We start from the raw sequence: 65,574 nt of genomic DNA on the forward strand, positions 1-65,574 counted from the left end.
TTTTCCCAATCAAGCCTTAACTCTGCATTATCTTACCTTCATACATTGGACTTCCTTTCATACTTACACTTCTAACTCTTGATAATTTGGTTTTAATAGAAAAATTAAGGCAGATTACGACAACAACAAGAAGACCTGGTACTATTTTGACCAATTGGATTATCAAGGTGATAAAATCAATGAAACTGTTTCTTCAGTCTCTGTGTTTTGTGAGACAGTAAACTCATAAGTCTTTATCTTGCATTGGCCTGCATGGCTATACAGGTGACATTTCAAGGGCTAAGCAGGTACCTATTTCTTATTACTAACACCAATGGAAGTGCCTGAATTATTAGTCCATGTTTGATTGCCTGTTGATGCTGAATTTCTACCCTAGTCCTTGAATTCTAATACTTAAGGGAGGGGGCAGGAAATTCTGACCCATGCTACAACATGGATGAGCCTTGAGAACATTATGCCAAGTAAAATAAGCCAGTCACAAAAGGACAAGATGATATGATTCCACTTATATGAGATAATTAGAGAAGTCAAAATCATACATACTGAAAGCAGAATGGTGGTTTCCAGGGCCTGAGGGGGGAGGAGGGGAGAATGGGGGAGTTATTGCTGAACAGGTGTGGAAACTCCGTCTGGGAAGACGAAAGCTCTGGAGGTGGATGGTGGTGATGGCAGCCCAACAGTGTGAGTACACTTAATGCCAATGAACTGTACATGTAAAAATGGTTAAAATGATAAATGTTATGTTGTACAGACTTGACTACAATGAAAAAAGAATTCCTTATACTATGCAGCTGTAAGAAAGAAAGATCTCTCACCCTTTGAGATGACATGGAAGGAGCTGGAGAGTATTATGCTGAGTGAAATAAGCCAGTCAGAGAAAGACAAGTACCCCCTGATCTCACTTATTTAGGGAACATCATGAACAAAATAAGCTGTCGATAAAAATAGATCCAGAGACATGGAAGTAGGTTCTGACAAACCTCAGAGCAATGGGGGCGTGGGAAGGGTGGGAAGAGATAAACCAAAGAACTTATATGCATATATGCACAACCAATGGACACAGACAATAGTTTGGGGAAAGAAGGAGGGGGGTGGGAGCAGGGAGGAGAGGGATCAGTGGGGGGAAAAGGGGGTGACATCTGCAATACTTTCAACAATAAAGATAAAAAGAAAAAAGAATTCCTTCAAGAAGCTTTCATATAGTGAGAAAGAAAGAAAATGAATAAACAAAACAAACAATGTGCAAATGGTGGAAGTGTCCAGAGGAAAACAACACAGGGAAGGAAGAAAGGAGTGGTCAGGAGAGACCTCGCCCAGGAGGTGATGTCTGCGCAAAGACCTTGTGTCAGAGAGGGCTGGCTGTCCACGAGCATCCATGGGTCCCCTTCTTAGAGTAGAATTGTCGCTAAGAGGTGACCTCTGAGCCAGGACTCCATTTCCCGGTCCTCTTGTGTGTAGACATAGCCACATAACTGTCACCAGTGGAAGTGGCGTTATGCTTTATCTTACTTCTAAGCCAGGGTTTTCATGAATCTGACATGGCTCCTCCACTGTCTCTTTCTCTTTCTGCCAAGGGAAGCAAAAGACTGAGGCTTTATTATTTATTTATTTGCATTTATCTTCAGATAGAGCTAGAGGGAGAGAGAAAGAGAGAAACATCCGTGTGAGAGAGACACATCAAGTGGTTGCCACCCATCCGGGGCCAGGGACAAACTGAAACCGAAGTACGTGCCTTTAGCGGGGAACCAAACCCGGGTCTCTCTGGTCCGCGGGCCGACGCTCTAACCCATGAGCCAGACCAGCCAGGGAAAGACTGAAGCTTTAAAGCAATATTGTCCAAGAGAAATGTAATGGGAGCGTGTGTGTGATTTTAAATTTTCCAGTAGCCACGTGATTAGAACCACATTAAGTATAATACTATTATTAATATAAATGTGAATTATTAACACAAGTAGAAGGTAACAGGTGGACTTCATTTTAATAAGTGCATTTTTTAACCCAGTAGTTCCAAAAATCATTTCAACGTGTATTCAATATAAAAAACACTGAACACTTTATACCCTTTTTTCAAAATCCAGCGTATCTTCCACACTTGCGACATGTTTCAAGGGGGTACTTGGCATTGGTCAAGTACCCCCCAGCCACACGAGGCATCACATCAGACAGCACAGGTCTGGAACATGGTAGGGCCAGAGATGAAAAGAGGTGGGTTCTGCATCTCCAGGTGGAGGCCAGCCACCAGGCACAGCCACATGTTACTATTATATAAGAGCAAAATAAAATTTTTTGTGTCAATCTTCCCAAGTTGAGGGCCATTTGTTACAGAAACTGATTCCTTGAAGTGCTGTATTAAAACCAAAAACTACAATATACAGCATCGGCTTAGCAATCAGGTAACAGGTAGCACAAAAGATACATTAGAAGCTGCAAATCGGAGACCCATGCTATGCAGTGGTAAAGCTATTACCTGTGCACACTTGAAGGACTGAACGAGAACCTAGTGACCCTGTAGCTTCAGAGGAAGTAGATGCTGCCTTAGTTTACTGGGCTCTCATAACACAATGCCACAGACTGGGCAGCTTACACAACAGCAATTCTTTTCTCATAGTGCCAGAGGCTGGAAGTCCAAGATCAAGGGGCCAGCAGGGCTGGTTTCTGGCGAGACCTCTCTCCTTGGCTTTCAGACAGCCACCTTCTTTCTGTGTCCTCACATGGACTTTTCCTTATGCATATGTACTCCGGGTATCTCTTCCTCTTCTTTAATTTTTTAAATCCTCACCCGAGGAAACTTCTATGTGAGAGAAACACATTGAGTGGTTGCCTCCCACACAACCCTGACCAGGGCCGGGGACTGAACCACAACCAAGGTGCTCTGGACTGGAACTGAACCCACGACTCTTTGGTCCGAGGGATGACGCTCTAACCACTGAGTCAAACCGGCCAGGGCTCTTCCTCTTCTTATAAGGACACCAGTCCTATTGAATTTGGATCCCACCATTATTACCTTATTTAACCTTAATTACCTCGTTAGAGGGCTGATCACCAAATATAGTCACATGAGAGTCAGGGCTTCCACATGAATTTTGCGGAACACAATACAGTTCATAAAAGATACAGAATGCTCCTCTCTGCACTGAACAAAGATGATAAGAAATGCGTTCCGGACAGAACGGGCTGGTTTGCAAGCAGAAATAACAGGCAAGAGAGAGAACCTAGAAATCAAGGTGGGTCTGGGGCCTTGCAGGTTTGGGAAGCTGGCTGCTTCTAACAGTGAGCAGGAGGAGACAAGCCTGAAACGCTTGGAACAAAAGCACCCAGTCAATTGTTTTGGTTAAGAGTAGAGATTTGCCAGGCTAAAACACAGCCTCTCCCCACCAAGCCTATTGCTTTGAGGGCAAATTAGCCCCCATCAAATTAAGAGAGAGAAGTATAAGGGCAAGAAGGGAAAGAAATAGAGTCAACTTAAGAATCAGTTCTAGGAAAGAACTTCGGGTATGGTTACTGGCACCTGGAACTGACTAGAAATCAAGGGAATATTTCCAAAGAATAGTGATCTGGGCCTTAAAAAGCCTGTGACTGCAAAACATCCTCCTGGGGACCTCAAATTTCCACCAGCAGGAAGCAGGCTGTGCAAGCTCTAAGAAGTCATATTCTTTACCCCGACATCAGATATTGCTGGAGGGATTAATGGACAAAGTACATCCCAGAGGGCAGAGCCAAGGACAACAGAAAACAGTGAACCAGTACATCTGCCCACCGAGCAGGACCACAGTCTAATGAAGGAATCTGCCCCACCTCCAGGGCAGAGCCTTCATAATGCCTGCCCCACTGGATCCCTCATTGCTGTGGACCAGTCACTGCAATGGGTACCAGGAGTGTGTATTCACAGTTTGCCCTTTTCCAAATAAGAGTTTCTACTGTGATTATCCTGTTCTTGGTCCATGTTTTTTATGTGTTTTTGGAGGGAGGTGGGCAGAGAGTTCTTAGATCTCTGAAGCAAAGGACCCCATTACCTACAATGTGTGGACTTCACCCTGGATGTGGCACCTGGTGGAACTTGGGTGGCCAGAGGGCAGTCTGTGGTGGAAATAGCTAGCTGCCCCATGAGTTCTTACTCCTGTCTAATGTTAGGTTCTTGCTGGGATATATGTGCTCCAGAGCCAGTGATTATGACCACAGCCCCTTTGAATCCAGTGTGGCTGAGTGACTAGCTTTCTCTCTCGAGAATGTGAATAGAAGTGATGAATGCTGTGTGTCCACTGTCTGTTTCTCCTTCCACTAGCTAGAAGCAGAGGACTCAGAGGCAAGTCTAAAGAGATTGCAGAGCCACAAATGGAAGGAGCCTGGGCCCCAGAGTTGCCACACACAGGAAAGCCACCTGCCATCCAGGAGCACCATCATCAGACTGTTACATGACAGGGATAAATATGTTTTGTGAAGGTACTGAAAACCTTTGTAAAGGTTTCCTTAATATAGAAGCTAACATTGCTCTACTTAATATGCTCCTGAAAGAAGCGAAGGAGAGAGCTATGCAGCCTCTGGACAAAAAGCATACCAATCAGAGCAAAGAGTAAATGGCTCTCTGGCAGGAGAATAATTGTGCCCAAGGATTAGCAAGGAGCCTACCATGGCTGAAGCAAAGCCAACGGGTGGGAGAGTTGAAGGTGATAAGATCATAGCTGTAAAACGAGGCTGGATCTGAACACCTTGCAGAACATTGTACGAATTTTGGCGTTTACTTTGAACGAATTGGGAAGACACTGGAGTATTGGGAGAAGAAGGAGCATCTGATCTGACATTTTCATTGAGATCACTGTAGCTAGTTCTTGGGAACAGATTAAAGAGGGACAACAAGAAGAGGGACCAATTTTGACACTATTAAAACCATCCATGGAAGAGGGGAAGGTGGTTTGGAATCAGAAGGCTGTGGTAGAGGCGGTAAGCAGTGTTTGAGTCTGGATATGTCTTTAAGGTAGTGCCAAAGCCCCCTGTCTGAAATTCGGGCATATCTAATAGTCACGCTCTGGCTGGCTCATCAGAGATCTGCATGTGCACTGAGAGCAGAACTTGGCTCCTGAAGAGCTTGGTGTCCTCTGTAGTGAGAAAGACTCCGCCAATGCATAACGATATTATTGTTTCATTACAGGTATTAATAATTAATGTGCAAAAAGTAAATGAAATCAACCTAAAGTCATATGAATGTTTTCTGAGTTACCCAGCCCATAAAAACTTTACACTGAGACTTAATGCTATTCAAATATATTCCTCTTCCATGCCATCTGTAACATTAACCATGAGATTGCCATTGGCTTAAGAGACAAGACCGCTTTGCATCCTTTCAAACAGCCAACTGTGATTGCTCCAAAACAAACAAAAGTAGGCTACCATTTTAAATAGGAAAATTATCAAGGTGTCAGTTTTACAGCCGTGAATTTCGGTGAAGCTTGCTTCAAGGACTATATGGAGGTTTCTCTCTCTTAATTTCTAACTGCATATTTAACAAGAGAATCATTAGAAAACAGTGAGAGCAAAATTATTTTCTTACTATTGTGAGAATTTTCATTCAACTCCTGCAAAAGCAAGAGATTAATTTTAGCACTATTGTTAAATCATGGGGTATCCCCTACCGGCAGTACCGTCTGCTTTCCTCTCTGTATCATGTTTCCAGTTATGCTTCAGCTGAGTGTGTAATTGTTCCCTCCTTTAGGAGAGTCACTGTGAAAAAATGTAAATCATTGACATAACTGTATTGTTCTTCAAGTAGCAAATTTGCTTGGATTATGTGGACACTAAGGTGGACTCCTTTTGAAAATTTCAACTATTAAATAAATATCACAAGATTACAAAAGGTTTAAGAAAAGAACAAACACATTACCCTAAGTGGATATTCTAGCATGATGCCACTGTAAGTGCAAACATCAATAAAATACTCAACAACCATGAGACAAGTAAAGAAATCAGTAAAATTAAAACAAATGTCCAGAGTACATTTCAGCAAGCTTAAGAAAGGAATAGCAGTAGCTGCATGGGAACTTAATTAAACAACAAGCAATCCAGTGAAACTGGGTATCGAAAACAGGAAGAAGGAGTCAAAAGGATAAAGTAGAATTTAACTTCATCAGCTAAAAAAATGAAACAGAGGAATACAACACACACACACACACACACTCGCACGCACACACTCACACTATATTAGACCAGTTTACTAAATAGTTGTAGGCCTGAGGATAAATACATGCAACAAATATTAGATATTCTGCACGCACAAAAACACATAAGAAAGAGGAAGAGAGTCATACTTTACTTCCTTAAACTACATAAAGTATAAGATAAAATAAAGGAAGCTATGCTCTCATGGATAAAAACCTACAATGTTTAAAAATAACATTAAATACAATCACTTCCTATGGGACTTTTATAACAGACATCTGGAGAAGAGAAAAAGAAAACTTAAAGTATGTCAATAAAATGTAGATCGAAAGAATATGTACTAATGTGCAGGGCCTTGTGGGTCCCTGTGCTAGCTGGTACATTCTTCATATATGTGTTCTCCCATCTTGGAAGTGGCAGTCTACTTGATAGGTATGTTCTCTCTAGAGCTTTTATCCACTGTAGATTGTATTCATATATTGAATGTTTGCAAGAATAATAATCCAGGATCCCCAAGCCTCCATTTCCCACACTCCCTTCCAATTCTGTTTCCTTTCATCAGGAGACACTTCCCCTTCCTACCCCATGAGAAATGTAGCGTGACCCCCATTCAAGCCTTCCTCCTGGAGGAAGGAACTCCTGTCTCCAGTCTTACCTGACTGTGCTCACAACTGCCCCACTCAGCTCAGCCTGCCCTAAGCTCTCTCCTCCCAGGCCTCTGGCCTTGGTGTCCTGCTCTCTGCAGCCACACTGATAAACTTACCTGAGTGTAGTGAGGCCATCAGCGAATGCCCAAGAAGTGGTCACCTTAAGGAGTAGAGAGGTGCCCTGGCCAGTTTGGCTCAGTGGTTAGAGCGTCGGCCTGCGGTCCAGAGAGACCCGGGTTCGGTTCCCGCTAAGGGCACATATCTCAGTTGCAATTTGTCCCCGGCCCTGGTTGGGTCGTGCAGGAGGCAGCCACTTGATGTGTACCTTTCACATCTCTCTCTCTCTTCCTCTCTCTCCCTTCCACTCTATCTGAACAAAAAATGGAAAAATGTCCTCGGGTGAGGATAAAAAAAAGAAAGAGAGAGAGAGAGAGAGGAGACTAAATAAGTAGAGAGTAGCTTCTTGGGAAATAATTCATCCTCAGAGACTAAAATGTGGTCTAGTTACAATGTCTCAGCCATCGGGGGAGGGGAAGAATCATGAGTATAACACAGTGTCTGCTACCCAGACTTGGCCCCAGCCCAGGCTCCGTGAAAAAATGCTTAGGGAAAGGGATAAGTGAAAAGTAATCACCCACAGAATGAGAATGCTCTCTGACTCCCTACTTCAGCACAGAGAGGCACTGGCCTGATAGGACTTTGCTGGGGGGTGGGAGGAGCACATGAGGGGGGCCCAGGCCACCTCCCACACTCTGCGGTAGCAGCACCTTGCAGAACCATTGGCAGTAGAAACACCAGTACTAGGGGAGGCAAAGATCCAGGTCTAGCTTTCCTTGACGGCAGCAACAGTAGCCAGCACTCTTGAGGGAGGGTATAACGGCATATCAGAGCATCCCTGACCTTCTGAGTGCCAACGGCTTTGTTGACAGGAGGTCGTCACGCTCCATGGAGATACCTGGTGTCGCACATCATCAGCAGGAGCAAAAAGAAACCAACATATGGCAATGGAGGTGTTGGGTGCCAGGGGAAATTGAAAGGACTTGTTTAAGAGCATGTGTGGCTGGGGAAGCTTGGACTTCACTGGGGAGGCAGGGGTGTCTCTGAACAAGACTGGAAAGTCCTGTACGCTGTGGAAGGTATTACAGAGAAGCGATGTTTTATACTTACAGGTTAACCTCACTTTCACCCCCAGGTATGGTCTGAGGAAAGATGTCTTAAAGTTACATGGGTGATGTTGGTTAAATGGTTCCTCTTTCCAGGATCCATGTGCATTTCAACAGGACTTCTTGTAGACAACACCTTAACCTTTGTACATGAACATTTTCCCAATTGCGTTGTCAACGTCTGGGCTAATATATCTCTATCTGGGCTCAATACTCCATTTCTCTAGTTTTCCCAAGGTGGGAGGCCCTGCATTGGCGAGGCGACTTTGGGTCAGGAGGAGGTAATAATTGCAGTATTTAAACTTAAGTTTCCAGTCCCCGAAGCCCTAACCCCAAACTTCTCTTTCCACTGCACAATGAAAATATTTTAATTTGTTCCTGCAAAGTACTATGATGAATAAATGCTATTAAAATAATGCTATTAGGTAGATATAAAAAGTTACATTCAACCATTTAATTCTAAGCTTAGAAAAATGAAGGTGATAGAAGTCAGTCTTTGGCCTGATATTTTTATTATTCTCATTATTTATATATGTATGTATATACATGCATGTACATATGTAATATAATGAGTACAGATGTGTTCAGTTTCACCAAATATGGAATTTAAAAAGTGATTTCATTTTCAAATGTAAAAAATCAGCAATATTCTTACATATCCACACTAAGTGATAGGGAGTCGTAGCAAACGGCTTTACGAGGCCATCCTCAGGATCCAGTGAGTATCACAATGACAGAGTTGGCAGGTTCGTCAGGGGTCTCCCACATCAGCCTACCACCAGCTTTAAGAGAGAGCTGCAGCCTAGGTAACCAAAACCTTTTGTTCCAGGTCACCCAGCAAGTTCATAGCCAAGCTTAGTCTAGAACTATGTCTCCCTCCTCCTGAAGTTAATCCCTTCTCTTCTGGATAAGCCTCTGGAGATGAAGGAGAAGCTTGTCCCCATTTTCTCAGTTCTAGGACAGTGGTCAATCCTCATTTTTACTGTCCCAACCACTGTGGTCCCTCCAAAAAAATCACACCCAAACCTGCAGCATACAAGTTGACACCGTGTAAGGGGGTACCCATGACACACTCCGCATGATACCACTGTTCCAAGAAACACCCAACCCAGCTTAAAATCCATCCTATCTGCTGTGGTCTGGAATGTTTATTACAATACTGACCTTCAGTATACACACATGCACATCAAACATGCTCTCTCTCCTTTTAGTGAGAATGCAAACATGCTCCTTAAGGAGACTGACCTTGCTCCATAGTGCTAAAAATGAAAACGTGTCTGTAAAGATAATGAATGGATTCCCTCTGTTCCCTATGGGACATGGAATCGCAGCTTCAGCACCTCCCTTTGGACATCTGGACATCTGGATGTCATGTGCAACGGGAGCCATAACTGCCCTTTGGTATTAATCTGCTATTGTGGTGGTTGTTGTTGTTGTTGTTGCTAAGGCCATGAGCAGGAAACAATCATGGACTCATTCTTTATCTGACATTGCCTGGGATCAGTCAAAAATAAATTTCCTGCCTTCTAAAAACACAAACATTAAAACCTCATAGACACAGACAATAGTGTGGTGATTACCAGAGGAAAGGGGGTGGGGGGGTGGTGGAAGAGAGTAAACGGGGAGATAAATGGTGATGGAAGGAGACTAGACTTTGGATGGTGAACACACAATATAATTTACAGATGCTATATTATAGAATTGTACACCGGAAACCTATACACTTTTTATTAACCAATGTACTCCAATAAATTCAATAAAAAACAATATAAGACCAAAATTTTTGAAAAGTTCTTGCAAAGAAAAACAAATGTTTTTCTAAATGTCTGCTTTCTCCAAACTTGCTAGCAGTTAGAGAAGCAAATGTGTCATATTTCCAGACTCAAGAATGGCTGAAAACAAAACCCACTTTAAATGGCAGCCCTCGGTTTAAGAACTGCTAAACTGATCTGCTCAAGGAGACTTGAGAATTGCCAGATGTGAAGCCAAGGTCCCTCTGTTACCCACATGGAGAAAATTCAGTTTCTAATTCCCTTCTGTGGTTGCACTTTTGTGAACAGATGATACATTAACATGATTGTGCTTGCAGGAGTGGAAGGAAAAGAAAACATCTGAGAAGCTTATCCATTAACTGGGCAACTCAAACTGTCTGACACAAATTATATTTCACTACGGTGCATTCTTTCTATAAAGTAAGAAAAAGCTTAAGATTTGGAACCCTGAATGGGTAAAAGGCTATTTGCAGGTTTGAGAAGTTGGAGTAAGTCTTTTTTTCTTTTTTCACATTTAAAGTTTTATTCAGCACGAGTGGTTCAGAACATGCCATGACATGATCATGGAAATTTCCTTTAAACCCAAGGATCTAAATGGCAAGGGAAGAACATCTAGAGATTAGGGATCTAAAAGTGGCATTCAAGATTCTTTTGATTTAAAGCAGTAAATATTAAGCCTCCGTCAGCAGATTTACTCACCTGGATCTTCTGTCTGCACGGAGATGTGGCAGGGGAAACAGAGATGTCAGTAGGACAGTAGGAGAGCTTGCGGGAGATATGAAGGACACATTTACTTTCTTCAGAGTGAATCTGGTGCTTTGCATGTGTGCTCTTTTCAGAATCCATAAAAGAAGTTTCCGCAACGGTTTGTTTAGTTCTTAGAGTCAGTCTCTTGCAGAGGAAGGCAGACATCATGGATGTATAGTCTCCTGAGCACAGCCTTTGTCGCTCATTCTCCTGTTATTCCTCCATCACATGCCCACTCATAAGATTTCTCATTTACAGTGACACAGCCACACAGCCAGACTCAGTCCTTTGAAACCTCTACTCCAGAGGGTAGCACATCTGCCCAATTCCTCCTGCCATTGTTGATAGGACTTGAGGATCATGTTTTTAAACCTCTGAGTCAGAAGCAGCCAAAGGAATCAATGAATAGGCATACAACTAGCATGATGCTAATGAACAAGACATTAAGCAGTGAAAAAATACTGAATGCCCAAGTCCAATTCCATATCAAGTAAACTAGAAATGAGTATGGGGTTCAGATATTGGTGGGTTGTTTTTTTTTAATTTAATCCTCATCCGAGGATATTTTTCTATTTATCTTCAGCTAGAGTGGGAGAGAGAGGGAAAAGAGAAACATCAATATGAGAGGGATACATCAACTGGCTGCCTCCCTCACGACCCGACCAGGGCTGGGCCGAACCGCAACCAACGTACGTGCCCTTGACCAGAATCAAACCCGCTACTCATTGGTCCGTGGGCCAATGCTCTAACCGCGGAGCTAAACTGGCCAGGGCCAGATGTTGATATTTTTAAAAATCTGCTCAAGTGATTCTAAAGTCTAGACAGGCTGAGAACCCTGCCCCTAGCATGATACAGAGCCATGAGGACTGCTGCCATATCGGTAATACTGTACTGTGCCCATCAACGACCCTTCAAGCAGAGATTGTTGAAGGAGAACTGAAAAACACTTCACTTGGCATGAAACCTGGTATGGAAGTTTTAAAATATGACCCCCAATGCTTTAACACTTCTGTTCTTCGTAAATATGGGTGGATCTTTGACTGTTTCATCCAAAAAAAGTATAGTTGAATTGATGCCACCTTAGTTCTGAGGCTACATCGCAAAAGGCAATGTAATTTCCACCTCAGGAGCGGAACACCCGTGCAGCCCCGAGCCACCATGCCGAAAGGAAGATCGGGCCATCTGGAGAAGCCACACACAGGAACTGATGCCTGACTCACGTTCCCAGCCACCATCAGCGTCAATAGAATCACTGAGACTGACAGACTATTTACAAATTCTGGGACTTGAAAGCATCAATATAAATAAGAGTGTCAGAGTAATGTGTCTGAATTTTCCCATCAAACATTCATTTTCCAGTTTTCCGCCAAATCTAAGATCAATCTTACTTCAAACAATCAATGACATTACAAGTGCCTGAAGCCACATATTGAGTTTTTCTTATTTTGAATAGTGGCTACATTTGAATTGAAAGAGAAAAAAAGATACTCTGAAAATGCTAGGGAATGGTCTGTAACATACAATTGCCTGACCTCAAACAAAGAACCACTATTATTTTGAAATATATAATGAAATGAATGAACTGTTAATAATTTTAACATGGGTCTAGGAGGCTGAATGGTGGTCCCAAGAAAAGTATTTCCACATCCTAATCCCTGTAACCTGTGAATGTCACCTTATTTGGAAAAAGGATCTTTACAAATGTAATTAAGGATTTTGAGATGAAATCATCCTGGATTATACAGGTAGAACATAAATTCAATAACATGTGTCCTTATAAGATACACAGGAGAGATTTCACAGACAGAAGGAGGCAATATGACCACTAATGCAGTCTCAGAGATCTGAGCGAGGCAGCCTAAGTCAAGAATTGCTTATAGGCTCTGGCCAGGTAGCTCAACTGGTTAGAGTGACTTCCCCATATGCCAAGGTTGAGGGTTTGATCCCTGGTCAGGGCACACAAAAGAATCAACCAATAAATGCATAAATAAGTAGAACAACAAAATCCATGCTTCTGTATCTCTATCTCTCTCTCTCCCCCCTCCTCTCTTTCTAAAATTAATCAATAAAAATGTTTTAATTTAAAAAAAGAAAGAAAGAAAAGAATTGCTTACAGCCACGAGAAGCTGGAAGAGGCAAAGAACAGATTATCCTCTAACACCCCAGGAGTGTGGGGCTTGATTTCGGACTTCTGGTCTCCAGAACTATGAGAGAATAAATCTCTGTTGTTCTAAACCAACCAGTTTCTGATAATTTGTTATAGCGGCCACAGTAAATTAAAACAGTTTGGAAAAAACAAACATTTCCTCATCGAAATTTTCTGTTTCCATGTAGTGCAAAATTTAATAAATTACAATTTTATTCTTTATACTGTTTCCTCATGCTTCTACCTACAAGATAGATTTCAGTTCAAAATATATAAAATGTCTAATCTTTATTACCATTGTTTTCTTTATGTTTAAGTTTTCCTGTTCTTTTGTTTTGTTTTGTTTGTCTTTTTAACATGTGACCTACCTCTGGCTGGTTTGGCTCAGCAGTTACAGCATTAGCTGGAGGACTGAAGAGTGTCAGGTTCAATTCCCAGTCAAGGGCATGTACATGGGTTGCATGTTTGATCCCTGGCCCCAGTTGGGGGTGTGCAGGAGGCAATCAATAGATGTCTCTCTCATATTGATGCTTTTTTCTCTCTCCCACTCCCTCTCTCCCCTCCCTTCCACTCTATCTTAAAAAAAAAAAATCAATGGAAAAAATCTTCTGGTGAGGATTAACAAGAAAACAAAACAAAACAAAAAACATATGACCTAGCAGTGATTTTTAGGCTGTATTTAGCAGCAATCTAAACAGTACAAAGTGAAGGACCAGGTTGAACATTCTGAATTCTGCAGACAATAAATTTAAAAATACATGCACTGGGGAGGTGAGGGGTGGAAAGAGGAGCACTTGGTACAGAAAAGATAATAATGAGAAAGATATCTTACTATAAAATATATGGTTTGTAGGCTGCCTCAAATTCCAATAGTGGGACATCCTACCAAATGACTTACCTGCACTCTTCAAAATTCTCAAGGTCATCAAAAGATGGGGAAAGTACTATATGACAAGTTGTCACAGCCACAAGGAGCCTAAGGAGACATGAAGACTAAATGCAATGTGGTATCTTGGGGTAGGGGAGGACATTAGGTAACAATTAAATGGGAATACGGTAATGACTTCAGTTAAAAATAATGTATCAGCCAGCCCGTGAGGCTCACCAAGAGGTCGCCGGGTGCGATTCCTGGTCAGGGCAAGCAGAGACAGCCAGACAATGTTCTCTCATCTTCTCTCTCATCGATATTTCTGTCTCGCTCTACCTCTCCCTTCCTCTCTCTCTAAAATCAATAAAGAAAAAAAGTTTCAAAAAAGAATAATATATCAATATTGGTTCGTTAATTTTAACTAAAGTACTGTACAAACAAAATGTTAATAAGTAGGTGAAACTGATTGGCAGGTCTTCTCAATTTTTCTGTAAATTTGAAACTGTTCTCAACAATAGCGTCTATTAAAACTTACACAGACGCGCAAGACTGTCTCTATCAAAAGTCATACTTTAAACAAGAAACTAAAATTTAAGGAAGTGAAACATTTAATACAAATCACTACTATTGAGGAAATGTTCTCAACTGCTTCCCAGAATGCTAGCGCTTATTGCAAAGAATAAAGCCCCCCTCCCCCCATTATTGGCGATGTTCTGAAATGGGGACACCACCAAGGAACTTTTCCGGACTTGCAAGAAAAGAGGAAAAAACAGCTGGCTCGGCTTGCAGTCCAGTTTCCACGGCTAACTGGCGTGCCATCTGCTCGCAGCGGAGCGGTAACCATGGTTCACGTGTCACACCAGCACTCGTGCTGGGAAGTCTGCCCCAACAAGCCTGGGCAACGTCGCTTCTGCGCAGGTTGCTGGGGTTAGAGGGTGGAGGCAGCAGCATCCAGAGCGTGTATATCGTTTTTCCAAACTCCATCTGCTCTCCCCCCTGCTCGGGCGGTGCCCGCGCTCTTCCCGCGCGGCAAGCTTAGGGGCCCTGAGCTGGTCTTTTGTGCATAACAAAAGCGCCCTCCTCCTCCCGCCGCCCCGCCCGCCCCCACCTTGGCTTCCCGCGGCCGCTCGGGCCCGCGTCCTCAGCAGGAATTGGTTCCCGGGCCCGAGGTTTCCAGGTACCCGGAAGGGGGAGGGGGGCGAGGCGGCAATAATTGGGCGGGTGAGAGCGAAACGCGCGGCCAGGAGCGCCAAGACTCCAAGGGGCGGCGAGCCCGGGCCGTGCGGCCGCGTGATTGGCCGGGACCGCGCGGCCGGCCGCCGCTGATTGGCGGGTTCTCAAATTCGGTCTCAAGGCGCCAGAGGAGGTGTTTTAGCGGGGACCGCGATCTGGGCTGCAGTCCCGCTCGGCGTGTCGGAACGCTGGCGCTGTCCGGACGCCGCGGGGTCCTCGCCAGCGCACGGCGTTCGGAGCGGGGGTCTGCGCGCCCGGCTTTCCCCGCCCGATGTCGCCGCCCGGCTGCTGATCACCTCGCCCCGCGGATCCCGCGCGGATGTGAGGCCGGAGAGGTCCCCGGAGAGGCAGGAAACCTTCGCAGAGCCGTAGTAAGTAGCGCAGGCGGACAGGAGGGAATTGGGGGGAAAGGGAACCCTCCCGCCCCGCTGCCAGCCTGCCACCCTCCCCTCCTCCGCCGGCGGGGAATTGAGGACTTTATGTCGCGGGACCACGCGCGCGTGGGGTGTCCTGGCTCCAGCTCTTCCGCGGGTCGGGCAGCAGAGGGGACTTGCCTTTCCTCACGATTTGGGGGCTTCATTGGAAGAGTTGATCCTTGGGGTCTGCTTGGGAGCCTAGAAAGGAGCTGCGCTAAGCCCTGGATGGATTTGATCTAGCGATCAGGTTTCCTTCTCGGATTCAAACCTCGTTAAAGCCGAATTCCTCCCAGTTCTTTGCGCCAAAATTAACTGACCTTAGGAGACCCTGTACTTTCTGACAGATTTGCCCTATACCTTCCTGACTTGGTAACTTTATTTTGTTCTGTTGCTTTTCATAAAAACTTACTATTTTTGTTGATTTTTTTTTCCTTCCCAAGTTTTCCGTAATTAGTGGCTGTTTGTATTCGTTCCTGCGCGTTTTGGAGAGTGGAGGGTGTCTACGCTCCTGGAAATTCCCAGGATGAGTTTAGGGAGGGGAAGTTCATGTTCATTTTTGTTGGAGGAGAAAGCATCTAATTGTAAAATCATTTCTAATGTAATTGTGTATTACAGATGGAAGTAAATTGTTTAACACTAAAAGACCTGATCAACCCCAGGCAGCCCAGACTAAGTGATTTTGTAGCTGACGATGGGGAAAACGCACAAAAGGTAAGTGCACTGAGGTCGAACATACTTAGGATGGTGATGTCTAATTCAATTAAATGTTTCAGTGTGCCACTTGTATTTATTTGTTTTGTAAACCTAATGATTATGATGAACATTATAGAAATATAGGCATCCAGACCATTAATAACTGAGTTTCTCAGTTACTGTGCAGTGGAAAGAGGCTAGATTAGAGGTAGTGTTGGAACTAGTTCATACCCATCAAAGATGTGCTAGACACCTCAGTCAAAAGTTTTAATACTTGTAGTTGTCAAAATTGTAATTAGCTAACGCTGTGCAGCAATGTTAAGCCTCAGTACCCAGGGAAATAGACTCTTTGCTATAAATGCTGGAATATTAAAGTACTGTGAAATGTTCTTCATAGCCATTAATCAGCTCCTAGAGGCTGTTCCGTTCACCCATATAGGGAGATAAGTGACTGAATACACCAACATATGAGTATTTTACAGTGCTGCTGCTGGTCTGGTTTTGCAGAGTCATTACTCCTTTTTTGCACCTCTGTGATTTGTAAGACCATGGTGGTGTCTTCAAGAAACATTACCAAGTAAACTGGCCATAGCAATATCTAAACTGTCCCTGTACTCATGTCAGCACAGTTATGCTGAAAAGTGCCCTACTGAAAAGCTGTAATAGCTTGTTAGTAGCAAATATTTAAGCATTGTTAGGCAAAGGCAAATAGATATAATAAACCTGGATGTAGAAACTATGAATATAAGTCTGAGCATGGCAATTTCCTTGAGCATTGAACTTCTCTAGGGTCCTGGTCTAAATTTTAGACCAGCATCAACAGTGAAACTACCTGGTTGCAAAGAACCTGTTGTATGGTCCTCTGAAGAATATTTGACAGCCATTAATTTTGGATAGGTGTGAAATTGTATACTCTTCCATGTAGGGTTTTCTTTCCCCCTAGCATTCGATTTATTTTTGTTAGGAAAAGAAGTGTACCAAAGCGTTATTGTTTTAAAGAGGAATTTTTTTTAAATTACCTAAGCTATATGAGGGCGGAAATGCCCAGACTTTATATTTTCAGATTTTTGGAGTTTCAGAGCAAAACTTTGTTATCTTTTATCATTTGGATGTGATAGCCTTAAAAAAATATGTATACATTTATATAAAGCCTAAGTCAGTGTACCCTTTTTTCCTTCTGGGTCAATGACTCCTAATCAAGTGCCTTCAACTTCTACTCTAGTTAGCATCAATGAGTCTATGTCCAGTTGAGCTTTCACATTCTAATGGATATGGAAAAAACTCAAGTGATTCGAGAGATTGGGAAGGTGGTTAAAATGTTTGAAATGGAATGTCTGAGCAGGAATTATTTCACCTCTCAAAGAGAAGGCACAGGATAAGAACAGAGTGCTTCTTCCTAGATACTCCGAGGGGCTTTGTGTCTTTTCCTGTTGCTGGGAATCGTTTCTAGGGATAATGCAAACATGGGATTTGGAGTCAGATCTGGGTTTGAGTTTCTGCTCTGCCTTTTATTAGCTATGTCACGTTGAACAAGTATATTTATTCAGTCTTTCAACAAATATGCATGTCAAAGGTGCTAGGGGGACATTGGTTTAATAAGTCTCCTAACCTCATTAAGCCTGTTTCTTTCTTCCATAAATTACAGCTAATAAATAGCACCCCCCCCCCTTTTGGGTTTTTGGTAAGCACTCAGCAACACATATTGTTCACACTGTGCTCAAACTGACAACCCAAAGATGAATATGATGTGGGTGCTGCCCTCAGTTACCTGAGAGACTCTCAGGGACTCAGATGTAAAACTAACCAACTGGACTGTGATTTGATAAATGCTGTAATAGAAGTGAGAATACAATGGCCCCCATGGAACAGAGGAGGAAGAAATAAATTCATAGGGAGTCTAGGGAGATTTGGAAGGCTTCAGAGGAGACAGCATTAGGGTTGAGGATGTTCAACCTACAAGAAGAGAAGAGTGAGTGAGAGGGACATTTTAGGCAGGAGAAATAACATAAGATGTGGGCATTTAAGAAATGTTCAAGAGATTCCACATGGCCACAGACTCGTGGGGACGAGTTGTTCCTTAAAGCCCTCTGAGGGGTGCTTGCTCCAGTGTCCTGTGCACCAGTTAGCATATAGAGCATTAATCTTTCTTGACTGGTCAAGAACTCTTACAAGTTCTGTGTTGTCCATGCATCTTCGTACTGCTCATGGAAAACAGAAAGAAGTTTTCAACTTGATTACCCAAATTTACCGTGCCCAGTTGTGGGATAACAAACAACTCTCCTAAGTTGTTTACAGTGCATTTAGGCATGACAAAGAATGGATGATTTGGGACAAAGAGATGAGCAGTGCGGAATGAGCTGTTGGGAGGGCTTTGTGAAGGAGTTAACATCTGAGTTAGGGCTTGAAGGAATGAAGACTAAGACTTAGGCAAGTAGAGAGGAAAGGACCTGGTAAAGAGTAGAAATGAGGCCCTGGCCGGGTAGCTCAGTTGGTTGGAGTGACGTCCCGATGTGCCAAGGTTGTGGGTTCGATTGCTGGTCAGGGCACATACAAGAAGCAACCAATTGCCCTGGCCAGTTTGGCTTAGCAGTTAGAGCATCAGCCGGTGAACCAATGAGTTGTGGTTCGATTCTGGTCAAAGGCATGTACCTCGGGTGCAGTTCATCCCGGTCCTGGTCGGGGTCATACAGGAGGCAACCAGTCGATGTATCTCTCTCACATTGACATTTTTCTCTCTCTCTCCCTCCCTCCCTCCCACTCTATCTGAGGAAAATACCCTCAGGTGAGGATTAAAAAAAAAAAAAAGCAGCAACCAATGAATGCATAAATAAGTGGACTAATAAATCAATGTTTCTCTCTCCCTCTCTTCCCCTTCTTCCCTCTCCCTCTCCCTGTCTAAAATCCATCAGTCAGTAAAACGTAGAAGTGAATGGTACATTTGGGGACAACACCTAGACTTAGTGAGCACAGGGTTTTTTGAAGGTCATTCATCTCTCTTGGGAGTGGTTAATAAAGAAGTTGAGTTCAATTTGAAATATAGCTGTACCTGTGTGATTACAGATAAATAAATATGTGCAGAAGGCAGCTGGTTGCCTGACTTTGGAATTCATGGAAGGTGCTAGCCAAACACAAACTTGAGAATTATCAACACACAGGTTGGTTTTAAAACCGTGTACAGTGGTGCAGAGAGGCAAGCAGCGGACTGAGGTCTGAAAGAGTGGAAAAAGGAACTAGTGAAGGAGACTAAGAGGGAACAGAGAAGTAGGAAGAGAACTGAACCAACAGAGAAAAACCGCAGTCTCAGAAGGCCTGCCAGTTTTATAGAGCAAGGAACAGTCAGCAGTTTTAACCATTGCAGTGATGTGGGGTGAGGTATTCTGCCATTGGTTTGGCACCTGGAAGGTGACCTCACTGAGAAGCAGTGGATCAGAACACACTGATAATTAGAGGAACACCTGGGATATGGGCAGGGATAGCCTTCAATGTGGATTACTCATTCTAGAAAGTGCTCTGAAGGGAAAGAGAATTGTTAGTCAGAAGCCAGGGGAACTTCCTAACGGGTAGTCTTCGCAGTGAGGCTTAAACAATAGGTAGAGTTTCAACAGGCACAGCTCCGCCGATGGCACTAGAGACAAAGTGACAGTGTGAGCAGCAGTGCAGATGTGATGACGTGCAGGGCAGGTTGAAGAAAAGCAAGGGGACTGTCAGGGCAGACTGTGCAATCTGCATGAGGTGGAGCTGGAAAAGAGGTTGGCGTGACTGCGGACCCGGGTTCGATTCCAGCCAAGGGCTCGTACCTCGGTTGCGGTTCATCCCCAGTCCTGGATGGGGTCGTGCTGGTGGCACCCAATCGATGTGTCTTTCTCACATCAATGTTTCTCTCTCTCTCTCTCTCCTTTCCACTCTGTCTGAAGATAAATGCAAAATATCCTCGGGTGAGGATTAAAAACAAAAATTAAAAAAAAAAAGAAGTTGGCATGACATTACCGAAGGCCTTGACAAGGCTGACAACTATTTTATTTGAGGTAACGTGATCAAAGCTGTAGCCGAAACAGAAGCAAGAGAGAAACCAAGATCGGTTAACTACCCACTCCTTTCCGTGGCAGCATTCAGCATGGTCTTAATGCGGGTTCGGCTGAGAGTGATGAACATTGGGTTAGCATTTCACAGGTTACAAACCATTCACCTTCATTATGTAATCTGATCCTCACAATAACTCTATGGCAAGTAAGCCATTCACATAGGAAAACTAGAAAACTGTCATGGGTTACTTACTCCAGGCTCTGTCTAAGGGAGGAAGTGATTTCCAGGGTGTTGCAGCTTTGATTTCCTGACAAGCAGATGTGACACGGAGCTTACTGTGCAGGAGGTTTATAGGGAGTGTTCTGGGCATCAGTGCCTGGGGAAGGGAAGAGAAGGCAGCAGAAATGGACAGAGGAAGAGGCAGGTCTGCAGCAGTTTCAATGGAAGTCTGAGTGTAGCCTGTGGGGAGGTCTGGGATGACCCCTCAGAGTAGTCCTGAGTAGGGCAAGGGGCCTGGCTTGTACATATCAGGCCCCCCGGGGAGAATTGTGATCCCAGATGCTTCAACTCTCTGCAGCCAAGGCATTCCACTTGAGGGCTTCCTGTTGGCATTCCTCCAGCAGCTGGGGGACTGAATCATTCCTACTGAGGTGGTCTGGTTGCATCCCAGTGTCCACCACACAGCTGGGCAGCCTTGCTGGAAAGCCATGGAGATACTGCAGTCTGAACTCCTTATTTTATGGATCAGGAAACTTGGTCCCAGACAGAATGAACAGTTCATTCAGTATCAAGAAGAAACAGCCTTGGCCAGCTTGGCTCAGCGGTTAGAGCATTGGCCAGCAGACCAGAGTTGTGGGTTCGATTTCGGCCAAGGGCACATACCTCGGTTGCAGATTGCCCCTGCCCTGGTCGGGGTTGTGCAGGAGGCAACCAATCGATGTGTCTCTCTCATGTTGATGTTTCTTTCTGTCTGTCTCTCTGCCCTTCCCACTGTATCTGAAGATAAATGGAAAAATATCCTTAGTTGAGGATTTTTTTAAAAAAAATGAATTTGCTCTTTTCCCAGGCTAGCATTACACAGTATGATAGATACTCCATGATGCTGGGCAGCAGCAGGGAGCTGCAGCTCCCAGTCATCCACGGATCAGAGTGAGCAGCTCGTACTCTACAGTGTACTGTGTTGCCAGTATTTTTGGATATTGTGTTTCATTTTTTCGCATTCCATCGTGTCTACAAAACATCCATCTGGGTCTTCTGTTTCTGGTGAGAAGAGGAGGGCAGTTGCAGGTGCTGCTCGACTTTCCATGGGGAGAGCACATTGGGGTGGGGTAGGCTAAGCTATGATTGTCAGTAGGTTAGTTGTACAGTCGTCCCTCATTTATCGCGGTTAATCTGTTCCAGACTCTAGCAGTTGCACCTGGCGTTGAAGGATTCCTGGGGTGCTCGAATGCATAGGCCTACAGTCCATATGTACAGTAATTTTAATTGTAATACAGGAGTGTATAATTTGACTCAGACAACCGAGCGCACACTGTATCATTTTCACTGTCTCAGTCAACTTTTTAATGAATATATTTGAAAAAAACCTCGATAGAGTGAAGCCGCGAAAGTCGAAGCGTGAAGTGGCCAAGGACGACCGTAGTAAATGCACTTTCAACTTTCCATATTTTCAACTTATGAATGGTTTGTCAGGACGTAACTTCATAAGTCGAGGTGCATCTGTAATACTTAAACTGTAGTGAAAATATATCGAAGTGTTGGAGTAAATTATCTAACTGATTGCTTCTCAGTAGAGAAAAAGTAGGAGGAACGCATTGTTCCTGTGGCTTCAGGTACCACGGAAGATAGAGAAGGAGAGTGAATCTCTGTCTGAAGATAGAGAAGGACGGTGAATCTCTGTCTGCCTCAGCAAGACTGGGCCACACCATCTACTGCAGGGATGCCTTTTTGAATAACCAGATAATCAAGGCACGGTGTTCTCTGTGCATCTGTGCGGGGCAAGGCATTGTGCCACACACTGTGAGGAATGAGACATGTGGAACTTACTGCCTGACCTCCGGAAGTGCGGTCTCATTAATGAGACAAGACATACACCCAGGAAGTTAAATAGATTAGCTCTGAGTGTCAGAATGAGTGGTAATAAAGATGGGAAAGAGGGGAAAAGATATTAGCTAAGTTTTATTGCATGCCCACTATCTGCCAGGAACTATTCTCATAACCTTTGAGGCTGGTATTTTATGAACTTCATTTTCAGTTGAGAGCATCAAAGCCCAGTGAGGAGAAGGAACTCCCTCCCTCCCACTGCTGGTAGCTGGCCCTGGCGCCGGCCAGCAGAACTGCGTCCCCTTTCTGCCTCTGCCTCATCCTCCTGGCGCCTGCTGGCTGCTGTATGCAGCTGAGAAAAGGTAGCCTCCTCCCAACAGGCACCCAGGACAAGCTTATTTCTAGATGCAGAATTTCAGAAACTCCTGCGTTCAGCTCTTTCTTGCACACTAGTTACTTTTTTTTTTTAATCCTCACCTGAGGATACTTTTCCATCTATCCTCAGATAGAGTGTGGGAGGGGGGCAAACATCGATGTGACAGAGGCACATCGATTGGCCACGTCCCGCACGATCCTGACCAGGGCTGGGGACCAAACTACGACCCTGACCAGGGCCGGGGACCAAACCACAATCGAGGTACGTGCCCTTGACCAGAATCAAACCGAGACTCTTTGATCCAATGGCTGACACTTTAATCACTGAGCCATACTGGCCAGGGCATACCAGTTACTTTTATACAGAATGAGGTTGTATGTAACCTCGAGCAAGTTATTTCACCTTGGTGTGCCTCGGTTTCTGCAGCTGTAGACTGGAAAAATAACAGTACCTAGGTAACAGGATTAGGTGAGGCGTTAATATATGTAAGGTCTGGGTGTGGCATGTAGGAAACACTCAACACTTTCCCTGGAGGGTGCCCTTCCAGACGACTTCATCAGAATAGCACACTTGTAGGAACTTGTTAAGAGATGTCAGTAGATGCCTCGCCCCAGGCTGGATGCTCACTGCTGCTGTGGCCTGAGAAGCCCACACTCCCATCCCCACCCCCTCCCTTCCTGTTATAGGAGGACTGCCATGGCTGGCTGTAACTTCTGCTAATCCAAGGAACAAGATTTGGCATGCTAATACATATTCCAGTTCCTCCCAGTCTTCCCCCTCTTCACACGTTCATTTTTGTTTTGTTTTTTTTTATCCTCACCCGAGGATATTTTTCCATTTTTTGTACAGATAGAATGGGAGGGAGAGAGAGGAAGGGAGAGAGAGTGAGAAACATCGACGTGAAGGGACACATCGAGTGGCTGCCACCCACACGAGCAACCAGGGCCGGGGACAAACTGCAACCGAAGTACGTGCCCTTAGCGGGAACCGAACCCGGGTCTCTCCGGACCGCAGGCCGACGCTCTAACCGCTGAGCCAAACTGGCCAGGGCCACACGTTCATTTTTAAGACGCACTGTTTCTACACCACTGTTCAGCCAGAATCCAAGCATGCAGGAGCTACGCAGTGACCCGTGTACAGGAGGGTCAGTGACAAATACTCACCTCACCCACCCTCACACTTATGTAAGACCTGTTGCCTGGAGGTGCATTCTGCTGTAAGAACCAAATCTTTCTGTTTCTGAGTGCCAAAAACTGGTTTTAGGGGAAAGAAAGCTGTTTTATAATTGCTTGGTAGTTCCAAATTTGGATTCTCTATACTCAGTTCTTTCTTACGATGGACTAATGGACATAATGGATCTATCATTAATCTTTTCATATAATTAAGACAGTCTACTCCAAGTGTGATCTGAGGGTAGGTTCTACTCCATAAACTATTACCAAACTGGGAAAAATTAAGGACAGAACTTGAGAGTTAAGCACTTAGAAACCTCTGTAACAACTAAATATCACCTCCATGACATCCAAGCCTGTGATCAGTGGTCTCTTCCTGTTGAGACTGTAGGTCAGTTCAATTGGCAAACTCGAGTGGAGAGGCAGATGGAGAGGGGTTGCATATGAGTCCTGTGAAGTAAGACCACATATCAGTATTCAGGAGTTAGCAGATGTGAAACCCTGGTCCTTACCAGGCCGGCATGGCTCCGGGGATTGAGCGTTGTCCCATGGACTGAGAGGTCCCGGGGTTGATTCCTGGTCAGGGCACATGCCCAGGTTGCAGGCCCAGTGGGGGTGGTGCAGGAGGCAGCCAATCAGTGTTCTCTCTCACATCGATGTTTCTGTCTTTCTCTCCCTTCTTTTCTCTCTAAAAAAATCAGTTAAGAAATATTAAAAAATAAAACCCTGGTCCTTCGCCATGGGTGGTTTGAGAAGAACTGCTTTGGGGGAATAGCATTAGATAGTTCTCCAAGTTTGCTTGAAATGTGGCATTTTGTTGGATGCACTTTCATTGATTGCTCCTGCTAATTGCTGTATTCATGCTGGTGAGCACTGAACTACAAAAGCATAATTTCTCTTTGCTGGTGAATGCAAACTTACAGTGTTTAAAAAATGTGGCTCTGAGGAGCATATGGACTCAACTCACCTTTACCCTTCTCATCCCCAACTATTACAGTGACAGACACACTCATGACTTCAACAGAGATGCCATGAAAAATGTGCGTAAAAGGAGCAGCAGTTTATCATCAGTTCCTCATTGGAGCCTCTCCTCGAGTCCCATGAATCCTTCTGTCTGTTTTCATTAGGCCCATCCTAATATTTTTCAGCCCTGAACATATGGTCTGTTTGTATTTTCATGGTGGGAACTCACTGTTCTCTTAGCTGATAGCTGACCTCTCTCATTCTTGCTAAAAGGTCTCTTTTTTTTTAAATAGGAAAATATTTTTGTTGATCGATCAAGGATGGCCCCGAAGACTCCAATAAAAAATGAACCAATTGACTTATCAAAGCAAAAAATCTTCACTCCAGAAAGAAATCCCATTACTCCAGTTAAGCTTGTCGACAGACAGCAGACAGAACCATGGACGCCCACAGCGAACCTGAAGATGCTCATCAGTGCTGCCAGCCCAGACATAAGAGACTGGGAGAAGAGGAAGGGGCTGTTCAGACCCATTGAGAACAAGGACGAAGCGTTCACAGGCTCTCTGCAGGTAAGCAGGCTGTGCTCCCGAGGGCTTTGTGGAATTTAAATTTTAACTTGATTATTTTAAAAAGGCATAGAATTCTCCATTTTTCAGCGACTATTGAGCCAAAAGCAGTATTAAACTTAATATCATCTTTAAATTACACATCTATGGCAAACCAGAGCCCTATCTGAATAAGCAGCATATCTGTACTTTAAAAAAAAAAAAAAAAGCCCTGGCCAGTTTGGCTCAGCGGTTAGAGCATCGGCCTGCGGTCCGGAGAGACCCGGGTTCGGTTCCCGCTAAGGGCACGTACTTCGGTTGCAGTTGGTCCCCGGCCCTGGTTGGTCGTGTGGTGGCAGCCACTCGATGTGTCCCTTTCACGTCGATGTTTCTCTCTCTCTCTGTCTCTTCCTCTCTCTCCCTCCCACTCTATCTGTACAAAAAATGGAAAAATGTCCTCGGGTGAGGATAAAAAAAAAAAAAAGTATAAAAAAAAAAAAAAATCAGTGGTCAGTAATTTTCTCTCTCCCATCAAACTTTTTCCCAGATTTGCTAAGAAAAATTACTCACAGATTGGAATGTTATTTCACTCCCATTTTTCTTTATTTTAGTGGATTTTTTTAATCTATAAAAGTTACCAAAATGACCCGGCTGGTGTGGCTCAGTAATTGAGCATCGACCCATGCACCAGGAGGTCACTAGTTTGATTTCCAGTCAGGGCACATGCCCAGGTTGTGGGCGAAATCTCCACTGGGGGGGGCGTGCAGGAGGTGGCAAATCGATGTTCTCTCTTATCCATGTTTCTATCTCTCTCTCCCTGTTCCTTCCTCTCTCTCTAAAAGCAATAAAGAAAAAATATATATTTAAAAAAAATGACCAAAATGAATAAATTGGGACTAGAGAAGAGAAAAGGATGCCCCAAATTACAACTGGAAATGTATAGACCAAAATGAAGCGAATCTGCCATGCGCTTTATTGCCATGGTAAAACTAACAATACAAGTCAGATCACACATTGAGAACCAGGTCCCCAGAGAAACTCCTGTGCCTGTACACCAGGGGACAGCAACAAAAATAACGTAGCAGTATCGTTCCTATTAACCCAATTTGGGAAATGACCCAAATTGTTACAAAAAAGGAAATAGATAAGTAAATTGTGTTTTATTTATGCAGTGGATTCTCATACGACAGTGAAAAGGAGAGAACTGCAGATACCTGCAAGAACCTGAATGAATCTCAGGATGTACAGTCAGTCCTCACTTAAATTTGTTAATATGTTCTGTGACTTGAAGCAAAATGGCGTAAAAAAAGCAAACAGACCAATTTTACCACAGGTTAATTGATATAAACAGAGCTTACATTATAGCAGAATGATGTTCAATTAAATGTTATTCGAGGTGAGGACCTCTTGTGTGTAGATTGAAGAAAGCAAGTCCCAGAAGACTAAAACCCAAACTAGCAAAACAAGCCTAAGCAATTATATAGGAATACATGTGTACATGATCGAGTGATTTTAAAATGGCAAGGAAACGATAAATACAAATTCAGGAGAGGGTTTACTCTGTGGGGTAGGCAAATGTAAATTAATAGTATTGTTCTAGTTTGGGGGTTGGTTGGGAGGTAGAGTTATGGGTATTAAAGACATTACTTACCTGATAAGTGTATTTGATATGACCAACTATTCTATCAAAAGGTTATAAAGAACCAATTTTTAAAAAGAGATCCCTCAGGAATTTTTAAGACTATAAAGGAATCCTGTGACCACACAGTTTGAGAACTACTATCCTAAGGTGTATACCTCACAGTGCAATTACTAAGTTGCTGGATGTTCAGATACTCACAAGATAATGCCTGATTGTTTTCCCAAGAGCTGTTTGCTTCCACCAGTAATGTATAAACGTATATTGATCACACCCTCTCTGACACTTGAAATTCTCAAATTTATTTATTTCTACCAATCTAGTGGGTGTATAATGATATATTATTGTGGTATTCATTGGCTTTTTCCTTGAGATTAAGCTTTTTTCCATATCTTTACTAGCCACTATGTTTTTTCTTCTTCTGTGAAATACCTGTTCATGTCCTTTGCTGATTTTTATTGATTTGTAGGGTTTATTGTATAGTCGTGAAACTAAACCTTTATCAGTGTTACATTGCAAATTGGTGCCTGTCTTTTTTCTCCTTGAGTTGCTCCAAATAATCAATTGTCCTTGTATCATTTATTCAGTTCTTCCTCCTCCCTGGAGTTGGCAGTGCCACCTCTGTCATGTGTCAAAGTTTCATTTGTGTGTGCGTCTGTTTCTGGGGTCTTTCCTCTTCCATTGGCCAATTTGTCCCTCCCTACACCAATACCACACTGTAATAAGCCTTCATATCTTTTGAAGAAGAACCTCAATTTATTTACCTTCAGAGTTTGTGGGCTCTATGCTTTGCCCTTTTTTCTTCCAAATGTACTTCAGATTGGATTTTAATTATAATTGCATTGCATGTGGATTACTTTGAGAATTAATCTGTTTATGGCACTAAGTCCTCCTACCCATGAGTATATGTTTCTCTAAATATTAAGTCTATTTTCTTTAAGATATCAATTTTGATATTTTATGCAAATAGTTGCTAGATTTGTTCCTAAAAACCTTATCATTCTTTTTGCTAGTAGACGTCATATCTTTTTCATCCATTTTCTGTTACTATTGTATAGTAATGCAGCTAACTTTTTTTTTTTTTTTTATCCTCACCCGAGGACATTTTTCCATTTTTTGTTCAGACAGAGCGGGAGGGAGAGAGAGGAAGAGAGAGAGGGAGAAACATCGATGTGAGGGGACACATCGAGTGGCTGCCACCCACATGACCAACCAGGGCCGGGGACAAACTGCAACCGAGGTACGTGCCCTTAGCGGGAACCGAACCCGGGACTCTCTGTACCGCAGGCCGACGCTCCAACCGCTGAGCCAAACCGGCCAGGGCTGCAGCTAACTTTTTAAAACAGAATCTTGTCTTTTCAGCTCCCTTGCTAAATCCTCTTACCGTTTTTAATAATTTGTCAGTCTTAAGTTTTTTGTGTAAACAGTCATGTGTCCTGCAGAATGAAAGTTTTATTTATTCCTTTCCAATTCCTGTGCCTCGGTTTCTTTTTCTTGTTCTCTTGCACTGGATAGATCTCCACTGATGTGGAAGAGGAGCATCGTATCATTCTCCTGATCTCTAAGGGGACTGCTTCCATGGTTTTCTCTTTAAAACAGATGGTTTCAGTTGGATTTTTATAGATGCACTTTATCAAAGTTCTCCAGTCCTGGTTTTCTAGGGGCATTTTTGAAAATCATGAATGGGTGTTAAATGTATTAAAAGTTGTTTCTGAAGCTATTGAGATCATCATATTGCTTTTCTCCTTGACTATGTTCATTGAAAAATGAATTCATTTTACTGTCTTGGGATTGAATTCAGCCTTCTTCACATGTGGGTTGATGAGACAAGGACACTGGCTGGCTTTGTGTGCTTGCAATAAGAAAGAACAAGGAAGAATAAGATTTAGCTGCTCTTGTTCGGTTCCGTCAACCCTTGGTCATTTGGAAACATGTAAAACAGTTTAATGACACAGTGGAGGCCATGTATCTTAAATTTTATGTCAACAGAAATCACCCGGGATATTACGAAAAGACAGATTCTGATTAATGGTCTGGGATGAGGCCTGGGATTCTGCATCCCTAACAAACTCCTAGTCATGCTGATCTATGGTCCACCCAGCACCCTGTCAGCATGAGTATAGCAACCTATAAGAGACTGCACCGTTCACTGTTTAAGCTTTTAACCAGGCCTCAAATTGCAAAGGAGAAAAACATTAGTCTAGCTGTGGCTGGTTTGGCTCAGTGGTTAAAGGCTCGGCCCTAGGACAGAAGGGTCGTGGGTTCACGTCCCAGTCAAGGGCACGATGTTCCTCCCTCCCTCCCTCCCTCCCTCCCACTTTCTCTAAAAATCAATGGAAAAATATCCTCGGGTGAGGATTAACACAACAAAACACAGTCCAGAGGTACAATGCTAAAAAAAAAATGAGTTCAGGAAATGTATTTTGGAATCTAAGGTAGTACAGATTAGGATGTACCCCCCAACTTGCCAGTGCTGCCATGGCGATTTCTCTATTAGGATGTTAACCGTGCCATCCACCCTCCCTTCTGTCTGCCCTCTGTAGCTTCGTGTTGTTGGGGACAGTGCTGTGGACAAATTTGAGAAGCGAAGGCCAAGCAGAAAACAGAAGAGTTTAGGACTCCTGTGCCAGAAGTTTCTAGCTCGCTATCCAAGTTACCCCATGTCGACTGAGAAAACCACCATCTCCCTGGATGAAGTTGCTCTCAGCCTTGGTGTGTATGGGCAGGTGACCTGGAGGTCTGTCTCCAGTCATAGAGGGAAACCAGTTTCCTCAGGCAGACTTTGGGCTTCCGATTGCCTCGTTTATTAAGGAAAGAGCAGGCCCTCCGAAACAGTGGGGACGCGGGCAGGTGGGCCTTTTTCTGCCGTGATCATTATGTGGAGGATACCAGGGAGCTTCTAGGCCTGAGGGGCAAACAAAAATGTGTTGTTGTTTTTAACCTTAAAAAATACTTTTACAAGACTCACATTACAAAGTCCTAGCTCATATTTTAATTTCATCTTATTGCAGACAGACTCGAAAAATGTTTTGAAATAGCCTGTGGTCTATTTTTAATAATGCTTCTAAGGGTTCAGAGCTGGTGGTATTTCTATTACAAAGCGAGAGTAGAGAGCAAGAGCATGATGTTTGAAGCCCTGTGCTGTGCAGTTATTCACAGCAAGCCTGCCAGACTAGAAAAAGCACATCTGGACAGAATTCAGACAGCTAACCCTTATAACAAAGAGGAATACGCGTGTTCGCGTGGGGTGGATGTGCAGTGGTGTGTGTGCTATAAATAAGCACAGCAGCTTTCGAACAGAGACCCCTAGTGGACATGCATCACAGTGGGTTTCAGGATGAACATTGTCGACAATCATTAAATAAGCAGAAATCACCAAGATTTGAAGGTGTGCAGTGTCTCTTAAAAAATGAGGTTTTACATACGTAATTTTGATAGAAGACAGTTTTAGTTTATGTATTAGTTCTCTTTCTTCTCAGAGCCCAGAGAAATATGTGCCAGTCGATGATTGTCAATCTGAATTATTCCAACTGGTGGCTCAGAAGATTGTGTTTCCCAGAAACTGAAATAATGAGGAGGCACTGGGTTGTGATGGGAACACTACAAGCTTGGCTTTGGGTCAGACAGGACTGGATTTGAAGCCCAGCTATGAGAGCTTTCAAAAGTTAACCTTTTCTCACAGGGACCACAGCGCCCGCCGGGCAGAAACTCAGCCAGGCTGCGAGAACGTCAGTAATGTGCCGCACTCGGGTCTGGCATGGGTGGCTGCTGTGTTACACGGAGGTTTTCACTCACCTCTTACGAGATGCGTGCCCCTCGGAACCGGTCCTTTCAGCCTCTGCAATTGGGAAGGGAGGTGCAGTGCTTTGACTGGGGAGCCGTTTTGAAACCCAGGAGTAGGCAGTATTTGGCACTGGTGGCAGTGGGACCAGAGGGGGAACGTGGCCAGCTGGGTAGAGGCTTGGTGCAGATCCATCCGAGGTCCAGCGTCCTGGAAACTAGTCTTCCAGAGGGTGAGGGTAAAACAGCAAGTCGGTGCGTGTCTCACTGGGGTTCATGAAGCCAGGACCTTGCACTGATGTCAATGCAGAGGATGAAAGATTAGATGTCGAGAAGCCATGTTCCAGGACAGATGTCTACTCGTGAGCTGCGGGTCATTCTGCAGGTCCCCATGTTAAGACAGAACCCCAGAGATGTTTGCAGCAGCTCCCTGATGCCTGACGTTACCCAGACCTGCCAAATGAACTTGCCATCTCTCTTCATGTAAGGTCGAAAATGAGGTCCCTCCCTGGAAATGATTTCAGTGGTGACCATCTCTTCGGGTTGAGTCTAAACTCCCTGCTACCTCCCAGGTCACAAGCTATAAGACCATATTTTAACCAAGGATGTGCAGAGCGTTCAGATTGCAGTTTCCAAGATTCTGGTCCCGTGTGAATTGACATGGATAGTATGGGTAAGAGGTTAAAGAGCTGGGAGTGACTTTATACACGGAAAGTAGCACAGCCTAAGCAACTAGGTGGGGCTGAGAGGTTCTTGGTAAGCTCCACGGGGGACTGGGGGAAGCCTGGCAGGAACTGAACATCCTTGAGGGCATAACTGATGCCACAAATAGGATTAATAGGGTTGTCTTGGTAGAGAAGGAAAAGGTGGCTGAGTGCCAGGCAAAGCCTTCCGGGCAGGGCAAGCCCAGAGTAACCTGCATGTCTTGAGACCTGCGAGATGGGACCTTGCGGTGCACCAGCCAGTGGACACTAAATTCCGTCCCGGGGGAAAGGGCGAGTGAGCCAGCAGGCCAGCAGCTGCCCGCGCTTTTACCAGCATCGCCTGCTGAACACCTAGTGGGCACATTAAATACCATCTTACTCTCCAAGCGATCGGAATCTTCCTTTATTTTCCCTCCTTGGGATGTCTAGCCACTAGATGGAGACTTAACAACTTGAATCTGATACCAAACAACAAAACAGCTGGCCATATGGCCGGCCCTGGGGTGTCTCAGTTGCATTCACATGACATTTCTAACGGGAAGGTTTGTAGAATGTTGCACTGTGAACAAGATGTGTTAACATGTGAAAGCAGACCGGACAAGGAACCAGGTGGTCTGGACGAGAGGCTGCTGCCACAACCTCCCAGCAGACATCAGGCACCAAGCCGGAGCTTCGGACGGGAAGAGCCTTCAGGGACGTGAGCTGACGTGTTCTGACTGACTGTGCAATGCCTCCTCATGCATGTGACAGAACTTCCTCTCGGCTCCGGGCTTCCCTTTGTAATTTGGTCTATTTCTCCTGTTAAATTTTTGAAGGGCCAAAAGCTACGTTCACTGAGTCTGCCCTGATTATATAATAGCTCCTGGCAAGGAAACAGAAAGAGGGAATCTTTGCAGCTGGGCTGCTTTTCTAGGAGATGCCCAGAGGCTTCTGTTGTGGATGCTTAGTCGAGAGCAAACGGGCCAGTGGGTTCCAAAGCCCAAGGACCCGTTGTACAACAGTATGAATCACGGACAGGAGATTTTTTAAATCGGTTGCTACCAATCTTTTTAGGCTAGCAGTGACCTCAGGTGTCCCCAGTGCCAAACAGTAGACAAAGTAAACATCTCCTGGAGACCCTTTATGTTTGTGGTCTCATATAGCCCTCCTCACCTTATGAGATAAGTACTAAAGCACAGGCAGGGGAAGTGAGTTCCCAGGATCACCCGATTGTAAGGGACAGCACGGATTCAAATCCAGCAGTCCAACCCCATGCTAGCCACCAGAAATCTTTTTTGGTAAATGTAATAGTCAGTTCATAATCCTAGCTATTTGGGGCGAGTTGGGCAAGGCGGTGGGGAGTAGATGAACTTGATGGTCCGTCTGTACTATGCATGACGTCTCTGCTTCACCAGGATGTGATGAATGAGAACACAGGGAGGGTTGTCAGGAGCCGTGGGGGACCAGAAGATACTCAGATGTTGTTCCAGCCCTGGCTGTAGCCTCCTCCATCAACTGGAGAAGGGGAGTGAGGGGCCCCAGCTCTTGACTCCTGAGTTTCCAGTATAAATTAGGACACATAATATTTTCCATGTTGGACCATTAAGAGAGTTAACAAGATAATTCTTTCATATCATTCAAACTCCAGGAAAGGATAGTATTGTTCAAATGAGGTATCAGTTCTTGGACACAGTTTATTTTATAGTTTGTATAGTTAGGAACACAAGTTGAAATCAACCATTTAGCATTCATCAAGTGTCCACCAGGCGTACTAGCAGCTGAGTTGCTCAGCTCCACCCATTTTAATGTGCTGAAGTGTGTATGTGGTTTTCCTAACAGGTGTAAAGAAACAATATACTACTATATGTAATATAGATGGGACATTGGCCATCTCTGGGTGGAGGTTTTATCCGGTATTTTATTGGGGATTGGATCCCAAGAAAAGGAAAGAAAAAAAATTTCCGTTCCTTGCATCCTTACAGGATGAATTTGTGGCACATCCACACTTGCTGGACATTCCACTGGGCACCACGCAGAGCAGTGCACAGACGTGGTCCAGGCTCTCGAGGAATGTATACTCAGAAATGTGTGCACGCTGATGGTTGGCTTCTGTTTTCAAATAGGCGTTGAAAGAAGACGCATCTATGACATTGTAAATGTGCTGGAGTCACTGCATCTGGTCAGCCGGGTGGCCAAGAATCAGTATGGCTGGCATGGACGGCACAGCCTGCTGCAGACCCTGAGGAACCTCCAGAGACTAGGGGAGGAGCAGAAATACGAGGAGCAGATGGCCTACCTCCAACAGAAGGAGCCAGACCTGATGGACTGTAAATTTGGAGAACGTAAAAAAGATGGCTATCCAGATCTCCAGGATCAACAGTTACTGGATTTCTCTGAGCCCGACTATCCCTCTTGTGAGTTCGCAGTGACCACATGAGTCAGAGCAGAGACAGCGAGGGTCTCTTCTGAAGAGACTGCTGAGGTGGAAGGTGCCAGGTTGACAGCCCTGCAGGAGGTGCCCTCTGATTCTCTCCACTGAAGGGAGGGAGACAGATGGCTCCCACCTGGGTTGCCCGCTCAGCCTCGCTGAAAACCTGTCTGGTGGCAGTTCGTTCGGTATTTGGTGTCCGGACCGTAGATCGTAACAGAGCGCCCATCTCAGACTGACAGCCCCATGCTGATTTCTGTTTGTGAGCCTTTAACGAAACCATACTTTGAAAGAGGTTATCGTTACAGTGAATTCCTCTTTCCAAGTTATATATTGGAGTTCGCACGTGTTGATTACAGAGATTAGACAAGCCCTGCTTTCGTCTGATGCAGAATTTTTCTGACTTACATCTACATTGGCCTTTCCTTCCCGACTCATTTTCCTTCTTCCTGTTTTAACCACTGATCTTCATCCTCTCCCTGGCTCCCCCTTTGCTGAGATGATTGAGTGCAAGTATCACTCGAATCTCCCTTGCAAAGTTAAATAGGAATGGAAAGTGGGCCTGGTTTTCATTCGATGTACTGCCTCCTGGGTTTTTGTTTCGCCCCATGAGCCGGTTCTTATCTTAATAACCAGGGAGACAGCCACCTGTCGGGGATGGTGTGCCTGCCATCCCCAGCGACACGTCTCAGACACTCCTATTCATTTGCAGTTTATTTCTTCACCTATCTCTGAAAAAAAATGGAAGAGGCGGGCACCTGCTGTGTTCACAGTATATTCTAGATCTACTGTCCGGACCTCAGAGCTCTTGTGGGCTTGGATCCAGCCCCCCACAATAAGACACCTCGTCACCTGCTGGTGGAGGGTTCTTGCCTTCAGCTTGTAAAAAAAAAAGGCAGTATCTCTGAGGCACAATCGCGCGCACTGCGATGAAACGAAGTCTGCTTGTGTGGTGGGCACAGAATTAAAGTGGAGTCCTCACCTTTGAGGGGAGAGCTGACGTTTGAGGGGAGAGCTGCCCTGCCTTTCCTCCTACATTAGTCCTGGCAAAGAGCTGCCTTAGAAAAACTACTCAGGCGTTCCATTCAACCGAGTGTCTGCGTAAAGCGGTAAGAGTGGTTTAACAGGCACATTTCAGTCTGTGCCTCCTGAAATTTTGTGAACGGTGAGAAAATCCGTCTTCTTTCTTTATGAGCCATCTTTTGTGATGTGTGTCCAGAAGGCTTCTCTCTCCAACAAAAGTGATCTTTCCATCTACGAGAAGAGATAGCTAGTTTTGGCAAACTGCAAGTCCAGTCTTTCCTGTGGGGAGTTATCTTTTCTGATGCCTTTGTTTCGTTCCCTTTGTAGCATCTGCAAACAGAAAAGACAAGTCCCTGAGAATCATGAGCCAGAAGTTCGTCATGCTGTTCCTCGTCTCTAAAACCAAGATTGTTACTCTCGATGTCGCTGCCAAAATACTGATAGAAAGAAGCCAGGATGCGCCGGACCACAGTAAATTTAAAAGTAAGCATCTTCCCCCAAATCCACCTGGCACAGAAGAGGTGGGACCTCACAGGGGAGGTTTCCTGCCTGTGAACGCGTGAGAATCAGTTGTTGGAGACGAGCCCTCCTCCCTGCATCCTGAGGCTCCCGGTGCTCTGAGAGGTGAGTTAGCCGCACACTGGAGTTCCCAGCGTCTGTCCTCCGCCGCTGGAGTGGACCGTGGGGCAGAACGCCATCCCCAGGTGCCGGTCAGGGAGGGTGTCAGGCACTTTCCATTTCTCTTTAGTCTTGCTGCCTCCAAGACAGAATGTCTGAGTCTTGTTTCCCCTTTTTTCCTCGCCCCCTGCTTACTCCTGATGGGTGGAGATGAAAGTTGTCCACAGGTAAGAACCGGAGGAGTGACCGAGTAGGGGAGGGTGGTGGGATACGGTTGCCGCCAAGGAGAGCGCTTCTGAGTCTCCTCCTCAGTGTGTCTTCCTCCCTGTCGAGCAGGGTCCTGAGCCAGATGCCCTTGGCTGCTGGTAGCCTTTTCAGCGCCTAGGAAGCCATGAGCTCGACATACTGTAGCTTTTTGTTTGTTCCAGTTGGAATTATAACCACCCTGTGGGAGAAATGACTAAATAAAATCTAGCTCTACCATGATTGGGAAGAAAATTGCGTCTGTGATGCTGTTTCTAGATGATAATCAAAGCTCCTTTGCTTGACCTTAGCCCTAAATGGGGTTTCCTACCTGTGAATTGATTTCTTAAGCAGAAATGACTTTGTGGGCATCGAGGTGCCTGTTTAATGTGTTACCACTACTTCGGAATGTGTCCTCTAGTCCGTGCATCTGCAGGTGTGTCTCCCCAAACCTCTGAAGACTCAGGGATTGTGTGCTCCGCCCCCCCCACCCCCCACCGGCAGCCAGGCTTTAGGGGGGGAACTGCCTGTCTGCAGCGCAGTTGTACCTGATCTTGAGCACTGAGCGCTGCAGGAGTGCAGCCTTGCAGGAAGCCCTGGGGAATCCCTGTCATTTCCACAGCCCGGCTGCCTGGTGGCGCTGGTGCCACAAGCTCCTGCTGGGAGAAACTCGGGCGAGCTTTCGACATGCCACATGTCAGAATCACGTCGACAAGCCTCTAATTGTAGCCTGTTCCCTCCCTCGGGTGTTCCGCAGCCATGGCACTCCCTGCTTGTCTTGTGAAGGTGTGAAGCTGTGGGAACGAAGGACACACCGACCTTCGGAGGTGTCTTCAGATACATCAGCTACATAAATCCTGGGTGATTTCCTGACAGAGCCATTGGTCATGTCATCCCTCCCCACTGCTTCCCCTGAGGTTTACACGGTGGCCAAGAAAAGTGACTGGTCACATAAAGAAACATGTGAGGGTGTCACAGGCAGGGTGACCGTTGTGTTTTATGTCTTCAAGCAAAGGTACGACGTCTGTATGACATTGCCAACGTTCTGACCAGCTTGGCTCTGATCAAGAAAGTGCACGTAACCGAAGAGCGAGGCCGTAAACCCGCCTTCAAGTGGATCGGGCCGGTGGACTTCAGCTCCAGCGGTGAGGCGTGGCTCTGTCCGGGACCTGTGTTCCTCACGACCCCAGTTCCTTTTCTCAGTCGTACATCTACAGAGCGAGAGCGAGCTTCATTTTCCATTGCCCAGCTCACATTCAGGGGACCGCGATGTCGCCTTGGGACAGTGAGTGCCGGGCCAGAACCGGCTGCTGTTGGCGTGCGCAGGAGGGGAATCCTGAGCGTTGTCACGCGGCGGCTTCTGTAACTGTTCGATGACACCTCTAGCATTTTCTGTTTTATTCGGAAGTTTTTAGCCTAGAAATTTGGGGCTGGAGATTAAAAAGGACACTTAGAAACTTCGGTTATGTCTACATTAGCAGGATGAAATATTGTTTTTCCTTGAAATTCCAGATAATATAAGAATGATATTAATTGCTATCACAAGACTAATGTGTGGTAAAAATGGCTTCTAAATAGAGGACAGTTGTCCTGAACGGCTTTTTTTTGGTGATTTATTTAAAAGGTTACAAATGTCAGTTTTACTAAACTAAAGCAAAAGAGGGTATTTATCTTCCACTATTTCACAGGTAATAGCTGAGCATTCGGGGACTGGGTCCTTCTGTACCAGCTGCTTTACATAGAACGAGGCTGCCTGGGAAAAGCCATTGAAGCTATTTTTAAATTACCCTTCCAATTTTGGTGTTAGTGGCATAAATTCCTGCCACTTAACCCAGGCTTATGAACGCTATAGCTCCCTGCCTAGTTGTAGCACATTATTCACTTAGGGGCTAAAGGAAACCACTTAAAATCCAGTGTAACTAATTCAGCCCGGCAAGTACCCACTGAATGTGCACAATTACTGTACCGAATGCCATGAAGATTTTAAGATGTGTGTGATGAGTCCCTGCCCCCGGGAAGTGAATAGCTTCGCCCTTTTCCGTTGCTCTGTCTGTGTCTTCTCTTCATCCTTTCACCAGCAAAGCCCTCTTCTTTCCGACATGAAAATATTCTGTCCACCTTTCAGGATCCGTCGCAAGCATCATCTCCCCCATAAAGCTTTCCCCATCACCCAGAGCCAGGGGGGTCTCATCTGCACACTCGCAATTCAGTGTTGTGCTCTTGTACTTGGTGATGTCAGTGTTATGCTGTTGACTCTGCTCTGTGCATTTGAGGGCAGAAGAGGTTTTTGTTCGTCTTTGATCACCTGAAGTACCCAGATCAGCGCCTTCCTCACTTCAGTTGGTTAATGAGCTTCTATTGAAGCTGTATAATTAGCACACATTTGAAACTTACAAAACAGGTAAGCACTACACACGGTGGTAGTGGCTCTGGAGGAAATCAGAGAGGACATGGGTTAAGTTCTGATGGCCTGTTAGGTTTTGGAGGGATGGAGAGTGTTGTAGTTGAAGGAACTGATACCCGGGAACAAATCTGGTTTGTGTTGGAGAGATCCTCCTGATTTGCGTGGAGGGTAGAGAATGATGAGAAATGAAATGTGATCCGCTGGAGCAGTGTTTCCCGAGGGCCTCAAAAGCTAAGCCAAGAAGTGCGTACTAGACGGAATGGACGGAAGTGACGGGTCTCTAGTAGGTGGAAAGAGAGGACTGACTCGAAGGTGGCAGTGTCATTGTGGGACAGGGGAGGTTGGGGAAGTGAGCTGGAGAAGGTGGCAGTGTCATTGTGGGACAGGGGAGGTTGGGGAAGTGAGCTGGAGCCGAGAAACCGAGCTCATGTGTTTGCATGGCCAGTGGCACAGCAGCTGGGAGAGCGCTGTCTGAGGGGAGAGGGCTTGGCCCCTGTCGGGAACCTCCAGGTGCACTTACGTCCCCTTCCTGCATTCCCTGGTCCCACAGACAGCACCATCCTCACCAACTCAGAAGTCAAATGTGGAGTGTCCAGTTACCTTTGATTCCTTAATGCCTGCTTCCCTCCTTGGTTAGCAGTTCCTCACAGTTAACGTCAGAGATATTTCTTTTCCTCTTATCCCTTCCCACCATCATGGCCTTTTCTTCCTTTTAACAGCTTTTTTCAGGGATCTTGACATAACAATAAATGGCGTGTGGTTCAATTACAATTTGATGAGCTTTTTCATCATATGCATCACAGTCGAGAAAATGAACCCACCGCCCTCCAGAGTCTCCCCCTGTCCCTTCAAAGTTCCTTCCATTCCGCCCCCACCCCCGTCCCTAGGGGAAACCACGGATCTGCTTTCTTTCACTCCAGATTTGTTTGTATTTTCTAAAAAATTTTATCAGTAAGTCACACACAGTCAGTGTTCATTATTCACAGATTCCATATTTGCAAATTTATCTACTAACAGAAATGTGTTTGTGTCTCCAAAATCAGTGCAGCATTTCCACAGTTGTTCTCAGATATGCAAAGAGTGGCGGGAATTTTGAGTTGTCAACACACACTTTTCCAGCTGGGGTCGAACAGGCCAAATACTATACTATCCTATAAACAAGCGTCCTTGTCGTGGTCTCTTTAATGCCACGCTTTCACGTGTGTGTACTTTGAGGTGGTAATTTCGCTATTTATAAATGGTTCCCAAGCTGTACTGAGGCAATATGTAGTGTTTCCAAGTGGTGTACCTTACAGAGAAAATACATATGTTAGAGGGGCTGCATTCAGGCATGACTTGCAGTGTTGTTGGCTGTGAGTTCAGGGTTAATGGATCAACAATATATATTCAATAAGGTGTAATGTATTGATCGGTTGACAAAAAATGTGTGGCCAGCTCACAGGAACCCAACCCTTCTAGGAGCAGTGGTTCAGTGTTTGCTAATTCATTGTTCATGCTGACTTTATAGAACACAAGAACCACAAATAACAAGAATAGACTGTACTCCGTATACTCTTTGTCGGGCTTCTCTCACTCAGCATAATTTATTTGGAGATTAATCATGTTGTAGCATGTATCAATAGTTTATTCCTTTCATTGCCAAAGGAGTATTCCATTGTATGGGTATATCATTCTTTGCCCATTTACCTGTAGATGGACATTTGGATCATTTCCATTTTTTGCCTATTACAAATAAAGCTGTGATGAATATTCATGTACAAGTCTTTATATGGTAGATGTGGACCTGCAGTTTCCTACATGAGAGGTTTTTAACAACAGGTTAAATTTTGCAAATAACTATAGGGTTATTCAGGTTCTCTCTTTATTCCTTTGTTCTACTTTGGGTTTGATTTTCTCTTTTTCTAGTTTCCTTTTTTTTTTTTCCCCTTATTGATTTTAGAGAGGGAGATGGGAACATCGATGAGAGAGAACATTGATTGGCTGCCTTCTGCATGCCCCCACTGAAAATTTGGCCCGCAACTTGGGCATGTGCCCCGACCAGAAATCGAACTGACCTCCTGGTGCATGGGTTGATGTTCAACCACTGAGCCACACCAGCCGGGCTTTTTCTAGTTTCTTAAAATAGAAGTGGAGGTCATTAACTGGAGACCTTGTTTCTTTTCTGTTAGCTACTTGGTACTATAAATTTCCCTTGTTATTGCTGTACCACAAATTTTTATTGTCTTCAGTCTTCCAATTCAGGATACATTGAAATTTACCTCTTGATTTCTTTTCTGATCCACAAGTTATTTAGATGTGTGTGTGTGTGTTTTTTAATTTAATGAATTTATTTATTTTTGTTACAGATGTTTCTCCTTTTTCCCCCACTGATTCTCCCCTCTCCTCCCCCTTCCCCACCCTGTCCCCAGCTTTGTTGTCCATGTCCACTGTTCATGCATACATGCATATAAGTTCTGTGGTTTATCTCTTCCCCACTACCCCCTCTTCTGGGGATTGTCAGTCTGTACCCCACTTCCACGTCTCTAGGACTACCCCATTCCTCAGACTGTTATGTTCATTATATTCCACAAATAAGTGAGATCATATGATACTTGTCTTTCTCTGTTTGGCTTGTTTCGCTTAGGATGACACTTTCCAGGTCCTTCCACATCCTCTCGAAGGATAAGAGATCTTTCTTTCTTACAGCTGCATAGTACTCCATTGTGTATATGTACCACAGCTTTCTTATCCATTCGTCTACTGATGGACATTTGGGCTGTTTCCAGATCTTAGCTGGTATAAATAGTGCTGCTACGAACATGGGGGTACATATATTCTTTCTGATTGGTTTCAGGTTTCTTAGGGTATATTCCTAGAAGTGGGATCACTGGGTCAAATGGAAGTTCAATTTTTAATTTTTTGAGGTAACGCTATATTGTTTTCCATAGTGGCTGCACCAGTCTGCATTCCCACCAGCAGTGTATTAGAGTCCCCTTTTCTCCACACCCTCACCAATACTTGTTGTTTAATGACCCTCGCCAATACTTGTTGTCTGATGATTTGTTGATGGCGGCCATTCTGACAGGTGTGAGGTGATACCTCGTTGTTGTTTTAATTTGCATCTTTTGGATGATTAGTGATGTTGAGCATTTCTTCATATGTCTCTTAGCCATTTGTATGTCCTGTTTGGAGAGGTGTCTATTTAGTTCCTCTGCTCATTTTTTAATTGGGCTCTTTGTCTTCCTTTTGTTGAGTTGTATGAGCACTGTATATATATTGGAAATTAACCCCTTATCTGACATATCATTGGCAATGATGCTCTCCCATACAGTGGGTTGCCTTTCCATTTTGATGATTGTATCTTTTGCTGTGCAGAAGCTTTTGAGTTTGATGTAGTCCCATGTGTTCATTTTCTCCTTTGTTTCTGTTGCCTTAGGTGATGTATCAGTGATAGATGTGTGTTTTATAGTTTCCAAATATTCTGCGATTTTCCAGACATTTTTTTCTTCTTGATTTCTAATTTCATTCCTTGTGGGCAGGGAATATACTTTGCATAACTTGAATCCTTTTAAATTCACTGACGCTTGTTTATGATACAGATATGATCTCTCTTGGTAAATGTTCCATGTACACTTAAAAAGAATATACAATTTTGCTTTGTTGGGTGATGTGATCTGTAAATAACAACTAGGTCAAGTTGGTTGATAGTGTCTAATTTTTCTATATCCTTATTGATTTTATGTTTACTTGTTCCATCAGTTATCATAGGCTACCTTCCAATTTTATACTATTTATACTGCATAAAAACCTTGCAGTAATGTATCTTCATTTCTCCCTGCTTGTCCTATAACTGTTGTTACCAAACATTGTACTTGCTCTATGTTTTAAACCCTGTAATTCATTGTTACTATTTTTGCTTTAAACAATTGATTGTCTTTTAAGAGATTTTAATAAGAGTGGAAAAGTGATATCTAGCCATGTAGTTACCGTTTTTGGTGCTTATCATTCCTTTTTGTAGGTGAAAGTTTCTATCTAGTATCATTTTTCTTGTCTTTTGGACATTTCTTATAGAGCAGGACTGCCTATGATGAACTCTTCCAGCTGCTATTTGTCTAAATGTCTTCACTTCACTTCACTTTTATTTTGAGAGATATTTTAGCTGGGCACAAAGATTCTAGGTTGAAGGTTTTTTCTTGCAGCACTTTGAAGAAGTTGCTCCAGTCTTCCAGCTTGCATTGCTGCTGCCAGGAAATTCACTCTTGTCCGGTTTCTTGTATGTAATGTATCTCTTTCCTTTTCTCTGGTTGCTTTTAAGATTGTTTTTATGACTGGTTTTAAGCAATTTGATTGTGTGTGCCCTGGTGTACCTTTCTTCATCTCTCTTGTCCTTGAGCTTGGTAAGCCTAGATACATGGATATAAAGTTGTCATCAAATCTGGCAATTTTCAGCCATTATTTCTTTGAATATTTTTTCTGTCCCCCTCCTCTCTTGTCCTTTGGAGTCTCCAGATATGCTTACATTTGGCTGCTTGAAGTTGTTCCACAGTTCACTGTCATTTTATTCATTTCTTTCCGTCTTTTTTCTCTGTTTCATTTGGATGGTTTCTGTTGCTTTGTTTTCACGTTCACTGTTTTTTTTTTCTGTAACATCTAATTTTTCATCAGTCCCATTCACTGTTATTTTCATCTCCAACATTGTCATTTTTATCACTAGAATAAAAATAGGCCGTGGGCCTTCATATTTTCAATGTTCAGTCTCTCCTTTACATGTTCAGTCATTCCTTCCACTTTCTGAATGTGTGGAATCCAGTACAGTAACCGTCAGTGTGCTCGTCCACTCTGTCATCCGTGTCACACTTGAGTCCATTTTAATTTATTTTTATCATTACTGTAGGTTATATGTCCCTGCTTCTTTGTATACCTGGTCATTTTTAATTATATGCCAGACAGCGAGAATTATATGTTGTCAGATACTAGACAGTTCTCTATTCCCAAAACTGTTCTTGAGCTTTGTTCTGGGATACAGTGAGGTTGTTACTCAAACAGTGATCCTTTTATGTCTTGCTGTCAGGTTTTGGTAGGCAGGATCCTATCAGCATTTAATCTTAAGGACATTGTCCCCACTATTGAAACAACACATTTTTTAATATTCTAACCAGTGACGCATGAATTATGAGAGTTTTCACTCTGGCTGTTGGCAACAAGCACTATTCCCAGCCCTGTATGAGCCGCAGGCACTGTTCCTTCTGCTCCTTTTAGGTGGTTCTTTCCCCGGCCTTGGGCGGGTTTCTCACTGTGTGAGTGCTCCACTGAACACTCAGGGGTGCCTTCTGCCCCTCTCTAGCATCCTCTTCCTTCGTGGCTCCTCTGCAGCACGTCGTCGTACAAACTCGAGCTGCTTCCCTGGCCTCCCAGCTCCATCCTCAGCATGGGGAGATGTCCATGCTCTCTGGGTCCCCCTTTCTGCACCCCAACCTGGAAACATCCTCCAGGCAGTAAACGGGGGCAATCATGGAGCGCACCTCACTTGACTCCTGTCTCTAAAGGATCGTTGTCTTTCATATCCTGATGTTCAATGTCTTGAGAGCCGTTGTTTTATATATTTTGTTCAATGTTTCGATTCAGGAAGGAGGAGAACTGCGATCCCTGTTACTGTCTTGACCCATTTTCTTCTTTTTGATTCAGTAATTTCTGATTTTCTAAAAAGGACATTTATTGGCTTTTGTTATAAGAAAGAGAAAACTATAGAGGTGATTTTCAATTTTTGTTTTAGAGAATGTAAGTGTAGCTGGGCCTTTTAGTCTATTTAATCACTCTTACTAAAACATGCATGCTTTGAGCTTAGGAAAAAATAGCCCAGCCCAGATGAATAAGGTAGGGGTAACTGTCTGAGCAACAGGGACTATTTCTATATAGAAATATAGGCCGGGCTCTATGTAGAAATTCTGTCCTCACCTCATATAGGAAAGGGCCTCTAAGTCCTAGCCTTTTACCATCCTACTGTTCTGCAGCATTTTGACCAAGAGGTTTCTGCTGACCTTATTTCTTTGACCACTTAGTAACAGAGCCTCCTGCTGCACAGGAAAGAAATAATAAAGCAATAGAAATTCTTACATTTATTGCCCTAGAGCTATGGCATAAGAGGCTGATTTCAATAACATTAAAATCTCAAAATATGCATGTTGGGCTGGGCACATCTGGGTCTTCCTTTGATACTCTCTGCCCAAAGGAAATTTCAGGTCCATTCTAATTTGAGGTGAAGAACATCTTGGTCTACTTTGGTTGCAGTTTAGATAATTTCAGAATATATGTGGAGTTCGTCTCACTTTATAGTCATCTACTCACTTTTTAAAAAATCTGTACATCAAAAGAAATTGGGGTTTGAGAAAGGCTCATAAAATTTCTTTGAGGGTCTTAGCTTTTAATTAATAGGGTAGTTTCATTACAATTCCAGGCTCTCAAAGCCATATCCTAAAAAGGGTAAAATTATCCTGAATTATAGCTGTATAACAACGCTGCCCAATCTGCCCTTTGTTTAGATGAAGAAGTAGCGGATGTTTCTGCATCTGTCTTACCAGAAATGAAAAGAGAAGCGTGTATCGAGATCCAGGACTGTGCAAAACAGAAGCTGGCTCGGCATGGTTCTTTTAACACAGTTCAGGCTTCTGAGAGGATTCCCAGGAAGGCGAACTCAGAACCCAGCAGCCCTTCCAGAGAAGAACAAGGTATCTATCTGCCTTGCCTTAATCCAAGGACTCCGGCATTTCATGTAACTGTAGCCTTACCCGAGCACTGGCACTTCTACTTGAACTGGCTAGGCCCTGCCTGTTTTTTCACTTACCCGAAGTGAAACAGTTACGGGTAGAAGAGTGCAGGTTGTGACCATGGGCACATTGCTTGCCATTGATCCTGCTCTGCCTCAAAGGTCCATCAGCTTGCACGGTTAGCCTGTTGGATGCATCTCAAAAGTTTATTCAACTTACAAAGCAATACTTGTTTTGTTTTGTTTTTCTTTCTAAGTCTTGATGAGACCTGAATTTACCATTAACAGCTAACTGCTGAAAATTTCTCTCTTTGAATCCAAACCAGAATGGATTTGAGATAGTTTTATAATCCCTGAGTTTTGAATAATGAGTTCTGCTGTATACAATTGGTACATATAAGTCTCTTGCTGTAATTATTAGACCTTCATTTTTCTTTATAGGATCAGGTGGCTTCTCCTTAGAAATTGGCAGTCTGGCAACTGTTTATCCACAGAAAATAGAAGACAATTCACAGTAAGTAGTCTTTTAAAAGTTCTGGATGTATTCTTTTCTATTTCCTAGTGTTAACTTTGACTAAATTGAAATGCCACTCATTGAAAGATAAATTTTAGCAATATGGCTCATAAGTCACCATTTATTAAAAGTTCTGTAAGTTTTCCCTTTCGGCAAAACACTGTGCAGAATGAAGTATGGAGGACACAAAAGTACAAAAAATGTATTCCCTAAGCTATGAAGGCTTATAAGGAAAAAATAAAAAACAAAAACAAAAAACAGCCCGGTCTGTGTGGCTCAGTGGCTGAGCATCGCCCCATGCACCAAGAGGTCACTGGTTCGATTCCCAGTCAAGGCACATGCCCAGGTTGTGGGCCAAATCCCTAGTGGGGGGCATGCAGGAGGTGGCCAATCAATGTTCTTTCTCATTGATGTTTCTATCTCTCTCTCCTTTCCTCTCTTTCTAAAATCAATAAAGGAAAAACAAATTAAAAAAAAAAAAAACCCTGAAAAAAGACAAGTCACTACTGATGTGACACTGAGACACAATGCGTCATACATGACTCGCTTTGTCATCATGGTAACATGTGACTGCCGGGTACTGTTCCAAAAGTTTTATGTATATTGATTCATCGTAACAGCCCTTTGGCCCTGGCCAGTTTGGCTCAGCAGTTCGAGTGTCGGCCCACAGACCAATGAGTTGCGGGTTTGATTCCGGTCAAGGGCACGTACCTCGGTTGCGGTTCGTTCCCGGCCCCAGTTGGGGTCATGCGGGAGGCAGCCACTCAGTGTGTCTCTTTCACATTGATGTTTCTCTCTCTTTCTGTCTCTTTTTTTTCTCTCCGTCTCACTCTATCTGAAGAAAAATGGAAAAATTTCCTCGGGTGAGGATAAAACAAAACAAAACCAATTTTTTGAGGTTGGTACTGTTATCTTCCTTTTACAGACATCACATGTTGTCAGAGGGAGCAGAGAAAATGTTAAAGAAGGAACAAGACACGTTTTTAACGACAGATGTGGGAAGAAACAGATTCTGAAGCAGGGTCAGGGAGTGGGGGCACAATAAGCAGGTTCAAGATAATGATTTATCCAAATAGAGTGAAAGGAAATACCGTTCAGGAGAGGAGCATGGGGTGTGGGAGGTAAGTAGGCCAAGTTGGCAGAAAGCTTTGAAGGTCAGAGAGAAGAGTTTGAGTTTATGAGACAGACGGTACAGAACTGTTGCAGATTCACTGGGGAAGACCATTCTGGCTGCTTTAAGCAGGTGAGACTGGAGTAGAGAGAGTTCTCCAGGTGAGCAGATCACAGAGCAGAGCATTTGCGGTCATTCTGGTCTGCGGTGCAGGCCTGAGCCAGGTCAGCCGGAGGGGAAGTAGAGTAAGGGTGAGTCAGGAGACCTACCAAAGCAGAAGGAAGCATCGCAGAGAACACCTGGGTCTCGTGATGGTGATAGTGGCAGAGATGGAGAGGCTGGTGGATGGTGTACTCGGTGTGGACACATGGAGTCTTGCAGAGCTGAGTAATAGCTGAGAGGAGGCCGTAGCTGAGACTGACTCGTGTCTGCAGCCCAGCGCGCTCCATTGTATTCCTAGCAGCACAGTGGACAATGAGATGTGGGCAGAACTGGGCTGAGCGACTCCTTAGGAAAGGTTTCGAGAAACCCCTGTCCTCTGTTTACTAGTTCCTAAAGAACTCTCACAAGGATTTTCCTCCTCTATTTCTAAAAGTATACCGAACATACAAACATTTTTTTTAGTATTTGGGAACTTTTCTATATTAAAGGCCAGACATTGTTTATAATCTCACCTATTGATGGGCCTTAATTTTGAATGTGTGTTGCCTAGAAATTCCATAGTGATACTGAGCAGAAGGGGAGAAGAGTGATAGAAAGTGATACTTCTGTAGAGAAGTGTATTTCCTCACTCACTGCCCACTTCATTTATCTCACAGTGGATTCGAGACGAACAGGATGTGTCCTTGAAATCAAAGTCTGGCCCTAGTGACTGGACGTGAGGCCCAGCCAGCTGGCCTTCGGCTTTGCTTCCGAACTTCAGCTTTGCTCTCTAGTACACTGAGGGGAATGAGAGTGGCTATCAACATTGTCATAATTACGTAAACTATCATAAAATTACACTAATTATCACAGAATCTGCGCCTGTACGGGGTGGGTGCTGGGTAACTGATAACTAGGAGACGTGGACGAGGCAGGTGAGCCCCCAGTATTAGCTCTAACCTGAGATCCTCCCAGAGCGACTCCCACATCAGCTCCCCCATCCCTAACGTCCATCCTGGTTAGGCCTGGTCATCTGCCTAACTCTGCAGTTAGGTTAGCTCATGTGCGTTCAGGGAGTATGCTTTTGTATCAGCCTGAGCAGTATTCTCTCACCCCTGCTTTGGCGTCTCTTCACAACAGCTGTCAGGAGATGGTGGAATGTGGTAACTCAGTGCTTTCTTTTTATTACAGGGGGAAAGCCTTTGACAATGAGAGAGGGATGCTTCCGTCAAGCACCCCGGACCCCGCTGCTCCTTTCCCTGCCCACTCCGTTGACTCGGAATACTATGCCAACCCCTCAGTCCACCAGGTGGTGTCTGCGCCTCAGGCGGACTTGCAGGCCTTCTCCCTGCAAAATGGTCTGAATGGACACGTAGGCGTCTCGCTCACTGCTGCGGCCTCAGACGCGGAGAGCCTGAAGCCAGTGCTGCTGGCCGGCCAGCCCCTGTTGTACGTGCCGTCCACCTCTCTGTTCATGCTGTGTGGGAGCCTGCAGGAGGGACCGTCCCCAGGGCCCGGGGCCGAGGGGGACAGCCGGAGCTCAGAAGTGTCCGCAGGGACGGAGTGGCCGTCCACACCTGCAGCTCAGAAGCGCCCCAGTGAGGAGAGGAAGCTGCGAGAGGCGGAGGAGCCGGCCACTAAACGACAGAGTAGGGACGGCGGAGACAGCCCTCTGTCTCTTGTCGTGCCCAAGGTAGGTGGTTTGGCTGGGCGTGTTTAGTGACGTCCCGATAACGGACCGCTTCTTTCTGACAAGAACACACTGATGTTAATAAGCTACTGAGTCTAGAATATGAGGTATTTCGGATGTCGCTTGTCTAATTAAGCCCTAAACTAGCTATCCCCCAAAAAATCTTGCGGAAAGTAGTCCCGTAAGAAAAGTGATTTTTATAGAAGTCACACTGTATAAAATGATAAAAGGTTTAAAGAAAAAAATTCTACCTTTAATGTCACCCCAGAGAGGCGATCACTGTTGACACATTTCTGTACTTCCTCCCAGTCTTTCTGCTGTCCTTCTGTTGTAACTTCTTTGAGATCACGGAAATAGTCTCAATCCAGGACGCAACTAAGCTCCAGAGTCAGGAAGGTGGCAGCTGTTTGACTTTCAGAGTCTGTGCTTGGTCAATTAGCATCTCTGCTCAGACACCCCATTCCCCTGGCCACGAAATGAAAAGAACAAAACTAGGAGCCGTCCACATGTCCCGCTTAGCAGCCGTGCGGAGGTTAGTGAGTGTGACCAGTGAAGGTCTCAGAAGGGAGCACACTCGTCACAGCAGTCTGTCGTGGGTTGGCTAGGCACACTTCATGGAAATCAGTTCATTAATTCAGACCCTTCCTCTTGCCAGAGTGGATTTCGCTACATGTGTATGGTTGCAGAACAGAAGTCAGAGACTGCCTGGTATATGCCTTAGATAACCAAGACAGCTTTGGGCCTCCCCGCAATTCCTATCAGGCCCTGAAAAGACTGTGGTATGGGCACCCTTCGTGGTAGCAGCTCAGAAATTTGTTTCACAGTCTGAACACCGTGGCCGTTTTCCATTACTCAGTCACCTGTGTGTGTGAGACAGGACATTGCTTTTCAGACCATTCCTGTAAAATGACAGACCACACAGACACCGATCACTGTGGCGCACAGCTGTGTCTGACCTTTCTGTGTATACGTTAGCTATTTTCATAAAGCTGTTACTAAGATTTGTCGCTGAGGTTTTGACTTGTTTTCCTGGTTCTGTTTGGTTGTGCTTAGAAACCCTCGGATTCCACAGACTTCGCCTCTCCCAAGACGCTGGGGAACAGGGGATCTGTGCCCCTGGAGAACGTGCACTCGAACAGCCACCCCACTGCTGCACAGGAAGTTTGGGGAAAGGCAGCAAACGGCTTCGTTTCTTCTGAGTGGGGAGATCCTTCAAGAAATGCAGAGACCGAAACACCTTCGAAAGAGAACGAAGGCACCCAAGAGCCCCCTTTGCTGCAGTACCTTTACGTGCGGTCGCCGGCTGGTAAGGGATGGCGCCACGTCTTAAAGTCCCTGGGGGTAGGCGGACCACTCACTGGATTTTTAAATCTCTGTGTCACCCAACCAAAGCCGTGCAGTGGTGAGCTGTCCTCTGCAGCCTGAGTCAGTTTAGTCTCCATCCTCTTGTTTCCTCCGTCGACGACCCAAAGGGAGAGCTGCCTGCACTGCACCAACCTCAAGGATAATGGGAAAATAGTTAGGGCAGGTGATTTTTTTAAAAAAATGCTTTAAACTTTATTTGCTGAAAAAGCACAACAGCCCTAGCCAAGTAGCTCAGTTGGTTGAGGCATCATATCGTACACCAAAAGGTTGCAGGTTCAATTCCTGGTCAGGTTGTGGGTTTGATCCCCGGTTCAGGTGCGTGTGGGAGGTAACCGATCAATATTTCTCTTTCATATCGATGTTTCTCTCTCACCTCCTTCCTCCTTCTCTCTCTCTAAAATCAGTAAAAAACATTTCCTTGGGTGAGGATTAAAAAAAAAATTTTAAAAGCACAACTAACTTAAAAGACGATTCTATTTTTATAGTTCAGCCGAGTCTGGCATTTTCGGTGTGACAATATGAACTGTCGGCCCCCGTGTGTGCCTAGTATGCTGATCTCTGGAATATCCAGGAGGACTGGGCATGTGCCTGAGCCAGGCCAGGGCTGGGGCAGAGGGCTGGGTGTTCAAACCACTTGTCACCTTTGGAACTCGAGATGCGTATGCACCCCTCCTCCACGGTACAACCCCAATAATAACAGCACCTGCTTCATGGGAGGGCGGGGCACTGAGAGATTAAGTGAAATTTAGTAAGATACTATATCTAGAGCATTTAGAACAATAGGGCCTGGCATTTAGTAAGACTCAGTAAATGCTGTTACTATTTTGAAATAAAGCTGAAACAGAATAGGTGCCTAAGTTTTAGGTATATATAGTGTGCATGGAGCTGTTCTTGATGCAAAGAGACTTACTGATTTTCCTCAGTTCCCTGTTCGCTTCACAGGTTAGGTAGATATTAGTTATTACTCACTCCTAGAAAACATTCTTTATTCCTTTAGCAGATATCTTGGAGAGTTTAATCGAAGCATGGCACTCAGTGTTATGGACACTCTGAACAAAAGCAGGCTGGCCCTGCTCCATGTACATGACAGCCAGCACAGGGATGGTTCGCCTCCTCCGGGCCGTGGACCCTTTGCCACCCTGGGGATTCTCCTCACTATGTTCACAAGTGCATAGAACATAGGGATTACAAAGGAAGCCAGTTATATTGAAATATAGTTAGAAAAACATTTTTAAAAGTTTATTGATTTTATTTTAGAGAGAGAGGAAGGGAGAGAAAGAAACATCGATTGGCTGCCTCCTGCATGCCCCCTACTGGGGTTCAAGCCCGCACCTCAAGCATGTGCCCTGACCGGGAATCGAATCAGCAACATTTTGGTGTACAGGGCGACACCCAACCAACTGAGCCACAGCAGCCAGGGCAGAAAAATGTGTTGTTTTTATTATAGTAATAAAAAGATGTGACAGAAAATCCAATGCTGTCATAATTTCAAAGTTGTGATGAGCCTAACAGTCTTCGGCAATCTGCCATAGCTGCAGTGTTTTATGAATACATCTGTGCTTTTTGTCTATTGACAAAGTCAAGGTGCTATTAATACTGTTGTGATGTGCTGCCTATTGTCTTAACTGAGGGGAGTATCAATTTCAGCGGGAAGTCTGTATAAGTAAAGATAGTTTTCCCCATCTGAGTTCATGTTCCTCCTCGGTTTGGATTCGGTGGCACTCACATTTGAAAACCCTCTGAGGAGACGCAGGTGGGAATGTGTGAGGCTCAGTCGGAGCCGCCGCTGCGAAGAGGCTGGGAGGGCAGAGGGGTTTGACCTGCTCGCGGGGGGTGAGTCATCGTGGGCCGTTTGCAAGGGCCCTGCGACTGTGAGCTTGGGTGGCGTCCGCGTGGCGTGCTGACTTTTGCCTTGTTCTGCTTCTGTTTCAGGATTAAATGGTCTCAGCGTGCTCTTACCCGGCAGTCAGAGCCCCCATGTTGGGGGACCCTCTTCGGGTCAGCTCCCATCCCTCGGTGTCCCTTACATGGTCTTACCATCTTCGACACTGGGCCCATTTCCTGTTCTCTACTCCCCCGCAGTGGCTGGGCCGGTTTCCTCTGCTCCTGGCACTGTCCCAAACACGGGACCTGTGAATTTTGGCTTGCCAGGCCTTGGATTGGCACCTCATCTTCTCATCGGCCCTGCAGCCGTGGTTAATCCAAAACCCTCCACGCTCCCTTCTGCAGACCCTCAGCTTCGGGGTCTGCACTCCCTTAGCCAGAGTCCAGTGGTGCCCAGATCACACAGTGTCATCCAGCCAGAGTCGCCGGTTTACGATGGGTATCCAGTCCCTGTGGTGAAGTTACAGCAGGTGAGTCCAAAGTTTCATTGAAGACTTTTGTCACCTGTCAGCTGGACAGAGGCTCTAGGGCAGGTTCCACCAGCTTCCATTGTAGACCCAGAGGTATGTGCTTCATTTACAAAGCACGAAGGCCTAAACCAGGAGATCCATGCTTTAAAGACAAAAACATTTATTAGTTTTTTATTTACTTATTTATTTATTTTTAATGTTTTGTTGACTTTTTAGAGAGAGGAAGAGGGAGAGAGAGAGAAACATCATTGAGAGATCAGCGGGCTGCCTCCTGCACGCCCCCTACTGGGGATCGAGCCCACAAGCCGGACATGTGCTCTCACCAGGAATCAACCAGGACCTCTCAGTCCATGGGGTGATGCTCAGTCCACTGAGCTACACCGGCCAGGCTGGCCAGAAATACTTAAACATGTTATTCAGAGGCTCAGAAGTTTGGTAGACACTGAAATAAACATGTTAGTTTTTAAACAAGGCGATCATAACATAACATATGCTTTTTGATCACCAGTTATGTGCCAGGCACTGATCTAGGCAGTGAGGCTAGAGCAGTGAACAGAATAACAGTCCCTGCCCTTTTAGGAACGTTAAGGGGATAAATATTTAACATTTAACAGGGAGGATAAATATTAGTAAACAAAGAGAACCAAGACACATTACTATTTGCCTAGCATGCTGTAAGTATTGCATTGCTCAATTTTTACAACCCTCTGAAACTGGTTCTTTTATTATCCCCATTGTTTGGATGAAGAAACTGAGGCACATACTAATTAAGTCATTTGCCCAAGGTCTCACAACTAATTATGGCAGAGCCCAGACCCTGGCTCCAGGTGCCACGCTTGTGAACTCTTTGCTAGGCTGCCTTTCTGAACACAAAATAAAGTAATTAATTTCCAACTGTGGTAAGTGTTGAGAGGATACCTTGGATGAATGGGATAGAAAAGCAAAGCGGAGGGAACACCTGCCCTGGAATCTTAATGACACAGGGCTGGGCTTCCAGTTCAGAGATTGAGAACAATCCGACCTCAGCTTTTATTTACTCTTTTTTTCTTTCGTAGTCACCAGCTCCAGTGACCCCCAAGAGCATCCGACACACACATCAAGAGACATTCTTCAAGACGCCCGGCAGCCTCGGAGACCGTGTCCTTAGGAGAAGAGAGAGCAAACAGTCGCAAAATGCCAGCTCGGTGCAGAGGAGACTCGAAATACCCAGCAGCGGGGCCGACTAGCCTGATGCCCTGCCAGATGGGGGTGGCATCCGACCACCTGGATTTCCCAGTGTCACAGGCCGTGTCCCGACGCGGGAGCGGAAGGCAGAATGCACACCAGTGCGCCTCCTTCTTTCATCCACTGGTTCTAATGTTAACTTCCCAATGCTGTCTGTTTCCTGAACGTCACTGTTACTAATTATGCATTTGTTACCAGTGAGAGCCAGACTCTGTGCCTGGTGTCACAGTGAAAGCACCAGCTGACCTGGGGTTGGGCTTCAAGGATTCTCTTATTGCCGGAAGTAGATCTGAACGGGCTACTGGAGCCTTGTGGTTTTCCTAAAGGTGGGGCCTGTCTAGCACTTAGCCAGTGTGAGCATTCTCGACATGTGTGTCCACTTGCCCTGAGTAGATCTGTGCTGAGAGAACCTTGCTTCCTGCAGTTTACAAAGCTACTGCTTCGTCAGGAAGGCGGCTCCAGCTGTGAATCCTGTGGTGTTATTTATTTTGTTCCTGAAACGGGACTCAATGCGAAAAGTTTACAAGTACAGCAAAGCATGCTTTTCAGGGTATGACGACGTGAATGTTTGTACTTTCCCCCTATAACTTGCCCTGCACTTACTTTACAACCCAGCGATAATGTGGATAAGCGTGTACACATGACAGAATGTCACGACCAAAATAACTGTGAATGGCACACCTTGCCGTGATGAACTAACTGCGAACCCCCTCGGCCGAGCGCAGAGGAACCCGACAGCCTCGCCGCCGCTGCTCGACGAACTGGACGGAAAACCCTCTGCGTTCAGCCGCCTTCACTACATGCCCCTGTGGGTTTGTTTCTTTTTTTAATTTCGATGTTAACTGTGGAGCGACAGGTATGGATGCCGTCTGACAGTTGCTGTTTATTGAGTCAGTGTTGGAAAGTAATTGTATGGAAAATTGGAGCTTGAAGAGGACCTTTGGGTAGAATTCTGGAGTTAATGTAGAAATTGATAATAAGACAGTCGGTGATTATTTTTTCTCTTTTTTTCTTCAGTTTGGAAGGGTACAAGGAAAGGGGCACATTATGTTTAGTATCAAGAGGACTCAGATCAGAGTTACTTTCAGAGGACTTCTGGAAAGTAGGAACGGTGAGCGCAGTGGCTTGTTCTGGCGTGAGGAAGGTTCTGGCGACGCCTTGTCCCCCTGTGCTGCAGCCCTCCGGGGTCTCCGCGCGCAGCGGCCGGGTCTTCACGTGCCCAGACTTACTGAATTACCTCGCCCCTGCCTCCAGAACCCAGGGCCGCCCTCTTTCCTTCCCTCCCCTTTCGTTATTCCTTTCTCTTCTTAAAAAATTTCTGTCTTAGATTCGGAATCTTGGTGTAGGGCTGAATTTTATTTTTAGACCCAACAAAATGTTATATGAAAGAATAAAAATATTAATTTAAGAGACTCTGGGAGTCTGCATCAAGTAGCTTTATGTTAACTACAGGATAATATTAGCCTTATTACCCCCACAAGATTTTTTAAAAACTAGAGGTAGGTAGTCAGAAAAAGTAAATTTGCTACTATATAAAATTTTTATTAACACTAAACTTTTAAAGTTTACAAGATGCTATTCTCCCCCTCCCCCCCCTTTTACAACCTTTTCTAGAGTTGAAGAGATAAAAATGTTCAGTCATCAACAGTTACATGGTGATAATTACCTTGAACTACTATGATGGGTTCCCTGTGGAGACATAAAGGACGCCTTTCGCAGGACACATGCGTCTGAATCTACAGAGGGTGCAGTTTCGATCTCCTGTGCTTAAGATTTCCTCTGCACATGTTCACTGGAGAGGTCTACACTTAGAACACGTGCTGATTTTCCCCCTCACTGGCCTTAGGTGTTCTTCCCTTTAACTTTACTATCCTTCTCTCACAATTCTGCTCATGATATGACCTCATAAACCTCAGAGAATTCACGGTTCTTGGGTGTTAGGAAGCAACCCCATAAATGAGAATAGTATGACTGTGACCACACGTAGCCATATGAAACGAAGAACACACACCTTTTGTATCCAGCACCTGCTTCTTCCCGTGGCCGTGATGCGTGAAAGCAGTAGCGCAGGGGTGGCGGTTTCTGTCCCCATCATGGATCGCTCTCTTAAAGGGCAGCTGATGTCAGGGCAGCTGCTGAGCTAGACCTGGGGTCCGGGGCAGGGACGCAGCAGTGGCAGTCTGGAGTCCATGATTGTATGATTTAGTGAGAGGAAATGATAATTGGTAATCCTGCTAAAGGAAATGCAGCTCTGAGTTGGCACTGAGGAGGGTGTATGCCCGACACTGTCCAGGGTTTGTGAAACCCTTTCATTCTGGTACAAGAGTTGGGGGTGTAATTTTTATACTTGAATCTACCTACCAAGTTTACATGCGTCAATTCCTTTTTGGAAGGTGCTGTATCTGTATTTAAGTAACATTTTCTTTCCGTGTAAAGCTGCTTTCTGCTTGTTTCATTGCACTGCTAGTTTTATGTAGGTGTTAATTTTATTGCTGCTTACTGCTTTTGTTTTCATATCTAGTTCTTTTTTTTATTTTCCTAATGGCTATGTTATCTATAGCTGTTTACTTGTAACTTGACTACATGTAAACTCATTCTTTTTCTTTTAGAAAATTATTAAGCTTTATAAAACAGCAATAAAAATGAAGGGATGGTGGTTCGGAATCTTGGTGTAGGGCTGAATTTTATTTTTATTTTATTTGTTGGACTTTCTGTGCGTGCCGTTTTCAGGAAAACCACAAACAGTTGCAGCATCGCCAGCAGGCCCTCGTGAACCCAAGTCAGATCTTTCCGCTGAGATGCTCCGGTGATTCCAAACTCCAAAACTTCCTGTTTCCGAATGACACGGGAGCTTGGGAGGGTTCAGGGATGATGCTATTAAGCTTCTGAATTCTGAGTTAGAATCTGCAGGTTTGGAGCTCCCAGTGATTCTGGTCCTTACGTGATATAAGAATCACAGGTGAATGCAGACCACCTCCCTGCCCTGCTCGTGACATCTGTGAGGTTAAATGCTTCTCCATTGAGCAAATGCTCACCTTGAGCTCAAAGCCAAATTCCATTGCTGACCCTCACTTTTAATGGACCTCCAAGCAGGCTTCATCTGATGTACACACTAGCTCATTATATCTCCAGAGTTGGCTATGTTGCATGTTGTTAGTCTCCCCTGCTAGACTGTGAGGTGCCAGGCAAAACAGCAGCTTTGGAGTCCTAAGATCAAGCCCCGTGCTTGGTGCCCAGTAGAAGCCCCAAAATGGTGACCAGAGGAACCACAGGACCCCACGGCAGGGCGTTGGTCTATAACGAAAACACAAACCTCAGACAATGTTTACAACATCGTGTCTCTGGTTACAAACATACATTGTCTGAGGTTTGAGTTTTCTTAGATGATTGTTATGGTATTTAGTAGCTCGTCTTTATAAAAGTAAATTTCGGACCCCTTTGCCCATATTCAGTTAGATTCAGCTTGTGCCTCCCTTATTTCACTGGAATCTCCTAAAATGTCACTTCTTGGCCCCAGTCCCTTGTCTCACAAGACATAAAATAAACCAGGGTCAATTTGTTCTGCACAGCACCAGGCTTGGGATTTTACTAGCGTAGACTTAGTGGCATACTACAGTATTACATGGTCTTGCTATATTGCTGTCATTCATTTGCCAATATCACACATGCCCGTCTTGGTTGTCTTTAATGGTATAACCCATGCATTGAACAAGCAGGACTCGAGTAATGATGAAAGCAGCTCAGATTTGTCTCCCAGAGACTCAACGCCTGGTCAGTGGGGTAACCCATTGTATGAATATTAGGTTAGGTGCTATGACTTATCTGATTACGGTAAGTAATAGAAATTCTAGGGTCATTTCAAGCTACAAAGATACTCTCAACTTGTTATGTGGAAGGAGTATTTGAAACTTCTGCCCCTGGGGCTCATTTACAATAGAGGAGGGCATGGTCCCTTGTCTTTGCTGAGCATTTCTCCTTTCTCAGCATGCTTGCCTAGATTTCCAGCCCCAACAAGGTCACGGATCCTTGGGCAGGATTAGAACAGTCCCTGGCTGGCTCACCATCAGCCCCCATCAGTGCCCTGTGCCTTGATTCTTGGAGAAAAGGCCCAGCCAAACTCAACAGCCTCTTCCTCTCTCCAGTGCCAAAGCTGCTGGCACACCCACATCCCCCAGATCCCACAGGCAGGCCGGAGTCACCAGAACACACCTCCACCTGCAGGAAAGGGGGGAGAGGCAAGCAACACCCCACACCTCCCTTTAGTGGCTCTAAGGAGCAGGGGTGAGGAACCACAGCATCACCCTCCAAAGCAATCTCCTCAAAATCACTTATCTTTCCATTGGTTCACACCTTTCAAAGCCTTGAGGGTAGGGGGATTCAACAATTGTGTAACTTGTGTAACGGCTTGCATTTACCATTGCTGTAAGGTGTCAGCGGGATAGCCAGAGACGCACAGCTAAATTGTAAAGGAGGACTTTAATACACCGGTGGGCTGAAAGGGGGCTCTCCCCAAATCAACAGCCCTGAGCCTTCTTTGTTACCCGCTTATATAGACACAAACTACAGAGTAAAAAACTACATTCTCGGTGCCGCTTTTGGCACCGTTAAGGGGTGGGGGACTGATAGAAGGGGGGTGAGAGCAGCTGTTAGAGGTTAGGGCAACCATTAATCTCATTTTCTCATGGTTCCTCTGAGTTTCCTAAGGCCGTCGTTAACCCCTTATCTTTATAGTTTTCTTTGGGTTTCTCAAGGCCCTAATGTTTACAAAAAAGAATCTGCCAGGGTGTGTACATGCAGTAACTGAGGGTCAGAATGGAGTTATTACACCATGATTTGATGCTACACCACTTAACGGCATTGCTGCAGTTATAAACTTACATGGTCCAAGGTCTGTGTTCTGGTAGATGATTGTTAAGGTACTTGGTAGCTCATCTTTATAAAAGTAAATTTTGGTAGCTATTCATTTATTTTCAGTGATAAAATCGGTTTGAGTCAATGTTCTTTCTTACCTGAAAATGCTTCTGAAATTAAGAAATTGTAGCTAGAACTAAAATAGTTGTCTTCGTTTTATTCTCTCACATCTAAATCCTTTTTTGGGGAATGGCCCACTGGTGATCTTCAGTATAATTAACTCTTTCATACAAGCATGCAGTCTCCACAACTGTACCCTGAAAAACTCAAAAGTGGGTAATCCTGGTAAAACAGGATTTATTAGAGACTTAAATTTACAAGAGGAAATACAGTAGATATACAGAATAAATTTGACTGGTTTGATAGCAGGACGTTTGTTTTTTGTTTTTTTTTTTATCCTCACCCGAGGACACTTTTCCATTTTTTGTACGGATAGAGTGGGAGGGAGAGAGAGGAAGAGAGAGAGAGAGAGAAACATCGACGTGAAGGGATACATCGAGTGGCTGCCACCCGCACGACCAACCAGGGCCGGGGACAAACTGCAACCGAAGTACATGCCCTTAGCGGGAACCGAACCCGGGTCTCTCCAGACCGCAGGCCGACGCTTTAACCGCTGAGCCAAACTGGCCAGGGCCATTTTTTTTTTTCTTAGAGCATTTTACAAGGTTCCGCAGAAGCCACCATGAGAAGCAATGAATTAATCCACTACAACAACCTAAAATTTTTGTAGTTTTCCCTGAAAATAAACTATCAATATTAGCTTCTTACAGGCAGAGACCATAGACGACTTAACATCCGCATTCACAAGTCCCACCACAAAATATGTACCCAGCAAAGTTGTACATAGTCATTCATTCACTCAATAAACATTTCCCGTTGCTATGCAAACAGAAGTAATCTTGGGAGCAGGGGCAGCCATTCCACTTTTTTTCCTCTCTTCAACAATGGTAGAGAATTTAGAAATGCAGTTCCCAAAGGGACCTTAAACGTCATCTGATTCACTCACCTATTTTCCAGAAGGAAAATTGAGGCAAGGGGGTTAGTGACTTACCCGGATCATAGAGCTACTTAACCAGAAAGATGAGACCAAACACAGGACTCCCAATGTCCCACGGCCCCAAGCCATGCCACGTGTCTTTTAACAAAATGTTGAAGGAGTCGTCCATACAAACCTGTCCAATGTTATAGACCACAAGTGGGTGTGCAGCAAGGTGTGACTATATTACACAGGCAGCCCTCTCTTTGCACAGCCAGCTGAAACTGTGCAAGGAAACCCTAGCATTTGAACCGGTCCCAGCACAAGATGTGGGTGTGGGAAGAGGGCACTTTGGGCAGAGGGAGCGGCTGGTGCACGGACACATAATTACAATCGTTCTGTGATCTTTAAAGTTTTGTATTAAAAACAACATTCCTGTTGGCTATAAATATTTTGGGAAATGAGAAAAATAGTAAAAATGTATACTTATTTAGTAACTTAAAACATCAGAGACATTGAGAATTAAAGTGCTTGGTTTCTTTTTAAAAAAAAAATTATCAAGAACGGTTTAAACAATACTCATCTTCTCGTTGTATGAATTAGATAAGTACCGATCACCTTTTCTATGCCAGGAGGAATTGTTGCACTCTTCTTTAAGTTTGGGTCAGCTTCCAAGTTGTATCCTTTCAATTCCATGACCTATCTCCAGGAGTTCATTCAAGGTGTCATGTTTGCAGGCACCACTGTCTCTGGGGCATTGATGTCCTTATCACAGTCACTTTCCTCTTGTGCTGATTAATTCACCCCGGTTAAGTTCCTCTACCTGCATATCTAGTCTCTCCAGTGGTGGCAGGGTCAACACTCCCCACCAACTCTCTCCTCCTAGCTCCACTATGTCCAAGTGCTGTTTGCTCCAGTGTGATCCCTGTTTCTGTGCCTCCCTCTCTCTGTTGGCCAGTTCCCTCTTTCAAATACAGTTAACCCTCCAACGCGAGGTTCAGGGGCACCGAACACTGCAGTCAAAAATCCAAGGATAATGTTTTGTTGTTGTTAATCCTTACCTGAGGATATTTTTTCCCACTGATTTTTAGAGAGAGTGGAACGGAAGGAGGGAGGAAAGGAGGGAGGGAAGAAGGAAGAGAGAGAGAGAAAGAGAGAGAGAGAGAGAGAGAGAGAGAAGCATTGATGTGAGTGAGACATCAATTGGTTGCCTCCTGCAAGCACACTGGCCAGGGCAATCCGAGGATAATTTTAGTCTAATTTAAGTTGACCTTTTGCACATGCAGATTCCCAACCACAGGCTGAAAATACAGTATTCATTTTATGAAAACGTCCTGTGTCTTTACCACTGGGACATGTCTACTTGCTTTGCTCTCTGCATGAAAACACTGTGCGCGAATGAATTCTGAGAGGAGGGACGTGACTGGCCGTGGTCATGACAGGCACCCGTTTTTGATGCAGTGATTTGTGGACTGAAGCAGCCAAGTTTCTACTTGTATACAATTGCTCGCAATTAATATGTCATATCATAGTCACTGAAATTAGAACCACGTTCCTTGGGAACCAGTGTTATTTGACTAAACCACAGTAACTGACCGCATGCTTATCAGAACCGGGCAAAGCAAGGACTGCTTGTATACATTCTGTGACTGAAGAGAATTCCTGTTTTAAGCCTCTGTTCTACCTTGTAGCAGAAATTACTTTCAGTCAACTCAGAATAATATCAACGAAACCCGCTTCTGCCCCCCACACACTTCCTGCCACTCTCTGGACGCAGCACTTCTAGCAGCAAGTGTCTAAAAACATAACTTAAACAAGCTTCAACAACAGAGATCCTGTTGGCTCTCCACCCGAGGCGCAGACAGGACCTGAGTCCAGCGGGTTTTCACCGCAACCTGTGTGCTCCGCCCTCCCCGCGTGGGCCTCCCCCGCGTGGGCCTCCCCCGCCAGCCGAGTCAGAGGACCAGAAGGGGAGGGAACGAAAGACCACAGCGACTGCAGCCCTGTCCACGCCTGTGCAGCCGCCGCTCCCTCTGCCCACGCGCCCTCCTTGGAACTGCGTTCAGCGGAGTAAGAAAGAACTTCTCCGGCTTCCCCAGAATCTCTTTTCTCAGTTCTTATTGGCCCAAATTGTGTCACCTGTGCATCCTGGCAAGGGACACAGGGTTACCTGCATCCCATTTAGACCGATCCCTGGGTCTGGGGCGCGCGGGCTCTGTGCGGGAGGGGTGGACGCGGGAACAAAACGCGGGCTCTGTTAGGACGGAAAGGCGGGGAGAGACGCGGGCGAGCACTGGAAGCTTCGCTGCAGCCCTGTCTGGCCTCTCCGCCCACCGCGTGGCGTCAGGGCAGGGAAGGACGACCTGGTTCTCTGTCCTCACGGTCATCAGCCGAGATGTCCTTTCTCCCTTCTGCGCAAAGCGGGCCCCTATCACTCCTTGACACCCACTGGGAGTCCCTTGGACACCAAGTCCACTCCCTGGCATCCCTGCTGGGTCTTCCTCCAACCACAGGCGGCTCTGAGTCTGCTGGTGCTCAGGCCCCGTTCCCCACCCACACAGCCCCTAGAAAAGGTTAGTTTTCTAGGATGATGGTCTTTCCCATGCTTTGCACACACGCAGGGGCCCAGGAAAGCCTTCTGAGGCTGGCGCGCTCTCTCTCTCTCTCTCTCTCTCTCTCTGCCAAGTTGGTCTCAGGTGAGACTGAGCAAGGCCCTAACACTGAGACCAGACCCTAGTGGGGTTTTCTCTCTCTCTCCAGCGCATTTGTTGTTAGGTTTTGTGTGTGTCTGTGTGTTTCAGTGTTTTTCAGCTGATAACACCAGGTCACCTCACAGTGCTCGAGTCCCCCAGACTTAGCCAGATCAAACTGCTCCCAGAAGCGTGAGCAGGTGCAATTATCAGCCAAATGACCCTAAGCTGACCTCCAGAGCACAGCAGAACCAAGATTCACAGAAACCAAGTAACAGAGGTGCCACTGTAGCCATTCAAAGTCCTTTAAAGGGAACATTCGGCCCTGGCCGGTTCGGCTCAGCAGTTAGAGCGTCAGCCTGTGGATCACAGAGTCCCGGGTTTGATTCCGGCCAAGGGCACGGACCTCGGCTGTGGTTCCTCCCTGGTGCGGGTGGCAACCAATCAATGTGTTTCTCTCACATCAGTGTTTCTGTTTCTCTCTCTCTCTCTCTCTCTCTCTCTCCCTCCCTCCCTCCCTCCCTCCCTCCCTCCCTCCCACTCTGTCTGAAGTTAAATGTAAAAATATCCTTGGGTGAGGATTTAAACATATAAAAATAAATAAAGGGAAGAGCCGGTGCCTTGACCCAAAGTGGACACATATAGGGCTCCCATCAAACTCTGCCAGGTTGAAATTACTTTGTGCCCCCCCACCCCGCCCCTTTCACATCCCTTACCTTAGGTGGCACAGTTCCAAGACTATCCAACCAGACTATCCCCCTGAATTGGCATTAGTGAATTACACAGTCCCTCCTTAACCCTGTTTTTTAAAATGTGCTTCAAACCTGTATCCAGGAGACCAATGTGGGCTTTGTCTTCATGTTTTCACTGGGCTGCCTCATGAAGACCACTTTTCTCTGCAAAAACCTCGTTGCCTCAGAATCTACCTTCTCTGTCCACAACGGGCAGAAGACCCACCAGCTTTGGTCAGTCACGGGGCCAGGCCACAGTCCCACTTCCTGGTAAGTCTGCCTCTCTGGAGCGGCCCTTGTAGAGCTTCATTTGCTACGCAAAAGCAATTAGCTCTGCCAGCCCCGAGCAGCCACCCGGCAAAGTGTTTCCATCGTTTGGAGGGCACACATCTTAGAGAATCTCGTCATATACACAGACAGACATGTAAAGGTGTTTATCATTCTATTTTTTGTAACAACAAAAAGCTATAAACAAGCTAAAAGTACAACACGGATAAATTGTGATCTATTCGTATCACATGCTCCTATTGAAAACTAAGCCAAACTAGATCTATATGCGTCGACATGGATATGTCTACAATAGGTAATGCTGAATGGAAAAAGGAAGCTGTCCAAAGATATTTACGTTTTACATCGTGTATATTTGAAAGCACTTTTGTAATAAAGACATAGAAGAATGACAAAGAAGGCACACCAGCATCAGCATGGGCTCCTTCCAGGGGGATGAGAAGGGATCAGCGAGGGTGCTTCAGCTACAGGCTACAGTGTTCTTTTTCTTTTTCAACAAAGGGATCTGAAGTCAACATGGCAGATGTTAAATTAGCAGTTGGTAATTCTGAGATATTAGTACATGTGCCTTTGTTATCTTAATCTCTATATTATTGTCTGTGTGGAAAATATTTTGTAATTTTAAAACTAAAATAAATACTTTAACATAATAATTTAGAAAATGATTGCCCTCTGTTTACTATAAATCCGCGGTTCCCAGACTTGGGGTTTTCACAGGTGTGGGAAGTTGAAATCTCGGTCAGAATATCTGCTGCCTCTTCCCCAAAAAGTGTGTGCGCCCTCACTCTGTTGAACTCCGCAAAGGTCGTGAACTTAGTTCTTCCAGCGAGATATAGATGGAAGTGATGCATGTTCCCTTGGAGCAGAGGTTTTGAGAGACTGCTCATGGTTTTCTATGTCTGCTTTCTCCTCTGACAAGAAACCAGACGTCCCAGAGACTGCCCTGTCACTGTGGAGCGAGGAGCAGAGATTAATCAACCTGCAGAAAGCACGTGGCATGAGAAGAAATACAACTTGTTCTCAAACCACTGAGACCTGGGTTGTTTACCATCCCAACCTAATTCAGGCTATCCGAACTGACACAATTTGAAAAGCATAACATGAGGGGGTCAGTGGGGTTAAAAGGGAGGAACATGTGTAATACTTTCAACAATAAAGATACATAAAAAAATAAAATAAAAAGCATAACAAATGAGGGGCCAGCATAGCGTGGGTTTTCCAAGTCCCTATTAACGTCTCCTAGCACCAATTTTTTTCCAGTGCAGAAGACACTATAGAAAAATTAGGAAGAGTTAACAACTCAGTCAATTCAACAGTTTGAAAACTTAACTATGCCCCCTTAACCACTACTGCCACCGCCCAGTTGGGCATCGGACTTATGAAAAGCTTCATCATAGATCGGCTTTGGGGATACAGCAGTGATTTCAACCTGGGTTGCAAAAAGAGTTCTCAAGGGATAGGTATGTATTAAAACAACTTTGAGGGAATTAATTTTTCTTATATCTTCAAATTTCATTTGTATTCATTTTTAAAACTGGTCATTTTAGTAATTACTAAAATAGATAAACTTGATAGCCTTGGTAATCTCTGGCCAACTTATGCTGGATAACCGCTGTGTTGTGTTGTTATAGTACTTTGTTCCCATCTCCCCCTTTCTAAAGTTCTTCCACTCATTAAAAAAAAAAGAGCTTACCTCCACACAATTGAAGGTTACACTGGTACACTCTTTGGGTATAGAAATCTATGCGATGTCCATCACAGGGACAATTTAGACACTGGTATCTGTGCTGAGAAAGTAAATGATTCTAACGATTGGGTACCAAACACTTTTGCAGATCAGGGAGCTTCCAATTCTTTTGTTCTCAATATCATTGAAGCAAAACTAAGCAGTTGTTCACTGATCATTACACACACACACACACACACACACACACACACAGAATACTAGGTCGTATTTGGCAAGTAAGTCAGAAACAATTCAAAGAATTGAGTTACGTTGCCTATAAAATATCTTCCAGTCTCATTACTTATTTCTGTGGGTGAAGTTTCTTGGGGCTTACAACCAGAAACAATGATAAACATAGATTGTATCCATGTGTACACTTCTCTCATTTTAGCAATAATAAATGTTCATCATAGATAAGGGAACTAATATTTTTAGATCAATATCTGTGTTTTGTAATGAATTGTGTACTTGAAAAGTATAGATAAATACAGCCTTATAGTCAGAAACATTTTGTAACTTAAATTCTGATTTATATATTTATTTTTGATACAGCAAAATACACAAATATAAAATGTAATATATAGCACTATATGTATAATATATACTTATAAAAGTAGTACATATGTATAAAACATAAGGATGGGGAAGTGGAATTCAAATATAAGTTTAAGGAAGAAAAGCAATTATGTAAAAATTACTTATTTAAAAGAGCATTTTCTTTTTTTTTTTTTATCCTCACCCGAGGACATTTTTTGTTCAGGTAGAGCGGGAGGGAGAGAGAGAGAGAGAGAAACATCGATGTGAAAGGGACACACCGAGTGGCTGCCACCCGCACGACCAACCAGGGCCGGGGACAAACCGCAACCGAGGTACATGCCCCCAGCGGGAACCGAACCCGGGTCTCTCGGGACCGCAGGCCGACGCTAAAAGAGCATTTTCATGTAACTTTAAAAAGGTATGTATTAAATCCTTTAGATTCCCTTTGGATTCCATTGTATACATTTAAAGGAGTGATATAGCAGTCTTTTTTTTTTTTAATTTTTTTTTTTTATCCTCACCCAAGGACATTTTTCCATTTTTTGTTCAGATAGAGTGGGAGGGAGAGAGAGAGAAAGAGAGAGAGAGAGAGAGAGAAACATCGATGTGAAAGGGACACATCGAGTGGCCGCCACCCGCACAACCAACCAGGGCCGGGGACAAACTGCAACTGAGGTACATGCCCTTAGTGGGAACCGAACCAGGGTCTCTCTGGACCGCAGGCCAACACTCTAACCGCTGAGCCAAACTGGCCAGGACGCAGTTTTATTTTAAAATGTCAAAGTTCACAAACTAAGAT

The 65,574-nt window shown here is 44.7% G+C and overlaps 1 protein-coding gene across 1 annotated transcript; it reads left to right on the forward strand.

Moving 5' to 3' along the window:
• Positions 1-15,757: 15,757 nt before the first annotated feature.
• On the forward strand, positions 15,758-53,956 carry E2F7 (E2F transcription factor 7). The gene is made up of 12 exons (XM_036251837.1): positions 15,758-15,853; positions 24,706-24,981; positions 29,140-29,308; positions 33,183-33,473; positions 34,838-34,993; positions 36,382-36,516; positions 44,294-44,479; positions 44,959-45,031; positions 47,475-47,976; positions 49,027-49,279; positions 51,271-51,692; positions 52,748-53,956. Exons 1-12 carry the CDS (start codon positions 15,758-15,760, stop codon positions 52,916-52,918), a joined length of 2,730 nt encoding a protein of 909 aa, XP_036107730.1. The 3' UTR covers positions 52,919-53,956.
• The last annotated feature ends 11,618 nt before the right edge of the window (positions 53,957-65,574 follow it).

The sequence above is a fragment of the Molossus molossus genome, unplaced genomic scaffold (genome assembly GCF_014108415.1).
Source record: "Molossus molossus isolate mMolMol1 unplaced genomic scaffold, mMolMol1.p scaffold_m16_p_10, whole genome shotgun sequence".
Classification (NCBI taxonomy): Eukaryota; Metazoa; Chordata; class Mammalia; order Chiroptera; family Molossidae; genus Molossus; species Molossus molossus.

Coding starts and splice junctions, on each gene's coding strand:
- E2F7 (XM_036251837.1), top strand. CDS start 15,758: ATGGAAGTAAATTGTTTAACACTAAAAGACCTGATCAACCCCAGGCAG. Junction 29,309..33,182: donor TGAAGTTGCTCTCAGCCTTG/GTGTGTATGGGC, acceptor GTTTTCAAATAG/GCGTTGAAAGAAGACGCATC. Junction 34,994..36,381: donor GGACCACAGTAAATTTAAAA/GTAAGCATCTTC, acceptor TATGTCTTCAAG/CAAAGGTACGACGTCTGTAT.